Here is a 72,089-nt window from a genome sequence, read left to right as displayed (position 1 = left end):
GTGCTAATTGCATAATAGTCTTCCGGGTCGGTAAAAATCTAGCCATTTTTGTCAACCGATCTACCACAACCCAAATAGAATCATGGCCTTGATGTGTTCTTGGCAATCCGGTAATAAAATCCATGGAAATGCTTTCCCATTTATATCCTGGGATTTGCAAAGGATGCAACAACCCAGCCTGTAAAGCATTCAGCTTTATTTGCCTGGGCTGACAAATCTGACACTTGAGAAGATAATCTTCTACATACCCTTTCATCTTCGGCCAATAAAAAGTGTGTTTCACTAACGATAACGTCCTGTGTACCCCAGGGTGTCCAGCAGAAGGGGCATCATGACACTCCTTAAGAATCTTGGACCTAATGTCCGAGATCTGTGGTACACAAATTTTGTCATTACGGAATAGTAAACCATTCCGATTCATCCACTGGCCTCCTGCTCAGTCATCGAGTCTTGGTCAATCAATGAGCTCCCGTCCTGGATCTTCTGCCAAAATGGACCAAAATAGCTATTAGTCCTGCAAAGCCCTCTCAATGACTGAAATAAGTCAGTAGAAATCTCGGTGAACGACAAAGTATTCACCTCTCTAATCTGACTAAGCGCATCTGCAATACTATTCATGGACCCTTTTCTCAAAATCAAAATCTTGCATTAACTCTGCCCAACAAGCTTTCCTGCCTCTCAAATCATCTGCATCACACACATACTTGATTGACTGATTGATCAGTCAATACCACAAACTTGGAACCATATAAATAATGTCTCTAAACCTTGAGAGCATGAATCACAACATAAAGCTCCTTCTCAAGGGTTGGCCAACGAGATTAAGTGTCGTCTAGCTTTTTACTTTCAAAAGCAACCGGTCTACCATCTTGAAATAAAGCAACCCTGATAGCATAGTCACTGGCATCAGTTTCAAGAACATAAGACCGACTAGGATCGGGCAATGCTAAGATAGGTGTTTCCTTGACTTTATCTTTCAAAAGTCTGAAGCCCATATCCAAATCGTTATTCCAAGTGATAGGCTGATTTGACTTACGTCCACGACCTTTCAATCAGTCGGTCATCGGTAGTGTGAGCTGAGAGTATTCCCGTACAGATTTTCGAAGAAAAACAACAAAACCGAGAAAAGAACGAAGCTGTTTCACTGTTCGTGGTATAGGCCAGTCCACAACCTTCTGAACTCGGTCATAGTCAATGCTCAACCCATCTCTAGTGATCTTGTGTCATCCCAAGTAAATGATGTCGGTCATAAAGAACTCACATTTACTTAACTTAGCATATAGTCGATTCTGTCTTAAAATAGATAAGACAATCGTGAGGTGTTTGACATGATCCTCAAGAGTACGACTATAAATCAAAATATCATCCAGGAACACCACCACAAATTCTCCCAAATGTTCACGAAAAAGATCGTTCATCATTTGCTGGAAAGTGGCTGGAGCATTGGTTAACCCAAAAGGTAATACGAGAAACTCGTAATAATGGCCATACCTAGGCATGTCGAAAGGCGGTTCTTTCAACATGCCTTTCATGAATACGTATCTGGTGATAGCCAGATACGTATCTGGTGATAGCCAGTACGTAAATCTATCTTGGTGAAATATTTCGCTCCTGCTAACCGGTCAATCAGGTCATCTGATCTAGGGAGAGGATAACGGTTCTTAATGGTAAGCTTGTTCAATCTCTTGTAATCTATACACATTCTCCAGGTATTGTCCTTCTTTCTCCTAAGCAACACAGGTGCACCCCAAGGTGATTTACTTGGACGGATCTGGCCCATCCTCAAATAATCTTCGAGTTGTTTAGCCAACTCATCTTCCTCATCTTGGCTCATGCTGTAAGGTGGAATACTGAGAGGATGAGCACCAGGGATCAAGTCAATACGATGATCTACTACCCGTTCAGGTGGTAAACCCGATGGCAGTTCCTTAGGAAATACGTCTTGAAACGAATCAAGTATCTTCTGTAATTCTTTACTTTCAAACACACTTAATTCATTCACATCCATGGAAGGGATGAGAAAAGAAGAAAGTGGAATCAATACACAATGGAAAGCGGTATACAAAGAAGAATCCATTATATTTTCAAAATCAATTGTATTTACAAGAGGTCCCTGAGAGGGATGAATACAATCACCTAAAATACTATACTTGGTGTCCCTATGCTGAAAAGAAAAAATATGACTAGACCAATCTATCTGGACTTCAAGAGTCTTAAACCACTCAATCCCTAATAACAAGCCTACATTTTCTAGATGCATTAAATAGCATTCCAGAATATCTTTGTAGTCCTGAATCTGGATTGAAAGCATCTCCACCTTGCGATCCCAAACTTGCCTTCCCACCGTTGCAGGTAGATGTACCTTATAGGTATGGTCGCTGAGTGTCGTATCAAGACTCAATTTCTGCACAAGTTTGTAGTTAATAAAGTTATGCGAACTGCCAGGGTCTAAAAGAATGTGAATTTTATGGCCATTCACTTCTCCATAAACTCGGAGAAGATCATGTAAGCCAAATACTTTAGAATTGAACAGACAATCAGAACAAGTACTAGGGCGAGAAAGTACAGTAATTGACGTACCTATCAAAGGCAACTGGTTAGCTGCCTTTGGCTTGGGTCCTGCGTTTGACTTGGTACCCTTTTGCTTTGGGCACTCGTTACGCATGTGTCCTTTTTCTTCGCAGATAAAACAACGTCCTTCCTTCTTGAGCTTTAAAGCCCTAAGGAGCCGTCGCTTCTTCGCTGGTGTCGAACTGGAACTCTTTGAAGGTTGGTCCGAAGACTTTCCTTCTGTCGTGTTAGCCATAGGTGCGGAGAACTTTCTTTTATGCTTGTTCCCGTGCTCGGTAAACGGGTTTCGACTTGGAAGAGACCATCGTATCATCATAGATACGAGCTGAATGAATGGCCTCGTCCAATGTTTTACATTTGTTATTTCTAACCTGTAATCGGTACGAGTCTGGCAAACCAACTACGAAAAATCCCAAAAGAGTAGTGGGATCCATCTTTGTAGCTTTCATCTGCAAGTCACGAAACTTCTAGAGGTAGACCTCATAAGTGAGGTGCTGCGAGGTCATGGTCAAAGCTGAAAACCAGGCAACAACAACATAATCATCCTCTTTCTTGAGGAATTCTACTACAAACTTGTGCAAAAATTGAGTCTTGATACGACACTCAGCGACCATACTTATGAGGTACGTCTACCTGCGGGAAGGCAAGTTTGTGATCGCAAGGTGGAGATGCTTCCAATCCAGATTCAGGACTACAAAGATATTCTGGAATGCTATGTAATGCATCTGGCATTTGGAAAATGTAGACTTGTTATTAGGGATTGAGTGGTTTAAGACTCTTGAAGTCCATATAGATTGGTCTAGTCATATTTTTTCTTTTCAGCATAGGGACACCAAGTATAGTATTTTAGGTGATTGTATTCATCCCTCTTAGGGACCTCTTGTAAATACAATTGATTTTGAAAATATAATGGATTCTTCTTTGTATACCACTTTCCATTGTGTATTGATTCCACTTTCTTCTTTTCTCATCCCTTCCATGGATGTGAATGAATTGTGTTTGAAAGCAAAGAATTACAGAAGATACTTGATTCGTTTCAAGACGTATTTCCTAAGGAACTGCCATTGGGTTTACCACTTGAACGGGCAGTAGATCATCGTATTGACTTGATCCCTGGTGCTCATCCTGTCACTATTCCACCAGGATGAGCCAAGCTGAGGAAGATCAGTTGGCTAAACAGCTCGAAAATTATTCGAGGATGGGCCAGACTCGTCCAAGTAAATCACCTTGGGGTGCACCTGTGTTGCTTAGGAGAAAGAAGGACAATATCTGGAGAATGTGTACAGATTACAAGAGATTGAACAAGCTGACCATTAAGAACCGTTATCCTCTCCCTAGATTAGATGACCTGATTGACCGGTTAGCAGGAGCGAAATATTTCACGAAGATAGATTTACGTACTGGCTACCACCAGATACGTATTCATGAAAGGCATGTCGAAAGAACCGCCTTTCGAACTAGGTATGGCCATTACGAGTTTCTCGTATTACCATTTGGGTTAACCAATGCTCCAGCCACTTTCCAGCAAATGATGAACGATCTTTTTCGTGAACATTTGGAAAAATTTGTGGTGGTGTTCCTGGATGATATTTTGATATATAGTGTTGGGCAGAGTTAATGTAAGATTTTGATTTTGAGATCCGTTATCGGAAAGGGTCCATGAATAGTATTGCAGATGCGCTTAGTCGAATTCGAGAGGTGAATACTTTGTCGTTCACCGAGATTTCTACTAACTTATTTCAGTCATTGAGAGGGCTTTGCAAGACTGATAGTTATTTTGGTCCATTTTGGCAGAAGATCCAAGACGGGAGCTCATTGATTAACCAAGACTCGATGACTGAGCAGTCTACTATTCAGGCTGCAGGAGGCCAGTGGATGATTCGGAATGGTTTACTATTCCGTAATGATAAAATTTGTGTACCATAGATCCCGGACATTAGGTCCAAGATTCTTAAGGAGTGTCACGACGCCCCTTCTGCTGGACACCCTGGGGTACACAGGACACTATCATTAGTGAAACACACTTTTTATTGGCCGAAGATGAAAGGGTATGTAGAAGATTATGTTCTCAAGTGTTAGATTTAGCGGGCAAATAAAGCTGAACGCTTTAGACAGGCTGGGTTGTTGCATCCTTTGCAAATCCCAAGTAAATGATGTCGATCATAAAGAACTCACATTTACTTAACATAGCATATAGTTGATTCTGTCTTAAAAAAGATAAGACAATCGTGAGATGTCTGACATGATCCTCAAGAGTACGACTATAAATCAAAATATCATCGAGGAACACCACCACAACTTTTCCCAAATAATCACGAAAAAGATCGTTCATCATTTGCTGGAAAGTGGCTGGAGCATTGGTTAACCCAAAAGGTAATACGAGAAACTCGTAATAGCCATACCTAGTCCGAAAGGCGGTTCTTTCGACATGCCTTTCATGAATACGTATCTGGTGATAACCAGATACATATCTGGTGATAGCCAGAACGTAAATCTATCTTCATGAAATATTTCGCTCCTACTAACCGATCAATCAGGTCATCTAATCTAGGGAGAGGATAACGGTTCTTAATGGTAAGCTTGTTCAATCTCTTGTAATCTATACACATTCTCCAGGTATTGTCCTTGTTTCTCCTAAGCAACACAGGTGCACCCCAAGGTGATTTACTTGGACGGATCTGGTCCATCCTCAAATAATCTTCGAGTTGTTTAGCCAACTCATCTTCCTCATCTTGGCTCATCCTATAAGGTGGAATACTAACAGGATGAGCACCAGGGATCAAGTCAATACGATGATCTACTGCCCGTTCAGGTGGTAAACCCGATGGCAGTTCCTTAGGAAATACGTCTTGAAACGAATCAAGTATCTTCTGTAATTCTTTGCTTTCAAACACACTTAATTCATTCACATCCATGGAAGGGATGAGAAAAGAAGAAAGTGGAATCAATACACAATGGAAAGCGGTATACAAAGAAGAATCCATTATATTTCCAAAATCAATTGTATTTACAAGAGGTCCCTGAGAGGAATGAATACAATCACCTAAAACACTACACTTGGTGTCCCTATGCTGAAAAGAAAAAATATGACTAGACCAATCTATCTCGACTTCAAGAGTCTTAAACCACTCAATCCCTCATAACAAGTCTACATTTTCCAGATGCATTACATAGCATTCCAGAATATCTCTGTAGTCCTGAATTTGGATTGAAAGCATCTCCACCTCCTTGCGATCCCAAACTTGCCTTCCCGCAGGTAGATGTACCTCATAGGTATGGTCGCTGAGTGTCGTATCAAGACTCAATTGCACAAGTTTGTAGTTAACAAAGTTATGTGAACTGCCAGGGTCTAAAAGAATGTGAATTTTATGGCCATTCACTTCTCCATAAACTCAGAGAAGATCATGCAAGCCAAATACTTTAGAATTGAACAGACAATCAGAACAAGTACTAGGGCGAGAAAGTACAGTAATTGACGTACCTGTCAAAGACAACTGGTTAGCTGCCTTTGCCTTGGGTCCTGCGTTTGACTTGGTACCCTTTTGCTTTGGGCACTCGTTACGCATGTGTCCTTTTTCTTCGCAGATAAAACAACGTCCTTCCTTCTTGAGCTTTAAAGCCCTAAGGAGCCGTTGCTTCTTCGCTAGTGTCGAACTGGAACTCTTTGAAGGTTGGTCCGAAGACTTTCCTTCTGTCGTGTTAGCCATAGGTGCGGAGAACTTTCTTTTATGCTTGTTCCCTTGCTCGGTACGGGTTTCGACTTGGAAGAGACTATCGTATCATCATAGTTACGAGCTAAATGAATGGCCTCGTCCAATGTTTTATATTTATTATTTTTAACCTGTAATCGGTACGAGTCTGGTAAACCAACTATGAAAAACCCCAAAAAAGTAGTGGAATCCATCTTTGTAGCTTTCATACTGCAAGTCACGAAACTTCTGGAGGTAGACCTCATAAGTGAGGTGCTGCGGGGTCATGGTCAAAGCTGAAAACCAGGCAGCAACATCATAATCATCCTCTTTCTTCAGGAATTCTACAAACTTGTGCAGAAATTGAGTCTTGATACGACACTCAGCGACCATACTTATGAGGTACGTCTACCTGCGGGAAGGCAAGTTTGCGATCGCAAGGTGGAGATGCTTCCAATCCAGATTCAGGACTACAAAGATATTCTGGAATGTTATGTAATGCATCTGAAAAATGTAGACTTGTTATTAGGGATTGAGTGGTTTAAGACTCTTGAAGTCCAGATAGATTGGTCTAGTCATATTTTTTCTTTCCAGCATAGGGACACCAAGTATAGTATTTTAGGTGATTGTATTCATCCCTCTCAGGGACCTCTTGTAAATACAATTGATTTTGAAAATATAATGGATTCTTCTTTGTATACCGCTTTCCATTGTGTATTGATTCCACTTTCTTCTTTTCTCATCCCTTCCATCATGGATGTGAATGAATTAAGTGTGTTTGAAAGCAAAGAATTACAGAAGATACTTGATTTGTTTCAAGAAGTATTTCCTAAGAAACTGCCATCAAGTTTACCACCTGAACGGGCAGTAGATCATCGTATTGACTTGATCCCTTGTGCTCATCCTATCAGTATTCCACCTTACAGTATGAGCCAAGCTGAGGAAGATCAGTTGGCTAAACAACTCGAAGATTATTTGAGGATGGGCCAGATCCGTCCAAGTAAATCACCTTGGGGTGCATCTGTGTTGCTTAGGAGAAAGAAGGACAATACATGGAGATTGTGTATAGATTACAAGAGATTGAACAAGCTGACCATTAAGAACCGTTATCCTCTCCCTAGATCAGATGACCTGATTGACCGGTTAGCAGGAGCGAAATATTTCACGAAGATAGATTTACGTACTGGCTACCACCAGATACGTATTCATGAAAGGCATGTCGAAAGAACCGCCTTTTTCGGACTAGGTATGGCCATTTTACGAGTTTCTCGTATTACCATTTGGGTTAAAAAATGCTCCAGCCACTTTCCAGCAAATGATGAACGATCTTTTTCGTGAACATTTGGAAAAATTTGTGGTGGTGTTCCTTGATGATATTTTGATATATAGTCGTACTCTTGAGAATCATGTCAAACACCTCACAATTGTCTTATCTATTTTAAGACAGAATCGACTATATGCTAAGTTAAGTAAATGTGAGTTCTTTATGACCGACATCATTTACTTGGGACACAAGATCATTCGAGATGGATTGAGCATTGACTATGATCGAGTTCAGAAGGTTTTGGACTTGCCTATACCGCGAACAGTGAAACAACTTCGTTCTTTTCTCGGTTTTGTAGTTTTTCTTCGGAAATCTGTACGGGAGTACTCTCAGCTCACACTACCGCGATGACCGACTAATTGAAAGGTCGTGGGGACGTAAGTCAAATCAGCCTATCACTGGGAATACAATTTGGATATGGCCTTCAGACTTTTGAAAGATAATCTCGAGGAAGCACCTATATTAGCATTGCCTGATCCTAGTCGGCCTTATGTTCTTGAAACTGATGCCAGTGACTATGCTATCGGGGCTGCTTTATTTCAAGATTGTACACCGGTTGCTTTTGAAAGTAAAAAGCTAGACGACACTCAATCTCGTTGGCCAACCCTTGAGAAGGAGCTTTATGCTGTGATTCATGCTCTCAAGGTTTGGAGACATTATTTATATGGCTCCAAGTTTGTGGTATTGACTGATCATTAGTCAATCAAGTATGTGTGTGATACGGATGATTTGAGAGGCAGGAAAGCTCGTTGGGCGGAGTTAATGCAAGATTTTAATTTTGAGATCCGTTATTATCGGAAAGGGTCCATGAATAGTATTGCAGATGCGCTTAGTCAGATTAGAGAGGTGAATACTTTGTCGTTCATCGAGATTTCTACTGACTTATTTCAGTCTCATTGAGAGGGCTTTGCAGGACGACTGATAGTTATTTTGGTCCATTTTGGCAGAAGATCCAGGACGGGAGCTCATTGATTGACCAAGACTCAGTGACTGAGCAGTCTACTATTCAGGCGCTGCAGGAGGCCAGTGGATGATTCGGAATGGTTTACTATTCCGTAATGACAAAATGTGTGTACCACAGATCCCGGACATTAGGTCCAAGATTCTTAAGGAGTGTCACGACGCCCCTTCTGCTAGACACGCTGGGGTACACAGGACGTTATCATTAGTGAAACACACTTTTTATTGGCCAAAGATGAAAGGGTATGTAGAAGATTATGTTCTCAAGTGTCAGATTTGTCAGACAAATAAAGCTGAACGCTTTAGACAGGCTGGGTTGTTGCATCCTTTGCAAATCCCAGGTAATAAATGAAAAAGTATTTCATGGATTTTATTACCAAATTGCCAAGAACACATCAAGGCCACAATTCTATTTGGGTTGTGGTAGATCGCTTGACAAAAATGGCTATATTTTTACCTACCCGGAAGACTATTACAGCTACGCAATTAGTACGGCAGTTTATCGAGCAATTGTTTAGACTGTACGGGTTACCGCAGGACATAGTCAGTGATAGGGACTCTAAGTTTACGAGACGAGTGATTTTTGGAAACTTGTTTTTGAGAAGTTGGAAACAACTTTGAACTTGAGTTCCTCAGATCATCCTCAATCTGATGGCCAGACTGAAAGAGTGAATCGGATTTTGGAGGATATGCTTCGAGCATATGTATCTAAAAGACAGAGTTCATGGGAGGATTATCTTCCTATGTTAGAATTTGCTTATAATAGTACTAAGCATACGAGTACAGGGTTTAGTCCTTTCATGCTTATGTATGGTTTTCAACCTAGATCACCTGTTACAGTAGGATTCTCGGGACTTCAGCATGATGCAGCACGTAATTTTTTGCAAGATATGCAGGAAATGTTACAAGTTGCAAAGGAATCTATTAGAAGTGCTCAAGACCGAGACAGGCTTTATTCTAATAGACATCGTTCACCCAGAGATTTCTCTTAAGGAACGATGGTGTATTTGCGAGTTCCGAAAGATTTCGAAACTTTACGGACAGGTAGATCTCCGAAATTATCCCCTAGATACTGTGGACCATTTCGTGTTACATGATGGATTGATTCAGTTGCATATGAATTGGATTTGCCTTCTCATGTGAAAGTTCATCCTGTATTTCATGTCAGTAGACTTAAGGAAGTACTGGGTGGAGCAGATCAGTTAGTTACTCCTCAAGAAATTATAGATGTCGAGGACATGACATTTGTTCCGCACGAACCTGAAAAGATTCTTGGATTTCGTGAACGAAGATTGCGTAATACGCTTATCACGGAATACAAGATCAAGTGGAAGGATCGTGTTGAGGAGGAAAGCATCTCCACCTTGCGATCCCAAACTTGCCTTCCCGTAGGTAGGCGTACCTCAAAGGTATGGTCGCTGAGTGTCGTATCAAGACTCAATTTCTACACAAGTTTGTAGTTAACAAAGTTATGCGAACTGCCAGGGTCTAAAAGAATGTGAATTTTATGGCCATTCACTTCTCCATAAACTCGGAGAAGATCATGCAAGCCAAATACCTTAGAATTGACTAGACAATCAGAACAAGTACTAGGGCGAGAAAGTACAGTAATTAACATACCTGTCAAAGACAACTGGTTAGCTGCCTTTGGCTTGGGTCCTGCGTTTGTCTTGGTACCCTTTTGCTTTGGGCACTTGTTACGCATGTGTCCTTTTTCTTCACAGATAAAACAACGTCCTTCCTTCTTAAGCTTTAAAGCCCTAAGGAGTCGTTTCTTCTTCGCTGGTGTCGAACTTGAACTCTTCGAAGATTGGTCCGAATACTTTCCTTCTGTCGTGTTAGCCATAGGCGCGGAGAACTTTCTTTTATGCTTATTCCCCTGCTCGGTAACGGGTTTCGACTTAGAAGAGACCATCGTATCATCATAGATACGAGCTGAATGAATGGCCTCGTCCAATGTTTTACATTTATTATTTTTAACCTGTAAACGGTACGAGTCTGGTAAAGTAGCTACACAAAATCCCAAAAGAGTAGTGGGATCCATCTTTGTAGCTTTCATCTGCAAGTCACAAAACTTCTGGAGGTAGACCTCATAAGTGAGGTACTGCGAGGTCATGGTCAAAGTTGAAAATCGGGCAACAATATCATAGTCATCCTCTTTCTTGAGGAATTCCTTCTTGAAGACGTCTTCAAATTGTGCCCAAGTCGTTGGCTTAGGGTTGAGTTCCTTCCACCAAAGCAAAGCTTTGCCGGACAGGAAACCTGCTGCTAACTGGATCCTCTTTCCATCATCATATGGATGAAACTGAAAGTGAACTTGCCAATTATGTAGCCACGTGTCCACGATCTCCTTGGTTCGCTGCTTTTGCTCGCCCCCGAACGGTTCTGGAGTAATGTTGGGGCCTAAAGTTGAAGCCAAGGTATCCATACCCGAGAAAGTAGAGAGGGTAGTGGTCAATAGAGCAATGGAGTTCTACAAAGCTTGCATCTGGGCTGCGATTTGTGCCTGACATTCCCTCGTCGAAGAAGCTTCGAGAGCGACTTTGAACTTTTGGAAATCTGATTTTGACACAAAATCGTCAAAAAGATCGGCATCGGTATCTTCTGTAGCCGGCAAGCCTTCGCGTTCCACAAGGGGCTCCAACTCCGATTCTTGAGTCGACATCGTGAAGAGGGTAAGTGGAGAGAAAATTCAATCTTTGCACAACAAGAGTGCGAGGGAACTTGAGAGCTTGAGAGCTTGAAAACTTGAGAGATGTGTGGCAAGAAGCCCACTTAAGGGGGTTTATATAGGTTTCCCAAAAGCCAAAAATCTCCAAAAGCTAGGCTTAGCTTTTGTAGATATATATATATATAGATATTAATATATATATATATATATATATATTCTATTTTCTTAAAAAAATAAATTACCTTTGAAACCTTGGAGAAGGGGTCTTTTAAAACTCAAAAAAAAAACCTCAAAAAAGCGAAAGCTCTTTTAAAAAAAACGTGCTTTCCTTGCTTTTTTTTTTTCCCCTCCAGGATTAGCCGACGGCCTGCTACGTTGCTGACGTCGAGTGGTGCCAGTGCTTGCTCGCCAGCAGCAGACGGCTGCCGACATCTTGCGCCTCGCCATCCTGCGCTTGTACGTATAGGCGTGGCCACCAGTCCACGTGGGCCTAGGCGCTGCCCGGACTGGCCACCATGACAGTGGTATCACAGCATACCTCGTGAACGAGCAAGTCGGTAGGTAGAGAAGAAGAGGTCGAAGAAAGGTATGTGTTAAAAAGCTTGCTGTTTTTCTGTACATACTACTGTTTTCAGAATAGTATGAGTTTTTTCTTCATCAAAGAAACCCATGTTGATGGGAGATGGTAGTCTTAGAAGGGACTTTTGCTTGGCAAAGAAGAGAAGAGTTGTTGGTGCAGTCGTATGAACTGCAAGGAGAGAATCAAAGAAAGCATGTTCGTTGCTTTTGGTTGAACGTGAACGAGAGAGAGAGAGAGAGAGGAATAGAGAGGTCGATGGCTGTGTTGTTTAACACTGGTATGTGCAGCCAGGGCGAGTATTATTAACCAGTCGCTTGCAGGCTGTTTAGTATGCTCTGGCGCACGTGTCCAGGCGGACTTGTATGCAGGTAGGGAGGCAGGCGGCCAGGCCTGCATGACCACGCGGCCAAGCCTGCCAAGCGAGGCACCCAGGCCAGGCTGCGTAGCCAGTCCGGGCTGCGCCCAAGCCCACGTGGACTGGTGGCCACACTTATACATACAAGCGCAAAATGGCGAGGAGGTGCAAGATGTCGGCAGCCGCCGTCGGCTGGCGAGCAAGCGCTGGCAGCACTCGACGTCAGCAACGCATCAGGCCGTCGGCTAATCCTGGAGGAAAAAAAAAAAGCAAGGAAAGCACGTTTTTTTTTAAGAGCTTTCGCTTTTTTGAGTTTAATTTTTTTTTTAAGTTTTAAAAGACCCCTCCTCCAAGGTTTCAAATGTGTTTTATTTTTTTTCAAGAACATAGAATATATATATATTTATTTATATTTATTCAAGAAAAAAAACACAAAAGCAAAAGCAAAAGCTAAGCTTAGCTTTTGGAGATTTTTAGCTTTTGGGGCTATCTTTATAAACCCCTTAAGTGGGCTTCTTGCCACACATCTCTCAAGTTTTCAAGCTCTCAAGTTCCCTTGCACTTTCCTTGTGCAAAGATTGAATTTTCTCTCCACGTCCCCTCTTCACGATGTCGACCCAAGAATCGGAGTTGGAGCCTCTTGTGGAACGCGAAGGCTTGCCAGCTATGGAAGGTACCGATGCTGATCTTTTTGACGATTTTGTGTCAAAATCAGATTTCCAAGAGTTCAAAGTAGCTCTCGAAGCTTCTTCGACGGAACGTCAGGCACAAATCGTAGCCCAGATGCAAGCTTTGCAGAACTCCATCGCTCTATTGACCACTACCCTCTCTACTTTCTCGGGTATGGATACCTTGGCTTCAGCTTTAGGCCCCAATATTACTCCGGAACCGTTCGCGGGCGAGCAAAAGCAGCGAACCAAGGAGATCGTGGACACGTGGCTACATAAGTGGCAAGTTCACTTTCAGTTTAATCCATATGATGATGGAAATTTCCTGTCCGGCAAAGCTTTGCTTTGGTGGAAGGAACTCAATCCTAAGCCAACGACTTGGGCACAATTCAAGACGTCTTCAAAAAAAGAAGAGGATCATTATGATGTTGTTGCCCGGTTTTCAGCTTTGACCATGACCTCGCAATACCTCACTTATGAGGTCTACCTCCAGAAGTTTCGTGACTTGCAGATGAAAGCTACAAAGATGGATCCCACTACTATTTTGGGATTTTGTGTAGCTAGTTTACCAGACTCGTACCGTTTACAGGTTAAAAATAATAAATGTAAAACATTGGACGAGGCCATTCATTCAGCTCGTATCTATGATGATACGATGGTCTCTGCCAAGTCGAAACCCGTTACCGAGTAGGGAAACAAGCATAAAAGAAAGTTCTCCGCACCTATGGCTAACACGACAGAAGGAAAGTCTTCGGACCAACCTTCGAAGAGTTCAAGTTTGACACCAACGAAGAAGAAACGACTCCTTAGGGCTTTGAAGCTCAAGAAGAAAGGACGTTGTTTTATGTGCGAAGAAAAAGGACACATGCATAACGAGTGCCCAAAGCAAAAGGGTACCAAGTCAAACGCAGGACCCAAGCCTAAGGCCGCTAACCAGTTGTCTTTGACAGGTACGTCAATTACTGTACTTTCTCGCCCTAGTACTTGGCTGGAGCATTGGTTAACCCAAAAGGTAATACGCGAAACTCGTAATGGCCATACCTAGTCCGAAAGGCGGTTCTTTCGACATGCCTTTCATGAATACGTATCTAGTGATAGCCAGTACGTAAATCTATCTTCGTGAAATATTTCACTCCTGCTAACCGATCAATCAGGTCATCTGATCTAGGGAGAGGATAACGGTTCTTAATGGTCAGCTTGTTCAATCTCTTGTAATCTATACACATTCTCCAGGTATTGTCCTTCTTTCTCCTAAGCAACACAGATGCACCCCAAGGTGATTTACTTGGACGGATCTGGCCCATCCTCAAATAATCTTCGAGTTGTTTAGCCAACTCATCTTCGTCGGCTTGGCTCATCCTATACGGTGGAATACTGACAGGATGAGCACCAGGGATCAAGTCAATACGATGATCTACTGCCCGTTCAAGTAGTAAACCCGATGGCAGTTCCTTAGGAAACACATCTTGAAACCAATCAAGTATCTTCTGTAATTCTTTGCTTTCAAACACACTCAATTCATTTACATCCATGGAAGGGATGAGAAAGGAAGAAAGTGGAATCAATACACAATGGAAAGCGGTATACAAAGAAGAATCCATTATATTTCCAAAATCAATTGTATTTACAAGAGGTCCCTGAGAGGGATGAATATAATCACCTAAAATACTATACTGGGTGTCCCTATGCTGAAAAGAAAAAATATGACTAGACCAATCTATCTGGACTTCAAGAGTCTTAAACCACTCAATCCCTAATAAAAAGTCTACATTTTCTAGATGCATTACATAGCATTCCAGAGTATCTTTGTAGTCCTGAATCTGGATTGGAAGCATCTCCACCTTGCGATCCCAAACTTGCCTTCCCGCCGCAGGTAGACGTACCTCATAGGTATGGTCGCTGAGTGTCGTATCAAGACTCAATTTCTGCACAAGTTTGTAGTTAACAAAGTTATGCGAACTGCCAGGGTCTAAAAGAATGTGAATTTTATGGCCATTCACTTCTCCATAAACTCGGAGAAGATCATGCAAGTCAAATACTTTAGAATTGAACAGACAATCAGAACAAGTACTAGGGCGAGAAAGTACAGTAATTGACGTACCTGTCAAAGACAACTGGTTAGTTGCCTTTGGCTTGGGTCCTGCGTTTGACTTGGGAGTAGTGGGATCCATGTTTGTAGCTTTCATCTGCAAGTCACGAAACTTCTGGAGGTAGACCTCATAAGTGAGCTGCTGCGAGGTCATGGTTAAAGCTTAAAACCGGACAGCAACATCATTATCATTCTCTCAAGACAGGTAGATCTCCAAAATTATCCCCTAGATACTGTGGACCATTTCGTGTTACACGACGGATTGGTTCAGTTGCATATGAATTGGATTTACCTTCTCGTGTGAAAGTTCATCCTGTATTTCATGTCAGTAGACTTAAGAAAGTACTGGGTGGAGTAGATCAGTTTGTTACTCCTCAAGAAATTATAGATGTCAAGAACATGACATTTGTTCCGCACGAACCTGAAAAGATTCTTGAATTTCGTGAACGAAGATTGCGTTATACGCTTATCACGGAATACAAGATCAAGTGGAAGGATCCTGTTGAGGAGGACGCTACATGGGAGACATTGACTACTCTTCAGAGAGATTACCCTGGCTTTTTAGTGAGCTCAGGAGTGAGCTCTTAGAGGAAGGGGAGTATGTCATGTGCACAGTGTGTATCTACTGTGCTACACGCACGCAAGACTAGTTTCGAGGCTTGGGGAAGCTTGGAACTAGGCAGGCTGATTGACGAGCTGAGTTAGGAAAATACTAACGGGCGGACACCCAAGTATGGACGGGCGGGCACCCAAGTGTGGACGCCCGATGACCGGCCAAGAGCCTATAAAAGGGTGGCCAAGGTTAGTTATTGTATTATAGAGAATCTCGCGAGTTTGTGAGAGCTCTATGGTCTTGGAGCCTGGATCTAGTGCAGACGTGCACCTGGTACGTCATTCTAGTTAGCTCAACTCGTGGCTCGGTGGGGACAACCAAGACTGTGGGCTCGCCCACAGCTGTCATGGTTGGGAGGTGAGGCAGGCCTGCACCCCCTTGCTTGTTTGTTTGTTCGTTTGTTTGCAGGTTTCAAGTCTCGAATCAAGATCGATCACGAGGGGATCCGTGGGGATTTGACAATGTTTATGACACGCTTCTTCCACACAAGTGGGCTCAACATCATGTATAACCTGTGACATAACACATAGTACCAAAACCGTCATAAGTAAGTCTATATACTAAATATCTAACTCTTAACAACCTCCTTGATGCATGCATATACCTTATCTTCCTTACGCCAAGTGTGTAGTAGACGGTATCCCAAATGCTTCATCTAGGTAATGATATGAGCCACTAGATATGTCACCAACATTTACACTTTCACCAATCACGTCATGTACATTTCCCGACTAATCATAAACCTCTTCTACTTTCCTGGAGGCATTCAAATTTCTCTTCACCACCACTTGGCACAACACATGAACTAGTGTGCCATAAAATCTACATGTCCACAATGAAGTAGGTGTGAACCCACCTTATGAATCATGTGGTCCTGACATAGTACATGTACTCTATTTAGCTTAAACTCCGTCCAGCCACACCATCATCCAAATCAACCCTTGAATCATCCACCGATGATGCATTACCAACCACTCATTTCGCCAAAAGACAAAAATCCTTTCTTATGGTGGTGAATCTTGGTATTCTCTCCGCATCCCTAGAAAGACTCTTCCATTCACAGAGTAAGTGTAAGACCATGCAAAAGATTCTATAACTATTGGCAATCACAAGGGCCTTGAAAATTAAATTTCAGTAACAAAGGACTTTTTACAAAAGGATGCGAGAAGTACCTATAAAAATTTCCATGGGAATAGAAATCCCACCAAAAAATATATGTATTCGTGTCCGGACTCAGGGCCGTGGAATTAAGACTCACGAGCCACTCTTGGACCCACCAATAGGTGTGTGCAGATTCTAGCTTGAATCCCACATTTCATGAGCCTCCCAACACCACTTGACAACCAAATAACCATCGTCTGGTGAAAACAACAAGCACCACATTACCCTTGGACACAGCACATCCTCCCTCAGGGGTTCCTAGACCATGCTTTCTGATCGTCTCCCAACATGACAACGGCGGAAGGTAGAATCAGGCCAACCCGGTGGCTTTCCTAATTTGTTACAATTGACGGACTCCACACATACCCCAGGTTAACCTAGGCCTAGGCCAGTTGGGAGTAACACACACACACGGCTCTGATTTTTTCCTTATCACTCTTCTTCTCCGTCTCTCAAACAACAAACAGCAAAGATCTCTCTCTCACACACAGCTATCATTCCATCTAACTAACTCGCTCTGTACTCTCTTGAGGCACCCTCTCTCACCTTGACACATTCTGAGATTAGTAGAGTCATCAGACAGGACCTCATTCAATTGGACACTAGGAGGACATGGCTAGAGCCCTCACAGGAGTTGGGGACGAAGATGGCTTTCTATAGAGACCATCTTCTCCGCACCACTGAGGATGGATTTATACTTAGACCGAGCTACATGGATACCCATCTGTCTCATGGATTGAGGTGCGCCATTGGGCAAATCCGCACCTCTTCACATCAGTTAGAGATAGAGACAGGCAGATTTAGAGGGATACCTCCAGGGAACGGGATTTGTCAGATTTGTTGGATAGAGCCAGAGACGGAGGAGGACATCATCTGTCGCTGCACAGCATATTATGAGATTCGAGGGCGCTACCATTGCCTTTTCAGAGAGGGATTTGGACCACTGGCTAGAGTCATGGACTATTGTGATCAACGATGCTTGGGTTTTTATCTCCTGGAGATCCGCAGGCTCAGAGAGTCCATTATCAGGAGCAGACGCCCGCAGGGAGTCCACACAGACACATATTACTGACTTCTTTAGAGGGACTACCCGGGAGGACACAGCCAACAGCCCAGCAGTGGGCACCTCGTGGGACTCTAATTGAGAGAGCTATCCAGTTGGGCAGATCCAAACGCCCGAGGGTTCGCGGATTATCACATCGGAGACGGTGCCTACACCGGAGGATTCAGAGCATCATTGTAAGGCATCGGGCTCGTCCGACCAGGCATCTCACTATGGCAGATATCTACGCCATCCGGCAGAGACCCATGCTAGAGCTCCTAGGATGATTACCACTCCAGCCATATATTGTGTTGCTCCTTGTCACTTTTGTACTCCCCCATAATCATGTATTCATGTATCCATGTACTCATGTACCCCATTTTGACTAGTAGCATTAGCTTCCCACTCTCCCTAGTTGCTGCTTCCGGATGCTCCCTACTGATGTATTGTAGGGCTAGATACTTACCTTCAGATCTTTCTTTTCTTTTCCAGACAGTGTATCAGATGTCACATGGTTGTAACTTTCGTCTCATAGGTCACTTTGGCCTTTTGAAGACGTTAATATAACATTTCATCTCTCTCTCTCTCTCTCTCTCTCTCTCTCTCTCTCTCTCATACACACACGCACACACGCACACGCATTATATTAAACCCATATGAATTTTACATAGAATGAGAATTCTCTATCTTAAAAGATAAAGATACGATAGCCTTGTAATGCGTGTAGTGATTGAGAGGTTCCAAGGAGTAGGGAGAAAGTGGTTGACGTGAAGTGGTGATTGTGCTGCACCGAGAGTCCAAGAAGAAGGCCTGAAGACTGAAACTGTATTACATCTAGACTAAGGTTAGCAGCACAACTAAGAAAGGTGACACCAGGACTAGCACCATTGGACACTGAAGGGCAGTAGGTAGAATCTTGAAGACGACCACCTCAACATGATCACTTGATCACTTTTAGTATGGTACTTCCAGACCCTTGTTGTCGGACATAAATTAAGGAAGAGAACAACCCTCAATCTAGTAGTGTGCAGAGAAGCATGGCATCAGAGGGGTTCAGAGTATTCTCTGAAAGGACATCACTCCTTCAGGTCCTCAATCCTAAAGTAAATCCTTGTCCATCACCAACCCTCAGACCCCTGCATTTTATCAAAGGATTTGAACATTAACCAATGGCCTACATTCAACTGTAGGTAGTGTTGACAATCAAAAACCAACACCAAGTAGGTTGAGCTTCCTCCACAAATACAATTATCCCTTAGTTGCCAAAAAGACCTGTGTAACAGTTTTTCAAACCCATGTTTGCCGGCATTAAGAAACAATGATGATATGGAACACCCAGTATCTCACCAACTAAGGTGCAGAAGTCAAGACTGCTCAGCAGAGATCAAGACTGCACACTAAATCTGCCGCAGTACATGTCTCTCTGGAAGTGTTCTTCCCTCACAGAGGAGAAGATGACTTATCGATTTTGCAGCTTTCCCATCTTACCCGTGTGCTTACCCTCCTCAGCTTTTCTCTTTCTCTCCTTCAGCAGCTCTAGATCAGCTCTTTTCTTTGCTTTTCCTATCTGTGTAAGGCCAACCAAAAGCTTTGTAAGCTGGCATGTAATCGACAGCAAAACCACTGCACTAGTACACATAAACGCCTTCTTTTCCCTTCAAAATTAATTATATAGGCATCTAAAGGACAGGAAACCAAACCTGCATAGCCTCATACAGTTTTCTAGCTTTTCGAGGCATCATAACTTGCGCAAGAGATGAAGGTATATCATTCTCCCTCCCTACACTACTGCTTTCTTGCTCCCCTCCATGCTCATCTTCTGCACCTTTGTCTCTTGACTGCAATGATGCTGAATAGGGGATCCCAGAAATCTCTCTTTCAAGCTCCTCCCTATATGCTTTCTCTTTGGTGGCTTCCTGCATTCACAACATAAGAGATTAAACTTCTGCCAGACTATGTCTTGTGCCCCATCAAAAGTCTTGGCAGCCAAATTATCATGAAACACCACAATACCATGAGTAAGATAAACAAGCAAGACTTCTCAAGAAAGAACACTAGATTAGCAAAGGAAAACAAACACCGCCACTGTGAGAGTCAAACTTCTGGAAGCAAAGCAAGGATTAGAAGGTTGAGAAGTGACTCAGCGATTATCCAAACCAAAAAAGATGAAGATGCAAAATGGTGACCAATTTTATACACCTATTTGAAGGAAAAATTGAAAGTGCATATACTCAAATGACAAAATCAAGTTCAGGAACACACGAAGAATCTGACCTTTCTTTCTTTCACCACTTCTTCATTTGTTTCAGTATGATGTGCCACAACACTTGCAATGAAACCACTGGAATCCTCCAAGCCTTCTTCACCTGGAAGAGGTAATACTTTCTTGTGCGAGGCTGCCTGGAGATGCTTTATTGTCTCAGCATACTCCGGTAAATAACCCTCTTTATCATTATCCACAAAAGGTGACAAGTGAGGTGGTGGTACCCTTCAAAAACCAAAGAAAAAAGGTTTCTCTCTCTCTCAAGAAAAAAGCTCTCTCTCTCTCTCTCTCTCTCTCTCTCTCTCTCTCTCTCTAAGGTAAGAACGTAATATTATGCAAAGGTAATGTACACAGGCCTCATGGCTAAGAACGTAATATTATGCAAAGGTAATGTACACAGGCCTCATGGCCAACAGCTGGCCTAGAACACAAACAAACTCAGAAAAAGCGGGGAGAGGGGACAGAAATAGTAGATAGTAGACAGTCTAGACAACTGATACATTTTCCCGAGCAGTGACGATGCCGCCGGGAAAAAACCCCACAGTTCCATGCTCTCTCTCTCTCTCTCTCTCATCCCTCCAGTTGAGAGTGGAGACAGCTAGATATGAGCCAAGGACGGCTGCACCAGAGGATAGGATGTGACGATGCCGCCAGGAAAAAACCCCACAGTTCCATGCTCTCTCTCTCTCTCTCTCTCTCTCTCTCTCTCTCTCTCTCTCATCCCACTAGTTGAGAGTGGAGACAGCTAGATATGGGCCAAGGACGGCTGCACCAAAGGATAGGATGTGTCAGCTTTGCCATACAGAGGCCGAGACGGAGGAGCACTACATATGCCAATGTCCGGTATACTATGAGATCAGGGGAAGGTTCCACTGCCTCTTCCAAGACTCTCTAGGATCATGGACTTCCCAGATCAGAGATGACTAGGGCTCTTCCTACTGGAGGTTTGCAGACACACGGAGTCACTATTGCGGCCGAGACCAACAGAACCTACCCGAGGACTAGCACAGAGAACTCTCATTGATTTCTTCCAAATTTGAGCTTTGAGGGCAGACCCACCCACCCTACCTGAACCCCAAGCTCATGTGGGAGCCCGACCGAGAGGAGTGACACTGGACAGAGCCACCAAGCTATGCAGAGGTCGATGACCTCAACCCAGAGGCCCCTGCCCCCGCCGGCTCAGCTTTACCACTCTAAGTGCCATGTTGTAGAGCTCCCCATGCGGGATATCTTAGGATAATATGCGAGCCTATGCTCTTTGTACATGGGTCAGCTCCAGCATTTTAGCTTTGTCATTTTCTTTCATGTCATTTTAGTATTCATGATGAGTCAGTTGCCAGGGGTTTTTTGAAACGCATTTCAAAAACGTTTCTTTCAAATCCCATACATTTCAAAAACGTTTCATAGAAGAGGGAGGGTGGGGCGGGCGGGGGGGGGGGGGGGGGGGGGCGGGGTAACAAGCCCCAAAATTTATATATAAGTTTATAATATGCAAAAAATATAGTGCCTTGCTCGCAAAACAATATTAAACATGCATCATTTACACATTAAAACATGTTTACAAGTTAAAACTAAAGATTCACAGTGACCCAGTTACAGTGGGCACCCAACCGACCAATTGGCATAAATAAACTAGCAACATCAAGAATTAAGATCCGGATTCCATCATCAATAATGGCAACTGCTCAAAACTCAAGAAATAATATATAAAGCAAGCAAGAGTGACATAGTCCACTGAGCACTCAAAGGGATCACAAAAAGTCTAAATCCTGAGTTGATCCAAAAATAGAAAACTGAAGTCTGAAATACACAAATTAAAGCATGTTGATAGATGCACGACCAACTAGAGGAGCATGATAGCCTCAAAGACCGAGTCCTCAATCATCAGTAGCCTCCTGGATTAAAAAAAAACGCCCTAATTGTATTGATAACAGGTGGGAGGGAAAGAAACGCATTTCATTCGAAAGAGACGTTTTTGAAACGTTTCGTTTCATAAAAAATGAATGAAATGCGTTTCTTTGCAACTATGATGATGACGTATTCCATGGACATGATGTAATCCTTTAGGTCTCATACGTCATTGTGGCCTTTTGTAGACGTTAATCTCTCTCTCTCTCTCTCTCTCTCTCTCTCTCACACACACACACACACACACACACACAATGGGTACGGGAGCCTATACCACAGTGCCCCCTCGCAACAGGCCCATGGGAGCCACATCAGATCGGGCACGCACACTCCAGAGAGCTAGACGCCCTCATCCCTTCGGACCCCTGAATTCAGAAGATCCTGGCCCCCATCGAGTAGCCTCATCCTCACAGAAGACTATCGACGTCTCTAGCCTTCTTGTATCACCCATGATGGACATCCAGGATGGGCCCTTGCCGACATATAGGGTTGATTGATTGTTTTTATTCAGCTCTCCCATATCCCATCACTTATTATTGTACCCTATACCTGGCATAGTAGGATCTAGATTTTTCATCTTATATAATCTCAGAGTTTGAGATCTTAGCTTTCAGTTTTCAGTTTTAGTTTACTGTTGCTTTTTCTTTTTTCCCCCCTTTTTTCCCTCTTTTTTCCAACTAGCCTTAGGCCCAAGATCCTCCAGTAGTGACTGATTTTTTCACCGCCCGTAGGCTCTTAATTATCCGCCTGAAGGTGATGCCACCCAAGAAGCACCAAGGCGGGTTTTGAACCCAGGACCTCTTGGTCCTAGACAAACACCTTCAGCACTTGAGCCTATCGCATCATTGGCTATAATTGCTTTTTTTTTATTTCATCCATGACACAGTGCCACAGAGAGACACAGGGAGAGGTGGGCGACAGCTCCAGCTCACTGATTTCTTCCAGAGATCTATCCCAGTGCCTATCCTGACACAGGAGGGGGTTACACTTCAGCATGCTGCAGACCTCCGAGCCAGACGGAGACCGAGAGCACCAAGCTACCAGGCTACCAGACTCCCAGACTACATCAGAGGGAGATCACAGAGATACGAGCTCGACATCAGCACCATATCCTGGAGCGGCTAGCTCACTTACACTCACACCCAGAGATCATGCTCCGAGGTATTTTTGCCTCGCCATCGCCTATGTATCACATATTACACCCCTATTATGGTACTGGTTGGAGCTAGACAGATCTGCATTGCATTCTTGTATACCCTGCGCATATAGGTTGCATACTGAGCCTCTAGCAGTAGTGCTCCATCCATCACACCCCCCCACTAGCTCAGTACTTTCATAGTTTATTTCATGTTCATTTTGTCCTTTTTTTTTTCTGGACATCCAGAAGACATTGACAGTTGTACATTGATTTGTCTCATAGGTCGAGTTCGGCCTCTAGTAGACGTTAATACAGCTCTCTCTCTCTCTCTCTCTCTCTCTCTCTCTTCTCTCTCAATGCACGGACACAGAGCCGATAGTGCGACATTTATGATTTTGAGCACCCTGAGGTGATGCACACACTAGAGGTGGAGGACACGGGTGCTTGTAGGGTGTCAAAGGACATGGGGCCAGATAACACCAGATATGGTCATCACTTACTTGAGTTGGGAGCCCGACACCATCTCATTCTTTATAATGGGATGAGACAATGGCAGGATTCAGGAGCACTGACATGCTTTCCACGATCAGGGGAGGGTAGCACACTGGACTACAGCATGGGGTCCATGGAGACCACACAAGCAGTGACATCTTTCACCATCCCCCCTTGTCCTATTGGTGCAAATCACACGTACCTCTTGTTGTCACTAGCGAGCTCCACACCAGCACCCACACAGGCATCGCATACCACTTTCTACTTCACCCATGACCTGGCAGACATATATGAGCATCATGTGTATGACGGGCTACTCCAGATGGATCCCCTGTCACCTCTAGACACACTCACCACTCAACTGTCATCTCTACTACATACGGCCGCCACCCGCAACTTCCCCCATCATACACACATTGCACACACAGATAGATCTGGGAGCATGCCCCAGAATCGGTGGTATGATGATGAGTGCAGAGGGCTATATAGACACCTCCGTGCCCGGGGACCATTACACAGAGAGGTGTGAGCCGATAGATAAGGACCCTCACGCCATAAGAGGCGTGCATATGAGGAGGCAGAGTACTGGGATATATACCACCTACTCATGAGCAGAGATACAGCCACTGCATGGCGCAGGATGAGAGAGCCTCGCCCTCGTACCCCGATTGAGGATCCACACACATGGCACACATATGCAAAGAGCCTCTACAATATCCCTCAGCAACCGCCCATACCACACCCACAGGAGCCCCGCCCTACCACCTCTACTTTCTTTATCGCCTCGATGGTAGAGAGCGCTATCCGCCAGTTACAGCATGGGAGATCGGCTGACCACATGTATACAGAGTGAGCATCTTATTTTTGCAGCTAACACACTGGCACCCTTTGTTGCTCACCTCTTTAATAGGACACTAGTGGAGGGCCTACCAGCTGAGTGGACTATGCACACCATCGTGCCTCTCCACAAAGCGAGAGACATGCTAGACCCCAGCAACTACAGGACTATCATGATTGGTCATACATTGGCCAAACTTCATGGCGCAGTGCTCGAGGCACAGTTGAGCTCATATGCAGAGGAGGAGGGACTGAGAGCACCAGGACAGGCTGGATTCTAACGAGCTTTCTCCACTATTGACCATATATTCACTCTGAGATGTCTGATTGATCAAGCTAGGGCGCGGGAGAGGAGGTTATACTACTGCTTTGTGGATTTCCGCAAAGCATTTGACACGGTGCCACGAGAGAGACTCTTCCAGCGCCTCCAGTAATTGGGGATCCCATCAGAGATGGTTTGGGGCATCTATGCTTTTATATGAGCAGGTCCTCGAGCACATACGATGCCTCGGGGGACTATCTGATGTTATTGCTAGCACCATAGGTGTGAAGCAAGGGATGCCCACTCTCTCCTACACTATTTGGGCTATACATCAATGAGGTGGCTGACTTCATTGTTCACGGTGGTGGGGACGGGGTAGACATCTCAGGTACCACAGTCCACATTATGCTATATGCAGATGATATTATCTTGGTCTCTGAGTCGCGGATGGGACTACAGCATCATCTCCATGCACTCGATGACTTCTGCACATAGAGGGGACTTACAGTGAACCTTGCGAAAACCAAGGTCATGATTTTCCACACCTCACGGCCAGTTCAACGACATGTCATCTTCACACTAGCAAGAGGACAGGTAGAGGTGGTAGACTCATGTGTGTACTTGGGGATTACATTTGCGACTCCGCCAGGAAGATTTACTATGGCACAGGCAGCCAAGGATAGACTCACACGGTATGCAACTCTGGCCATGCTAGAGAGATAGTGTCACCATGCACACTTCTAGGAGCCCCGCACGAAGGGGTGGTTGTTTGACACACTAGTCACCCTTGCTTTGATGTATGCTGCAGCAATATGGGCACCTAGGCTCGCCACCTCCACATGGTCTCAGATAGAGAGACCCCAGATTCTCATGCTCTCACGGATGATCCGCAGCAAACCCTCCGTCCCACATGACATTGTTCGGGCGGAGTTTGTTGCACCTCCTATGCTAGTAGAGCCCCTCTTCCAAACGATATGCTTCATACAGAGGATCAGAGATATGCCATCAGATCGACTCTCATATAGAGCTTTTGAGACGTCTAGGCAACTTGCAGAGAATGGAGATAGAAGATCATGGTATTCACAGATGATACAGTGGCTCACTCAGCATGGTCTCAACATAGATCACCTGCCACCTTTCCCCAGTATGATATACATGCACCACACATCCAGCTCTCTCACAGTGAGAGGAACAGAGTCCTTCGGTAGGATTTATGGCAACGATACACTCAAGAGACTTGGATTACACCCAATCAGCCTCTACTACCGAAGGTGCTATACTACAGAGATCAGTTTATGCATATCTCAGCGGATGGATTCATACAGAGACCTGGATACATGGATACATACATGCCACACAGGGTCAGAGTGGCCATTGGTTAGCTTAGAGTATCATCACATCAGCTTGAGATAGAGGCTGGTCGAGCATCACGCCTCCCCCGCACTGAGAGGATATGCAGACTCTATCAAGAGGAGATAGAGAGCGAGGAGCACTTTGTATGTAGATGCAGAGCATACATCACTCTCCGAGAGAGATACCCCACTTTCTTCAGGGAGCCCCACTCATTGCGCCAGATCATGGAGTCGGCAGACCAACGCCGATTCAGGCAGTTCCTGATAGAGATAAAGCGACACAGAGAGACACTACTATAGACATAGACGACGCAGGGAGGTAGGCAGCAGTCCCAGATTACAGATTTCTTTCAAAGAGCTACGCCACCACCACCACCACCACCACAACAGGGAGTCACACTTCAGCGCGCAGAGGATCTCCGAGCTCGACGGAGACAGAGAGCACCAGGCTACCAGACCCCCAGACTTCATGAGAGAGAGATCACTCAAATCCGGTCTCGCCACCAGCTTTATGTCTAGGAGAGGCTCACACATTTTCGATCAGATCTACGGAGGATCCTACATGAGGTCTTTGACCCTCCCCCACTTATGTACACCATCCTACATCCCCAGTATCGTATTGGATGGAGCTAGCTAGATTTGCATAGCATGATTGTATACCTGATGCATACAATATTGCACATTGAGTCCCTAGTGATAGAGCTCCATCCATCCCTTGTCAGTTTTGATGGTCCACTCTCCCATCGATCCTTAGCTTTTCAGCTTTGTACCTTGTACCTTTTTCTATTATCTGGATAACCAAAGGACATGGACAGTTGTATATTGTTTTGTCTCATAGGCCGACTTCGGCCTCTAGTAGACGTTAATAAAGCTTTCTTTCTCTCTCTCTCTCTGAGTGGAATGTAAATGGATGTACCTGATCTGTCCCATAGGTCGGATTCGGCCTCCCGTGGACGTTAATATAACTCTCTCTCTCTCTCTCTCTCTCTCTCTCTCTCTCCCTCTCCCCCCCCCCCCCGCTGCCTGCCTGCGCGCCCCCCCTTCGCTGCCTGTCTCTCTCCCCCGCTGCCTGCCTACCTGCGCCCCCCTTCGCTGCCTGCCCTTCACCCCCCCCCCCTTCGCTCTCTCTCCCGCTGCCTGCCTACCTGCCCCCCCTTCGCTGCCTGTCCCCCCCCCCTCGCTGCCTGTCTACCTGCGCCCCCCTTCGCTCGCTCTCTCCCCCGCTACCTGCCTGCCTGCCCCCCCCCCTTCACTGCCTGTCCCCGCTGCCTGCCCTTCGCCCCCCCCCCCCCCCCCCCTTCACTGCCTGTCCCCGCTGCCTGCCCTTCGCCCCCCCCCCCTCTTTTGCCACCCACCCTTCCTCAAGCCCCCAAGGCAACAACATAACTCTCTCTCTCTCTGCTGAATCTCCTCTCTTTCCCTTTCCCCTACATGACTTGAAAACCCCCCCTCCCTGTTGCTGCTGTTTCGCGCTGGTGTCATGGATTAATTTTCAGTCTATTGGCTGTGGGAAGTTCTGCAAAAAGTCATGGCCAAGACCGGGTTTAAAGAGGAGCTCGTGAAGGTGGAGGACAAGCTCGGCACAATTATCAAAGAAAACAAGAAGATGGTCGACTCTTCTGTTACCGCAATCATAAACCGCCTCTCCAAACTCGAGAAGGGATTTGACAAAATCCAAGAGCTCGAAGAGAGATCTTCCAAGCAAGAGGCTGAGATTTCAGCCTTAAAGGAGGAACTAGTGGAGGCCAAATTGCATGCTAAAAGTCAAGCGGCTGAAATCTCAGCCCTCAAAAAGGAGTTGGAAGCCACCTCAAAAAGCAAGCTTGAGGATGGAAAATTTCAGCCTTCCTTTATTGAAGAGCTGAATACCATTAAGGAACAAATGAGGATCATTCGAGAGGAGGAGGAGCAACATAAAGAGAAGACATCTTCATGGGTGGAGGTGATCACAAAGACACAAAAGAAGATGGACAAGGCGGAGAAATGGATCGAGGTCGCCAAGAAAGGGAAAGGTAAAGAATCGCCACCCATCCCCACTCCCACCATCATCAACATGACCCTTGAAGAGGAGCAAAGGAGGAAGACCCGGGCCTTACATGTACGAGTGTCCGGTCTAAAAGACCGTGATGATGCGGAAGGGGAAACCAAGGAGCTCTTCTCTATGATGGGCATTGAAGCCACGCACACAAAGGCATAAAGAGTGGGAAAGAAGAGAGAAGGTAGTGGCGAATCTTCTAAGGAGAGAGCACTTATCATTCGTTTCCCCTCCATGGAAGCGAAGAAGGACTTCTTGAAGAGATGTCCTACACTCAAGAAGACGGGAATATTTCTTGGAGATGACCTCACACTCTCGCAACTTGCCCACATGAAAGAAGTTATGCCTGAGATAAGGGCAGCCCGAGAGAAAGGGAAAGTGGCCTCCTATAGAGATGGTAGAGTGGTGATTATGGAGAGGCGCTCTTCATGACGGCGCGAGACCTATGGGACTACACTCAAAGTTGCTACTTGGAATTGTAATGGATCTCTACGCCTTGATGTAGGGCTTTTGAGGATAGTTTCACTGGGAGGGACATCATCTTCTACTGTGAGACGCATCAGGCTCCCGGACAGTCCATGCCACATGTTAGTGGATACCGATGGGAGACAGCTTGTAGACAGGAGACTCGTTCAGAGCATAGAGGACGGGGCTCAGGAGGAGTGGCAGTATTGTTTAGAGAGGAGCTACAGCCACTGATACATATAGTCCGTAGAGATGAGCAGGCTAGGTACATGTGGGTTAGACTGAGGGCAGAGACGGGCAGATATCTCTACATTGCTATATGCTATTTTGCTCCTAGTACATCAGTGTATGCATCACCTAGCGGGCAGTCTCCCTTTTCTATTTTGGACGATGACATTTGGGAGTTCTCCAGGGATGGTGACATCATTCTCCGGGGGGACTTCAATGCCAGGACTGCCCATAACCAGACAGTATTTTATGATACCTCGGAGGAGTTGTTGAGGGAGCTTGATGTCAGGGATATGGGCCTATCTAGACTCTCACAAGATGAGGAACATACAATGTATGGGCGGTATTTGATAGACATGGGAACTGGACATGGATTGGCCATCAAGAATGGCCTACAGAGATTCCCGACATCGGGTGATTTCACTAGCTTTCCACAGAGCAGGAGGGTGACAGAGGAGCACAGCTAGCAGGGACATGGATTCCGCTGTTATTGTATGCTGATGATATTGTGCTGATCTCAGATTCTCCAGAGGGGATGCAGCGTCATTTGGATGCATTGCACACGTTTGCACAGGACAGTGGATTGTCTGTTAACCTTGGCAAAACCAAGGTGATGGTGTTTAACACCACAGCACAGTGGGTTAGGAGGTCAGTACCCACCTTTACATATGGTCAGGAGACAGTGGAGTATACAGATGCATATACTTACCTTGGTGTGGTTTTTAGTGGCCCACTATTTTCCTTGAGGAGAGCAGCGGAGACCAGATTGACCAGAGCTTATGCAGCATTGGGGAGACTAGAGAGGATGTGTTCGCAGGTTTAGTTTCAGGAACCTCGAACAAAGCTCTGGCTCTTTGACACTTTGGTCACTTCAGCCATGCTGTATGGAGTGGAGATATGGGGACCCTCAGTGGATCACCACAGCCGAGCTAGTAGCACTGATGGATGGAGACATGGAGAGGCCCTTGGTTTCTATGATTTCCCGGATGATTAGGGCCAAGGCCTCCGTACCACATGATATTATCCGTGCACAGATGGCTGCTCCCCCATTGGTAGTAGAGGCACTCACTCGATCAGTCTCCTTTATACATAGCACTTGGGCTCTCCCTAGAGACAGATATGCTCGCTTAGCCCTGGAGTCTTCACGACAGTTGGCATCACAGGGAGACGGATCATGTTGGTATGCACAGATGACAGCTTGGTTCCAGCTGCATGGCTTTAGTATGGACAGGCTACCTCCATTTCAGTACTCCCTGGATGCACCCTCCCTCTCTCTCACACGGGCAGAGATTACCAGACTTATCAAGCAGGACTTGATTCAGCTAGACTAGGAGGACATGGATACAGCCGACACACAAGCTTGGTAGCTTTCTATAGAGATCATCTTCTCCAGCTCACGTAGGATGGGTTTGTGATTAGACCCAGCTACATGGATACTCATCTTTCTCATGGGGTACGGTGTGCTATTGGTCAGATGCGCACATCCTCACACCAGCTAGAGATTGAGACTGGCAGATTCAGAGGAGTACCAGCTGTGCCAGATGGAGCCAAAGACAGAGTTACATTACATATGTCACTGTCCAGTATATTATGAGATACGAGGCCGTTTCACTGCCTGTTTAGAGAGGGTTTCGGACCACTTTCTAGAGTCATGAGATACCAGGATCAGAGATGCCTCGGATTATACTTGCTGGAGCTTCGTAGACATAGAGAGGGTCTCTTGAGAGGGAGGGGATCAAAGACGGAGAGATACCTACAGAGGCAGATTACAGACTTCTTTCGACCAGAGATTGAGCAGTCAGGCCAGCAGGCATTGCAGATAGCCCCAGAGTATAGCCGCACCAAAGGTACACTGATTGATCGGACTATAGAGCTAGGGCGGTCCAGGCGTCCCAAGATGAGAGGCCCATCTCGACATCGACGGAGACTACAACAAAGGATCAGGACCATACTAGCACGGTATGGGAGACGTCCAGTCAGAGGACTCACCATGGAGGACATTGAGGATATCCGCCATCAACCGATGAGAGACATCTTTGGATAGTGATGTGTATGATGCTTACCTTTGTTGCTGGAGTTTTCCTCCCAGATGTTATCCATTAGGAGCTCCTAGTACCGTACTTTTCCTCATAGTTGTTTCAGTTTCAGTTAGTTGTTTAGTTGTTTTTAGCTTTTCTTACACACACATTGTATCAGATCCACCAATTGTTGTAACCTTTTTGGTCTCATAGGTCATTTTGGCCTTCTGAAGACGTTAATATATCATTTCATTTCCCTCTCTCTCTCTCTCTCTCTCTCTCTCTCTCTCTCTCTCTCTCTCATGCACATCCTATTGGTGTACAAGTGACATGGCATTCTTAGCATTAAGCAAATAGCATTCATGAGCATCAAGTATTATTTAAGCATTTTCAACAGTTATTCACAGTAGATCACAGCATGAGCATCAATTTAAGGGGCTGTTACAGCACCTACAGCAGGTACATAAGGCATTCAGGAATCAGGGCATTTAGAGTATGTAGCCCATCAAGTCAAGGCATAGGGAACCAGCTGACAGGGCCTGGTCAGCAGCCGACTTACAGGACGGTTATGGTTGGCCACGTGCTGGCCAAACTCTATGGTGCAATGCTGGAGCAAGAGCTTAGCTTATATGCTGAGCGAGCAGGTTTACGCTCATCAGGGCAAGCAAGCTTGCTTCAGGAGAGCTTTCTCTACCACTGACCATGTATTCACTTTGAGATGTATGATTGATCAGGCCAGAGTGAGGAAGAGAAAGCTCTATTGCTGCTTTGTGGATTTCCGCAAGGCATTTGACACAGTACCACGAGAGAGGCTCTTTCAGCGCCTGCACTCTCTTGGCATACCAGCAGATATGACATGGGGCATCTATGCATTATATGAGCAGGTTTTTGGGCGAGTCAGATATCCAAGAGGTATGTCCGAGACTATTGCTAGCACCATTGGTGTGAAGCAAGGATGCCCACTTTCCCCCACGCTATTTGGGTTATACATTGATGAGGTGGCTGACTTCATTACACGGGGAGGCGGAGATGGAGTTGATTTAGCAGGTACCTCAGTACATATTATGCTCTATGCTGATGATATTGTATTAGTGTCTGAGTCTCCAGGTGGTCTACAGCAACATCTACATGCACTCGTCGATGATTTCTGCACACAGAGGGGTCTTACTGTGAACCTTGGGAAAACCAAGGTTATGGTCTTTCATACATCGAGACAAGGCAGGAGTCAGCTGACATTCACTCTCGCAGGACGCCAGGTGGAGGTGCTGACATCATACGTGTACCTAGGGGTTACCTTCTCTGCAGCAGCCACGCGCTTCACCATGGGTTCAACAGCCAGAGCCAGATTGACACGGGGATATGCAGCATTGGCTATGCTAGAGAGTCAATGCCACCAGGCGCATTTTCAGGAGCCCCAGACAAAGGGGTGGCTATTTGACACATTAGTCACACCGGCATTGATGTATGGAGCAACGGTATGGGCGCCAAGCCTTGCTACCCATTGGTGGACACAGATAGAGAGACCACAGGCCCTCATGATGGCACGCATGATACGCAGCAAACCGTCAGTACCTCATGACATTATCCTAGCAGAGTTTGTTGCGCCTCCTATGATGGTAGAGGCCATATTTCAGACTATATGCCTGCCGCTAGACAGATTCAGAGAGATGCCACAGGACAGATTGTCATACATAGCTTTTGAGGCATCTAGACAGCTGGCTGAGGCAGGAGACAGAGGATCATGGTATGCACAGGTCACACATTGGTTCTCACATCATGGCCTAGACATGGATCATCTACCACCATTCCAGTATGACAGGGATGCACCACATATCCGTCTCTCTCATAGTGAGAGGAACAGAGTATTGAGACAGGACCTATGGCAGCTCTATACACGAGAGACAATGGATATCGCCTACACAGCCTCTTCCACCGAAGATGTATACTACAGAGATCACTTCAGCACCATCATTCACTCCATCATCATCAATAGCAGCAGCAGCACATAAGTCAGGAGGTAGGAAGATGACTGAAATGAATGATTACTACTGTCTGAATGCTGAATATGCTGATCTGTTGACTCTCTTTGCTCCCTAGGTAGGAAACGCTGATGTTTTATGATGCTAGTCAGGTACTGTACTACAATCGGCTAGGTGTATATGATGTCGGCTGCTGCAAATATGCCCACGACTTCATTAAATGCCTATTATCTGATGTCGGCTGCTGGACCAGGCCCTATCGGCTGGCTCCACAGCCCATGACCTGATGTTTTAAATGCCCTAAATGCTCATGAAGACCTATGTGCTGATGTTGGTGCTGAAACAGTCCCATACATGCTGCACATGATGAGATAAATGCTATAAATGCCTGGAATAATAATTGATGTTCCTAATTGCTATCTGCTAAATGCTTATGAATGCTCTGATATGCCATGTCACTTGTACACCTTCTAGGTGTGCACATGACAATAGAAGTCCAAGACAAAAAGCAATAGAAGTTAAAGGTCAAGTCCAGGAAGGAAGGATGACAAAGTTCCACCCCGTCATCAAGTTTGGCAGAAGGGAATGTCACGTGCACGCCCGTGCGATGGCTTAACCTTCAGCATGAACCTTCTTAATCCCTGATTAGTTAGCAGTTGAGATTACCATCAGTAGCATAAGGATCATCTGTTAGAATGCGCAGCGGAAATGATGACCAGATCTGGGAACACGAGCAAACGCAATGCAGAAAAAAACAGCACGAGAGAGAGAGAGAGGTGTAACTCTCCTCTATATACACAAAGAAGATCCCGAATATGATACACAATGTGGCAAGGGCTGTGGGGCCATTTTATATGGCCCCCATACAGCAGTCAGCCTGCAGCAGAGGCAGCCGACAGGCTCTGAATCTCCACGACCAGCCACATATACCAGCCGGCCAGCTGTCCTGAGTCGGCCAGCACAGAACTGAAGTCGAGTACTTGCAGGTACAGTCGGCCAGAAGATAGAGCCTCCTGCCAGCTCAGTACTGCCATCCAAGCCACAAAAAAATGGGAAAAAATGGGGGAAAAATACGGGAAGTGAGGAAAAATGAGAACAACACCTACAAGGGCGGGCACACCCACAACAAAGGCCCTAGTGTCTACAGAAAGACAAGAGATGACTTCTAACACCCCCTCTCAGCTCCTAGCTGTGATCCTCCGTCGCACAGAACTCTAGCAAGATGTCATCAGCAACGATCTGTTCACGAACAAAGTGCCTCTGGATGACCATGGGTTCCTCCAGTGGAAGCCCAATCCTGCAATGCAACCTCTGCAACCTCACCACCTCACAAGCAACATCACAAGCAGCCCGGTACTCTGCCTTTGTCAACGACAAGGCAAAAGATGACTGCCTCTTACTGCTCCATAAAACTGCTCCTCAGCCTAAAGTAGATCTCCTCGTGTCTGGATCTCCTCCCCAATCTGAGTCACTTCAACCGTGGAGTCGGACTCCATCCATCAATCCCCCTCCTGTGTAAAAGAGTCCATGATCCTTCGCATGCCATAGAAACCACAAGATACACAATCCTGCCTCCCAAAGAGTCATCTGCAACCATGAGCTCAACTGCCTCATCAGGAAGCTCCCGTCCAATCTGGTGTCCATCAACCAAATCAATGAACCATTCTGCTTCCGAGTCAAAGAGGCATCACACTGCTCACAAGGATCAACACCTGTTACGGTGCAAAGCCAAGTCCTGGAAACCTACTGAAGACCACGCAAGGCCTTCTGAAACTTGTCAACCACCCCCTCTGAATCCGGAACCACAAAGCCTGGAGAATTTACCTCCTTCTGCAAGTAATCAATTGCCACCTTCGTGGCTTTTCGAGAGGTTCCCGTGGAAAGAACATCCTCATCTATAGGAATTTCTGTCCCAAATACTACGAGACATCAGAGCATAAGTTACCTGTTCAGTTTCCTCTGATTGACGAACACAAGAACCACCAATATCAGTACTGGAAAGTTAATGCCAACTGCTGCCATCAACTGGCAAGCTATCCACCATCTGGTCCTGGAAAGCCTGCACCTGCAGCGTATCCACACTTAAGTGGCCATTACCAAACTGCCACTCATCACAAACCTGAGAACCTGGGAGAGAGAGTGCTGAAAGCTTGTAAACTCCATTCTCCACTCCGCCTTCCCATACTACATGGCATGTTGCCTTGTCCCGGAGAGCAACAAAATGCTCATCAAACTCCACCCGATTACTACCAACATGTCAGCTTCGAACCTGCTAACCTACTGATGCCATGTCAACTTCCAACCTGCTGACTTGCTGATACCACGTCAGCTTCCGACATTCTACACCTACTGATTTTGCACCACATTTATCGATTCTGTTTGCAGCTTCCAGCCCACAGATTGTTGATTTGATGAGTTTTCATATGCATTGAGCAAACATTTGAGGTACTCTAAGTCACTTGTGGCTGCATGTGTCACATATACTTTAGTTTACTCATTTTTTGCTGTGTAAAATGTCCGAATGTTCTCCATTGATGATAAGTTGGATGGCACCAACTGTTTCATGTGGGCATACCTGATGAGGCATGTACTAGTGCCAAAGCACTTGTGGGTGTGAAAGATCCCTGCCCCCTCCGCGGGCAACCGATTCGGGGGTGCTAGCAGCGGAAGTAGCACTCCTTGCACGGTGCAAGGTCCCTCACTCAGGGCCTCGCCCACGGATATCCGGACAAGAGACTAATCCCTCGATTCTTCCAAAACCGAACCCGGAAAAACTTCCCTCGCCCGGAAAGCATGGGCGATTCCTCCGGGATATTTTTACTCTAACGTAGTCAGGGTCATTACTGACCAAACTGATCCGACCGAACCTGAGAATCTCTTGGTCAGATCAAGGAAGAAACTTGCACTTGGGATCAAAGAAACCAACGCTTTTTTCCCCATCGAGAGGCACAGTCGTTGATTCTTTTTCCATAGAACAATTACTATCCGGGATTTACTTCATTTATCGTACTATAACAGAATTGAGTCTCATTTTACGGATCCATCACCCCAGCCTAACCCCAGTCCCGTGGGTTAGCCAACCGCAGCCAGTCTTGCAAACCTGATGCGCTGACAACAGATGAAAACCAGGTGACGGAACATACAACACCTCGGAGAAATGCTTCCCCCCTCTGCCATCGGGAACTATCTCCAACCTGCCCTCACTATGAACTGGGATAGTGGATGTATCCCAGTAAGAATGTGACCAGAATACCTGCAGAGATCCTGTAAATCTGAACGGGAAGGAGTCGTGTGCCTGGAAGCACCACTGTCTAGAATCCACTCCCGAGTATCCGTAGCGGAGAGTCCTCCAACCTCCTCCCTGCCTGAAGAGAATGAAACATCGGTGTCCATCACCTCCAAGTGCACAAAAGCCGGAGTCTTCATGATTGCTACAGAGGAATCTTCACCCTTCTCGGTCTTCCACTTGACACACTGCCTCCAATAGTGGCCTTTCTCGCCACAATCATTACAGGTCCTCTCTCCCTTTAGTTTCTCGCGGTCAGCGTCGGACTTCTTCTCAAAAGACTTCTCCGATGAAGCCTTCCCTTTGCCCGTGTTACGGCCTTTCGACCGTTGGCCAATTAAGGCCTCCGAACCTCCGCCATGTGGAGTGTTCGTGAATCGTTCGTCTTGGTCCAAGACCATGGGCACAAGCTCCTCCCACGTGATGGTGCTGAGCTTGCCACTGGTAATCAAAGATGAGTAAAATGCTGAGTACTGAGAGGGCAAGTGCGACAGCAACGTTATGGCCATGTCCTCTGACATCTCCTTCCCAACCTAAAGAACTTCCTGCTGAAGAGCCTGCAGCTTGTTAATATGCTCCCGCATCCTCGACGACTTTGCAGGGCTCATAACCCGCATCTGTACTTCCAAGGAAATCCTCTTCATGGGCGATACCCTGTTGTAAAGAGAAGCTAAATGCTGCCATATACCTCTGGCCAGCGTCATATGCTTTACATGATTGATTACCTGCGGTGTGCAGTTGAGGAAGATAAATGAACGGACCCTGGAGTTGACACGATACCACAATTGTGCCTGTGCATGTGCCTGTGCCTCCCGGTCCTTTCCGATCGACAGTAACTCCCCTTCCTCTACTTCCGGCCGTGGAACCCCAACAACGATGAAATCAGCAAGGTCGTAAGACTCCAGAACAGATTCCATCATAACCTTTCATATGCCATAGTTGTTCCCGTCCAATTAACGGTCCACCGGGAACGTGGGGAGTGTACATGCCTCTCGGCCATCTCTAACAGATCTGCCATTGTGGGAATGTACTCTGAAAAAGGGTGGGTGGGTGGGAACAAAGAAGAACTTACACCTGCAAGTGGCTGTCCAGCAAATCAGCCCGCCGTCCTCTTGCTTCTCCTCTTCCCAAACAGTCCCATACAGTCCACCAATCAGCAACACAACAGTCCCCCTCTTGCTCACACAAATCCCAAGAACTATCAAGAGCCTAGGGCTCTGATACCATGTCAAAATGCGCAGCGAAAATGATGACCAGATCTGGGAACACGAGCAGAGGCAATGCAGAAAAAAACGACACAACAGAGAGAGAGAGAGAGAGAGATAGAGGCGTGTAACTCTGCTCTATATACACAAAGAAGATCCCGAATATGATACACAATGTGGCAAGGGCTGTGGGGCCATTTTATATGGCCCCCATACAGCAGTTGGCCTACAGCAGAGGCAAACGACAGGCTCTGAATCTCCACGACCAGCCACATATACCAGTCGGCCAGCTGTCCTAAGTCGGCCAGCACAGAACTGAAGTCGGGTACTTGCAGGTACAGTCGGCCAGAAGATAGAGCCTCCTGCCAGCTCAGGACTGACATCCAAGCCACAAAAAAATGGGAAAAAATGGGGGAAAAATACGGGGAGTGAGGAAAAATGAGAACAACACCTACAAGGGCGGGCACACCCACAACAAAGGCCCTGGTGTCTACAGAAAGACAAGAGATGACTTCTAACATCATCATCAACATGATTATCATCAGTAGTAGCACCATCATCTTCATCATCAACATCAGGACCATAGCATCATCAGCATAGTCAGCACCATCATTCACTCCATCATCATCAATAGCAGCAGCAGCACATAAGTCAGCAAGGGCACGAGGGGCCTAGGGCACTCTGTCGGCAGCTTGCTGTGTGTCCAGGCTACAGGCAGCCAGTGAGTCCAGGGTATGGCATAAGGTGTGGATAACTCTAGGAAAAATGCAGCATTAATTGCAGTCATTTCACAATGTTTTGTCCACCAGAAGTAGGCCGACAGGCTGGTCAAATGGCCGACTGGTCCTCAAGCAACATATATAAGCATAACTCATAATTCAGCATTTCACAAGTCATAAAGTCAGAAGTTCAGTCCATCATTCATCTATAAGCAAGTAGAAGTTATGTAGAACGGGCATACGTCATCAGTTACCTTTTTGTAACATAGTAACACAGAAAACCTGAACACTAATCTCTCTCTTCTTCTCTCTCCTCTGTGTCTTAATCATACGTAATTTGCATCAATGTTCTTAGTATGCTTAGGGCTGTGGATCAGTACAGCAAGGCTTCCGCGCATGCAACAGGTTTTATTGAGGGGGCCGTACTTACAACTTACAAGACTGTGTGTGTCATTCTATGCAGATTGTTGTTGGTCAACTCTGAATTTCATCACACCACCAACAGATTGAGGCTGGCCAGATAGAGAGCATTCCGCAAGAGAGGTACTTGCAGGATTTGCATTGCTGGAGAGGTGGGCACAGAGGAGCACTATTAGTTTCGATGTCTGTCCTACTATGAGATTTGCCTATTCCAAGATGGTTCTAGGCCTCACTCTCGAGTGATGCAGTATGAGGATCAATGATGTTTGAGCATGTATTTACTAGAGCTCAAGATACATCGTAAGGAGAAACTGAGACGGCACCCTAGGCCAAGGTCATAGGAGGTGGTTGTTGGTGTTGGACTCACACACTCACACACACACAAACCTGCACATTAGGGTTAGGTGCAGGATGGAGAAGCTCACACAAAAATGAGAGAAAGAGAGAGAGAGAGAGAGAGAGAGAGAGAGAGCCAAAAGTGTGGTAGCCACAAAAATGCAAGTCAACTCTTGCATGTGTCTCACATCCATATAATATAGAAGTACAAAAGATTATATGTTGAGTGTCCTTTCACACTTGATATCCAGATCTGAATGCACTCCAATCGCTTCAATGTGCAGTTAATTGGCCAATTTTCACAAAAGCCCCAAATTTCTGCAACTGAAAGAGGCTCAATTTGCTGATTTTGACCTCAATTTGGAAAATTCCAACCCAAACAACATGAATGGCACCACCTGCAATTTTTCTAGCAAAGGGGAATTTTTGGCAAACCCCTAGAAATTTCTGAAACAAACCTGCTCTGAAATGGCTGCAAATTTTATTTTTATTTTTGTTTTTATTTTTTCAAAAAATAAAAATCCCCATTAAAGGTACCTGAGACGAGAGCAGGTGTGGGAATAGATGGTAAAGAATGTCGGGACAATCTGGCCCACAGGGCTAGTACACAGGCTGTAGTCAAGAACGACCGTCTGCAGGTTCAGAGGGTGCAGAGGCACGTGCAGGTGACGTGGCAAAGAACTGGCTGGCGCAAGTATAGGGGGAAGATGAACCGGCAAGGGTGTCATGTCAAGTACAATCGTGCAGCTGAGGTGGCAAAGCTGGCCGGCGCAAGTACCAGTTAGCAGACGAGCCGACGAGGTGCAGGTACGGTGGCAAAGCTGGCCGGCACAAGTACAGGCGAAGGAGGTGCAGGGCGAGAATTGCATCAGGTACAGTCGTCGTCGCCGTCAGGCCGTGCACCTGAGGCGCGTCACTCAACGCATGAATCAGAGCCCAGCGGGTGTTGAGGTCTAGGCGGCAGGTGCTCGTCGGGAACGAAGACAACGCAGAGACGGAGCTGCCCGCAGTAAAGCCGCCGGCGTGGGAGGCGCAAACGGGCGGCGGCGTTTCTGCGTGCACTAGCGATATCGGCGCTGGATGCCGAAACTAGCATGGCTGCCGACGGACTCCGCCGATCGGGAGGCGCTGAGCGGCGGCGGCGGTCCTCCCTGCACTACTGCCACCGACTGGGCGGGGCGGGGCGGAACAGAGCGATGGACGGACTGGATCCAGCGACAGATCTGTTCAATGGAATTGCACAGGCGACGAAAATTCACAGGAAACTACAAAGACAGAATTTCCAGAATCTGAGAACCTCCACTGCTCTGTTACAAATTGTTGGTGTTGGACTCACACACTCACACACACACAAACCTGCACATTAGGGTTAGGTGCAGGATGGAGAAGCTCGCACAGAAATGAGAGAGAGAGAGAGAGAGAGAGAGAGAGAGAGAGAGAGCCAAAAGTGTGGTAGCCACAAAAATGCACGTCAACTCTTGCATGTGTGTCACATCCATATAATATAGAAGTACAAAATATTATATGTAGAGTGTCCTTTCACACTTGATATCCAAGGGGAAAAACCACATGGGAAAAAGTGCCCTTGGTTAAGCCCTGCTCACACATAGCACTACCATAAGTGAGCATATGCCTACGGTGCTCATGGACGCTCTCAAGCTTCTGAATGACTAAGGCCAAAACTACGGAACGAAAGCTTGGAACAACACTTGCTTCAACCGTTGCTTCATGATCCGGAAATATGCCCAATCCCCTTCCTTAAAGTTGACATCTTGCCTGGATTTGTTGGCTTGCCGGGTATAAGCTTCCTAATAAGCTTTCGCAAGGCGCTCCTTAACAAACTCAAATATTTCCGAGAAGTTCCAGTACTCTTATTGGCCTCTTGGGATAGTCATACATGTCTCGTCAAAAGAGATGAGAACCGGCGACCAGATGCTGCCTCATACAACGTCCGACCAATACTCGATGAGTGAGTATCATTCAAGATTGCATGTACCAATAGAAGATATTGTTTCCATTTCGACTACTGATGAGGTAGTATAATTTGAGATTGTCAAAGGCCAAGGCCATCTGTTTGTGGATGGAATGCATTGGACAGCTGCAACTTAGTCCCAAAGTTGTCAAACAATGCTCTCCAAAAATGGGACGTGAATTTTGGATCTTTGTCTAATGTGATTGTCCGTGGCAAACCACCGATGGGCTACCAAAACCGAATGAACAAGCGAGCTATGTCCTTTGACTGTGGTGGTTGTCTGCTTGCATAGAATGAGCATGCAGAACTTACTGAATCTATCCACAATAGTCATGCACTGTGTGTTTCTAAATCCAGATGATGCAGAAAGAGGGCCTACGAAGTCCATATTGATGTTGTGAAAAGGTCCCTCTGAAATAGGCGAAGGCTAAAGTAGCCATGCCTGTTTCGTATGTGAAACTTTCACTTTTTGACATATCTGGCATGCTTGGATATGTTGGTAGACATCTCGTCACATTTTGGGCCAATAAAATGACCTCTCTAACTTCTCCAGGGTAATGTTGATATCTCTATGACCTCCGAAAAGAGAATCAAGAGGATCATGAAGAACTTTGCCCTTTTCTTTGAGTACACATAGGCAGTTCTTGAAAAACAACCAGCCATCCTGTATACTATAGTGGCCTGGTTCTTAGTTCTAAACTAAGGGCCAACTGATACTAAGTCCTTAATTCTTCCGAATCCGGATATTGTGTGAAACCGGCCTTCAGAAATCTGATGGGCGGTGGAACAAACACTCGCACACAAAACACTTCATCACCCATGAGAACTTGGAAAAGGAAAACAAACAGGGGAGCTAGAATGCTCCTGCAAATAGTACAAGGACACCGATTGGCCCCAAAATGCACTGGCGCCCCTTGCGGTATTTCTTTACTTGATCAAAATTTGAGTACAAAGTACAACTTGTAGAATCCTTTACCAATAGAATCCCTTTTAGCTTTTCACCCAGGACTTTCCAAATAAGATCTCTCGCTATTACAGCAAAGCATTCCATAGAGAAGGCACACCTGTATGACACCTCCCTGCTTGAAAAGGTCTTCTCCATCTCTATCATGGATCCCACAACCTTTTCCCTAACAGCAGTAGGGCTGTCCCAAACCTCGTGTCCTTCTTACAGTCACAACTTGCGTGTAGCCTCGAGAAAACCAGAACCTGTTCACATGAGTCCAGAGACATGCTTTCCACACGAAACCAGAGACCTGTATCCGATAAACCATAGAGCTGTATCCATAAACCATAGTCCTGTATCCTCGATACCAAAGTCCTGTTTCTTCTCGAAAGACCAATGTCCTGTTCCATGACAGATAAACCATCAGATCACGGTTGCCAAAACCTAGAGAGATAAAGATGGACGTGTCAAGCAATCCCTGAATACACATAAGTCCAAGTCGAAGAGCAACAACACATCTCTTCCAAGAACATCATCCTATGCATATGCAGCTTGATCCTCTGTATCCCAATCTCGTAAACAAGGCCTGCACCCCATGGTCTAAAATAGCAGTACGGTCGTACAATAACAGCAGGAGCATCAACAGTAGCCCTGCTCACCTACAATCCACACAAAGCCGCCACAACAATAGCCGAGAGCAGTAGTACCTCCTCCAACAACCCATGCGCACGCACGAGCGTCCACCTGCACAAATACTCACCTGCGAGTGTGCGCCCACACACACAGGGAAGGGGGCAAGCCCTTGATGTCTCCAAAACATAGCCTAAGGAGACCTATAAAGCTCTCCGCCCGAGGAATCCTGCTCAACCACACGTATCTGCATGTAGCGCTTGGATGCGAATCCTGCTCATAGCCCACGTGTAGTCCAAACCTATATTTCTTTGCAATCCAGCTAGTCGCCAGGAGGGAGATAGGGAGTAAAAGGGCCTGCGCGCGTACCTACAGCTGGCCGGTTGCACAGAGGTGAGGGGCCTACTGTTCAGCCCCTGTGCATCACCTGCAAACTGCCCAATCAGCATGTTGTTCACCTGGAGGGCGCCACCTGCCAGCTGCCCGCTGGCTTACTGTCAACTCTGCCCCTCTGTCCAACCTGAGGGCAGTCCAGCCAACTTCCCCCACAGTCCGACTGTCACGAGAGAGAGAGAGTGTGTAAGCATCTTTTCGCCTGTATATATACTGCAGGACCGACCGCCAGCCAAGGAGAAGCGTCACTCCACCACACGACTCCACGAATCTCTGCCACCGTCGCTTTCATAAAGAAAACGATGCGCTTTTTCTCCAAAAACGCCAAAAGCAACTTAGCAAAAACGCATGCCTTCAAATAATATTTATTTTTATCATCAAAGTTTTTTAAAAACCTTATAACCTCAAAATCCCTTTTGTCCCCTTTCACACTTGGGCTGGCCACACTTATGAGTTTCCTTTTCACATTCAACTGATGCCTGTCCACATTGTGCGTCCCGTGCCCACCTGCTTGTTGTCCAGAGGGAAAAACACAGGGTCGTAACATTGTGCCTTCATGCTTTTCAAGTCTTTTCTTTGAATTTCTAGCACAATGGACTCCTACAATGTTTGAATCGTGCCTGCATCGGCAATAGGGTTATTCTTGCCAGGGACATATTCAATCATTCCCCCAAACTCTTTCTCGATTGCCTATCACTCCATTGGGCACTGGGCATGTCACCATTTAGTCCCTTCACCAGTCTTGACCAGTGTTTCACGCGCTGAACAGAACCAAGGTGTGAACGGGATTTCCACAAAAGAAAGCTGAAGCGTTTATTGGCAAAGTTTGGCCTGAAAGATAGCTACAGAGCATGAGCAACATGGGATTTAATCAACTATGTCACTTAAATGGTTTATAAGGCAATGAGTTCAGACATCATTAAAGTTTGGCCAGACTTTTAACTTTTGGGGCATGGATTTATGGACAGAAGTAGGCGCCTATGATTGAGGGCCAAGTTTGGCATGCAAAGCTTGGGTAGGAAGTTAAGGGATGCTAAAAGTGACTTCCACATGCATATATAGCTGGTCGATTTGCTTTTTGGAGGCTGGAGCCATATTTTTAGCTCCTTGATTCTATCTAAAGAGGGCTGGGGCTGAATCGTGAAAAAGTTTGACAAAGAAGCTATTTTGCGGATGCGCATAGGCCGACTGCAGCTGAAACTCCTGCTCTCTTTTATGCGCACAAGGTGCTGGCAGCTGCTGTGCGGTTATCTTGTCTCCTGGCCGCCTCCAAGCTGGTCTTACAGCTGGCCAAACAGCAACCAGTTCTTCTCTCCTTTTCCTTGTTTTGGAGCTGGTCGCTTACAGTCTGGCCATGTGTACGACTACCCTATTTGTGTTAGTCGCCCTCTAGCTGGCTGTTCAGCAGTGTGCTTCCCTCTTATTGGCCGATAACAGAGTGTGAAGCTCTCGAGTCTCTCTCTATTGGCCGACAGCAGGCTGTTTTTTTCTCTCGTGGCTGTGTACAAGGAAGGCAGAACAGCTGCGTGTGTTCTCTCTTGCAGGTTGCTCTTCAAGTTGGTGGTTGCAACTGCGTAGAACTTATTGTCAAATCCCCACGGATCTCCTCGTGATCGATCTTGGTTCGAGACTCGAATCCTACAAACAAACGAATAAACAAACAACAAGGGGGTGCAGGCGTGACTCACCTCCCAACCATGACAGCCGTGGGCGAGCCCACAGTCTTGGCTGTCCCCACCGAGCCACGAGCTGAGCTAACTAGGATGACGTATCGACCAATCTCCTCCTCGTGACGTCCCATACCGCCACGAAGCTGCCCTCGCGGGCCTCGAGACTGCTGTCGACCTCGGCTGCGTAAAGCAGGTGCACGTCTGCACTAGATCCAAGCTCCAAGACCATAGAGCTCTCACAAACTCGCGAGACTCTCTATATCCCAAAAACTAACCTTGGCCACCCTTTTATAGGCTCTTGGCCGGTCATCGGGCGTCCACACTTGGGCGCCTGCCCGCCCGTCCATACTTGGGTGCCCGCCCGTTAGTTTATCCCTAATTCAGCTCGCCAATCACCCTGCCTAGTTCCAAGCTTCCCCAAGCCTCGAAACTAGTCTTGCGAGCGTGTAGCACACGGTAGATACACACTGTGGACATGACATACTCCCCTTCCTCTAAGAGCTCACTCCTGAGCTCACTAAAAAGCCAGGGTAATCTCTCTGAAGAGTAGTCAATGTCTCCCCTGTAGCGTCCTCCTCAACACGATCCTTCCACTTGATCTTGTATTCCGTGATAAGCGTATTACGCAATCTTCGTTCACGAAATCCAAGAATCTTTTCAGGTTCATGTGGAACAAATGTCATGTCCTCGACATCTATAATTTCTTGAGGAGTAACTAACTGATCTGCTCCACCCAGTACTTCCTTAGGTCTACTGACATGAAATACAGGATGAACTTTCACATGAGAAGGCAAATCCAATTCATATGCAACTGAACCAATCCGTCGTGTAACACGAAATGGTCCACAGTATCTAGGGGATAATTTCAGAGATCTACCTGTCCGTAAAGTCTCGGAATCTTTCGAAACTCGTAAATACACCTTCGTTCCTTCAGAGAACTCTCTGGGTGAACGATGTCTATTAGAATAAAACCTGTCTCGGTCTTCAGCACTTCTAATAGATTCCTTCGCAACTTGTAACATTTCTTGCATATCTTGCAAAAAATTACATGCTGCATCATGCTGAAGTCCTGAGAATCCTACTGTAACAGGTGATCTAGGTTGAAAACCATACATAAGCATGAAAGGACTAAAACCTGTACTCGTATGCTTAGTACTGTTATATGCAAATTCTAACATAGGAAGATAATCCTCCCATGAACTCTGTCTTTTGGATACATATGCTCGAAGCATATCCTCCAAAATCTGATTCACTCTTTCAGTCTGGCCATCAGATTGAGGATGATCTGAGAAACTCAAATTCAAAGTTGTTTCCAACTTCTCAAAAACAAGTTTCCAAAAATCACTCGTAGACAGTCCCTATCACTGACTATGTCCTGCGGTAACCCGTACAGTCTAAACAATTGCTCGATAAACTGCCGTGCTAATTGCGTAGCTGTAATAGTCTTCCGGGTCGTTAAAAATCTAGCCATTTTTGTCAAGCGATCTACCACAACCCAAATAGAATCGTGGCCTTGATGTGTTCTTGGCAATCCGGTAATAAAATCCATGGAAATACTTTCCCATTTATTACCTGGGATTTGCAAAGGATGCAACAACCCAGCCTGTCTACAGCGTTTAGCTTTATTTGCCTGACAAATTTGACACTTGAGAACATAATCTTCTACATACCCTTTCATCTTTGGCCAATAAAAAGTGTGTTTCACTAATGATAGTGTCCTATGTACCCCAGGGTGTCCAGCAGAAGGGACGTCGTGACACTCCTTAAGAATCTTGGACCTAATGTCCGGGATCTGTGGTACACAAATTCTGTCATTACGGAATAGTAAACCATTCCGAATCATCCACTGGCCTCCTGCAGCCTGAATGGTAGACTGCTCAGTCTCTACCTACCGACTTGCTCGTTCACGAGGTATGCTCTGATACCACTATCAAATCCCCACAGATCTCCTCGTGATCGATCTTGGTTCGAGACTCGAATCCTGCAAACAAACGAATAAACAAACAACAAGGGGATGCATGCCTAACTCACCTCCCAACCATGACAGCCGTGGGCGAGTCCATAGTCTTGGTTGTCCCCACCGAGCCACGAGCTGAGCTAACTAGGATGACGTACCGACCAATCTCCTCCTCGTGACGTCCCATACCGCCACGAAGCTGCCCTCGCAGGCCTTGAGACTGCTGTCGGCCTCGGCTGCGTAAAGCAGGTGCACGTCTCGCATCAAAAGTGCAGCATTGCACCCTTCACTCATTCATATCATAATTCAGCAATCAAGCGTTCAATAATTGGAGCCTTCAGCACAAGGAGCATAAGCGATTGAAGCATTCATCACCTCAGCCCTCAGCGTTTCTTCCTTCAGCATCTAGGAGCATCAACACATAAGCATTCAGCCTTCATCAACCTAAACATTTTAGCATACAGCATTCAACCTTCAGATTACCTTGCGTTTTTTGCATAGGAAAGGTTTTCAGCATACATATCTTCATCGTTTTGCTACAACACTTTGGTGGAGGTAAAATTCAGCATTCATTCACAGCCTAGAAACAGTCCCAATCAGCCCATACCTCAGCCTCAGATTTGCAGCCTTCCCTCATTCCATCGGGAAGAGTGCATAGACTCGAGATTGGTCATCATTGGTGCTTCTACAACCGTGTACAGTTCAGCCCGACTCTTGGTCCTCCAAGATCTTGCGTTTGGTTTATCGTCGGTCCAAAGTCAGTCTCTTCAAAGTAATAAAGCAAGTACTATTCCGGTAACTGGATAGGGGGCCCTTCAGTGGGTAATTCGGGACCCCATACGGTGTATGGTTTCTATCTCTCTCTCTCTCTCTCTCTCAATCTCTTAAAGTTTGAAGTCATAAAAGTGGATTGCTAAACACGCGAAACTCAGGATACAAAAGGCGGTGTGAGTCTTGTGTGACAGGATCCTTAATTACGAATACGTCCGTTGCATGTTACAAAGTCGCACCCGCACCTTGGGTTCTTGTAAAAAGCTTCTATATGAATAAAGAAGTTCCTACGGGGAGCCAGCCGTTCCGGCTCAGTGTGGTGTTTTTTTATATTGTTAATGGTTCTTCCATTGTGTTTTCAAAGTTTTGTCTGGTATAATTGAAGAGTCTGTCTATTGTTCCGGGTCCCCCATCGATGACAGGGCATGGTTTGCAACCATTTAAGTGCCTGGTGATCTGTCTCAACTGTGAAATCTCTCCCATAAAGGAAATGTTTCCAATGTTTAAGCATTGTCATCACCCCCAAAAGCTCTTTGTCATAGACAGAATAATTCTTTTCGACGATATTCAACTTGCAACTATAATAAGCCATTGGCCTACCATCCTGTTGTACAATAGCTCCAATGGCTAGATTACTAGCATTGGTAATCACCTCAAAAGGATCATCCCATGATGCCAACTTAAAGACTGATGACTCAGAGACAACTTTCTTTAATGCCTAGAATGCCTCTAAAGCCTTGCCCATAACGGACACTTTCTGGCGACAAATCTTCACACCCTTGAGCAATCTGTGAGAGGTGCTGCAAGGTCAAAAAACTTGTCCATATGAGTACTATAGGCCTGACAAAGACCCACAACCGAGCGGATTTCCTGGGCTCAATATGAGTATGGCCTATACCTTTTCAGAGTTGAGGCTAATACCTATTGAGCTAATGATGTATCCCAAGTAATGTATTTCCAGAACTCCAAACTCACTCTTCATGTTATTTATAGACAACTCATTGTCCGACAAGAGTTATAAAACTTTTGCCACATCTTGCTCATGCTATTGTGCAATCCCTGAGAAGATAAGAATATCATCTAGAAAAATGAAGAGGCATTTGCCAATGAGATCTCGAAAAACCCGAAACATCATCTTGTTGAACATCACTAGTACATTAGTGAGTCTAAAAAGTATCACCGCAACCTCATAGCGGCCACCCTCAGTCTTGAAGGCGGTTTTTGGAATGTCGGCCTCAAAGATCCGAACATGATAGTAGCCACTCTTAAGATCTATCTTAGAGAAAAATTTAGCACCATTGAGTCGCTCTAGGATGTACTCTATTCTGGGCATGGGAAATCCGCCTTGTATCCTTGAGCCTGAATGAAACGAGTGGTATTCCACGAATGCTCTGATCCTCGCGAATCATGATGGGCTCAAGAAAACCTTCAACAATGGTGAAAGTGTCTTACTCCAATCAGGAATGGGTGCATACTATTTGAGCCACTCAATCCCGAGGATCATGTCACACCCTAAAAGAGGGGAGAATGAAATCCCGTTGGAATGTTGCCTTCTGAACCTAAACTCAAACTGCTAAGCTTTCTCAGAGAGAGGTCTACGTAGACCAGGTGTAAACCCTTCTTAGTGCAATCCTTCTTCCCGTGTCCCAAAGTGTGGCGAAAGAAACAACAGTTCTCTGCATTGTATCGTGTCTGTTCATCCGACTAGAGGTAACCTCCAAAGATGTCCTCCTTAGACTTTTCCTCGGAAGTCTTCTTGGTGTGGAATCTTTCTTATTACCCGATTGACCCCATAAATTTTTCTTTTGGTCCTTTTGGTCTTTGTTGTTATGAGCCCCCTTACCCTAGGCGGATGACTGCTGGGTAGACGTCTGTTGCTGGGGCTTAGCACTAGACTATACCTGCTTGGGCTTACCTCCATTCAACGTCATTTCTTGATTCTGAGCAGGTCTGTGTGAAGTTGAGACCAATGTTGTGTCAAATTCCCAAGGAACTCCTCGTAGAACGCTCCTGGTTCGAGACTCGAAACCTGCAAACAAACAAACAAGAAAGGGGTGCAGGCTTGACTCACCTCCCAACCATGACAGCCGTGGGCAAGCCCCCAGTCTTGGCTATCCCCACCGAGCCACGAGCTCAGCTAACTAGGTTGATGTACCGACCAGCCTCTACCTCGTGACGTCCCATACCGCCACGAAGCTACCCTCGCGGGCCTCGAGACTGCTGCCGGCCTCGGCTGCATAAAGCAGGTGCACGTCTGCACTAGATCCAAGCTCCATACCATAGAGCTCTCACAAACTCGCGAGACTCTCTATATGACTAATGACTAACCTTGGCCACCCTTTTATAGGCTCTTGGCCGGTCATCGGGCGTCCACACTTGGGTGCCCGCCCGTCCACACTTGGGTGTCCGCCCGTTAGTCTATCCCTAACTCAGCTCGCCAATCAACCTGCCTAGCTCCAAGCTTCCCCAAACCTCGAAGCTAGTCTTGCGCGCGTGTAGCACATAGTAGATACACACTGTGCACATGACATACTCCCCTTCCTCTAAAAGCTCACTCCTAAGCTCACTTAAAAGCCAGGGTAATCTCTCTGAAGAGTAGTTAATGTCTCCCATGTAGCGTCCTCCTCAACACGATCCTTCCACTTGATCTTGTATTCCGTGATAAGCGTATTACGCAATCTTCTTTCACGAAATCCAAGAATCTTTTCAGGTTCATATGAAACAAATGTCATGTCCTCGACATCTATGATTTCTTGAGGAGTAACTAAGTGGTCTGTTCCACCCAGTACTTCCTTACGCCTACTGACATGAAATACAGGATGAACTTTCACATGAGAAGGCAAATCCAATTCATATACGACTGAACCAATCCGGCGTGTAATACGAAATGGTCCACAGTATCTAGGGGATAATTTCGGAGATCGACCTGTCCGTAAAGTCTCAGAATCTTTCGGAACTCGTAAATACACCATCGTTCCTTCAGAGAACTCTCTGGGTGAACGATGTCTATTAGAATGAAATCTGTCTCGGTCTTGAGCACTTCTAATAGATTCCTTCGCAACTTGTAACATTTCCTGCATATCTTGCAAAAAATTACGTGCTGCATCATGCTGAAGTCCTAAGAATCCTACTGTAACAGGTGATCGAGGTTCAAAACCATACATAAGCATGAAAGGACTAAAACCTGTACTCGTATGCTTAGTACTATTATATGCAAATTCTAACATAGGAAGATAATCCTCCCATGAACTCTGTCTTTTGGATACATATGCTCGAAGCATATCCTCCAAAATCAAATTTACTCTTTCAGTCTGGCCATCAGATTGAGGATGATCAGAGGAACTCAAATTCAAAGTTGTTTCCAACTTCTCAAAAACAAGTTTCCAAAAATCACTCGTAAACTTAGGGTCCCTATCACTGACTGTGTCCTACGGTAACCCGTACAGTCTAAACAATTGCTCGATAAACTGCCGTGCTAATTGTGTAGCTGTAATAGTCTTTCGGAATGGTAAAAATCTAGCCATTTTTGTCAAGCGATCTACCACAACCCAAATAGAATCGTGGCCTTGATGTGTTCTTGGCAATCCGGTAATAAAATCCATGGAAATACTTTCCCATTTATTACCTGGGATTTGCAAAGGATGCAACAACCCAGCCTGTCTAAAGCGTTCAGCTTTATTTGCCTGACAAATTTGACACGTGAGAACATAATCTTCTACATACCCTTTCATCTTTGGCCAATAAAAAGTGTGTTTCACTAAAGATAGTGTCATGTGTACCCTAGGGTGTCCAGCGTACCCCAGGGTGTCCAGCAGAAGGGGCGTCGTGACACTCCTTAAGAATCTTGGACCGAATGTCCGAGATTTGTGGTACATAAATTTTGTCATTACGGAATAGTAAACCATTCCGAATCATCCACTGGCCTCCTGCAGCCTGAATGGTAGACATCTCAGTCATTGAGTCTTGGTCAATCAATGAGCTCCCGTCCTGGATCTTCTGCCAAAATGGACCAAAATAACTATCAGTCCTGCAAAGCCCTCTCAATGGCTGAAATAAGTCAGTAGAAATCTCGGTGAACGACAAAGTATTCACCTCTCTAATTCGACTAAGCGCATGTGCCACATTATTCATGGACTCTTTCGTATAACGAATCTCAAAATCAAAATCTTGCATTAACTCAGCCCAACGAGCTTTCCTTCCTCTCAAATCATCCGCATCACACACATACTTGATTGACTGATGATCAGTCAATACCACAAACTTGGAGCCATATAAATAATGTCTCTAAACCTTGAGAGCATGAATCACAGCATAAAGCTCCTTCTCAAGGGTTAGCCAACGAGATTGAGTGTCGTCTAGCTTTTTACTTTCAAAAGCAACCGGTCTACCATATTGAAATAGAGCAGCCCCGATAGCATAGTCACTGGCATCAGTTTCAAGAACATAAGGCCGACTAGGATCAGGTAACGCTAAGATAGGTGCTTCCTTGACTTTATCTTTCAAAAGTCTGAAGGCCATATCCAAATCGTTATTCCAAGTGATAGGCTGATTTGACTTACGTCCACGACCTTTCAATAAGTCAGTCATCGGTAGTGTGAGCTGAGAGTACTCCCGCACAGATTTCCGAAGAAAAACAACAAAACCGAGAAAAGAACGAAGTTGTTTCACTGTTCGCGGTATAGGCCAGTCCAGAACCTTCTGAACTCAGTCATAGTCAATGCTCAATCCATCTCTAGTGATCTTTAAGTAAATGATGTCTGTCATAAAAAACTCACATTTACTTAATTTAGCACATAGTCGATTCTGTCTTAAAATAGATAAGACAATTGTCATGTGCACAGTGTGTATCTACCGTGTGCTACACGCACGCAAGACTAGCTTCGAGGTTTGGGGAAGCTTGGAGCTAGGCAGGCTGATTGACGAGCTGAGTTAGGGATAGACTAACGGGCGGGCACCCAAGTATGGACGGGCGGGCGTCCAAGTGTGGATACCCGATGACCGACCAAGAGCCTATAAAAGGGTGGCCAAGGTTAGTTGGGATATAGAGTCTCGCGAGTTTGTGAGAGCTCTATGGTCTTGGAGCCTGGATCTAGTGCAGACGTGCACCTGCTTTACGCAGCCGAGGCCGGCTGAAATCTCGAGGCCCGTGAGGGTAGCTTCGTGGCGGTATGGGACATCGCGAGGAGGAGATTGGTCGGTACGTCAACCTAGTTAGCTCAGCTCGTGGCTCGGTGGGGACAGCCAAGACTGTGGGCTTGCCCACGGCTGTCATGGTTGGGAGGTGAGTCAGGCCTGCACCCCCTTGTTGTTTATTCGTTTGTTTGCACGATTCGAGTCTCGTACCAGGAACGATCACGAGGAGATCCGGTGGGGATTTGACAGTGGTATCAGAGCATACCTCGTGAACGAGCAAGTCGGTAGGTAGAGAAGATGAGGTCGAAGAAAGGTAAGTGTTAAAAAAGCTTGCTGTTTTTTCTGTGCATATTGCTGTTTTTCAGATTCAGTATGTTGTGTTTTTCATCATAAGAACCCGTCACGATAGCAATTGTGGTCTAGAAGGGTCGATTTGCTTTGCATGAAGTAGGTGAAGATTCGTTTGTGCAGTCGCATGAAACTTTTTGAGAAAACAGAAAAAACAAAAAGCAGGTTTGCTTTTCGTTTAACGTGAGAAAGAGAGCACGCGTGTGAGAGGTGGGCACGCTGGCGGGTGTTGGCGTTTGGCTATTGGAGGCTGGCGGGCGCAGGCGCCTAGGGCTATCTAGCCAAGCAGCCAGGCCTGCGTAGCCAGGTGGCTAGGCCTGCGTAGCCAAGCGGCCAGGCCTACGCAGGCGCCCAGGCCAAGCGAGGCAGGTGCCTAGGCCCACGCCGCCTTGCCAGGCCTACGCGAGGCTGGCGCAGGCAGCACCGGCAGCACCGACAGTTCGGGCAGCATGGTGGCGTTCGCAGGCAGCCGGCGGCGCTATTTCCGACGGGACAGAAAGGAAAAAAAAAAGCAAAATAGCAAAAGCATGCGCCCAGTCCAATTCGGCGTTTTGTTTTTTTGGTTTTTATTAAAGTTTTTTTTTACAAAAGTTTAAGGGTCCCTAAGGTTCAACGTGTTTTTTTCTTTTTTTTAAGAAAACAGAACTTTTATATATATATATATATATATATATATATATATATATATAGAAAAAAAAACACAAAAGCAAAAGCTCAAGTAGCTTTTGGGGATAGCTATATAAACCCCTTAAATGGGCTTCTTGCCACACATCTCAAGTTTTCAAGCTCTCAAGTTCACTCGCACTTTTATTGTACAAAGATCGAATTTTCTCTCCACTTACCCTCTTCACGATGTCGACCCAAGAAACAGAGTTGGAGCCCCTTGTTGAACGCGAAGGCTTGCCGGCTACGGAAGATACCGATGCCGTTTTTGACGATTATGTGTCAAAATCAGATTTCCAAGAGTTCAAAGTAGCTCTCGAAGCTTCTTCGTCGAAACGTCAGGCACAAATTGCAGCCCAGATGCAAGCTTTGCAAAACTCCATTGCTCTTTTGACCACTACCCTCTCTACTCTATCGGGTATGGATACCTAGGCTTCTGCTTTGGGCCCCAACATTACTTCGGAACCGTTCAGGGGCGAGCAAAAGCAGCGCACCAAGGAGATCGTGGACACTTGGCTACATAAGTGGCAAGTTCACTTTCAGTTTCATCCATATGATGATGGAAAAAAGATCCAGTTAGTAACAGGTTTCCTCTCAGGCAAAGCTTTGCTTTGGTGGAAGGAACTCAACCCTAAGCCAATGACTTGGGCACAATTCGAAGACGTCTTCAAGAAGGAATTCCTAAAGAAAGAGGATGATTATGATGTTGTTGCCCGGTTTTCAGCTTTGACCATGACAGCATAGGGACACCCAGTATAGTATTTTAGGTGATTGTATTCATCCCTCTCAAGGACCTCTTGTAAATACAATTGATTTTGGAAATATAATGGATTCTTCTTTGTATACCGCTTTCCATTGTGTATTGATTCCACTTTCTTCATTTCTCATACCTTCCATGGATGTCAATGAATTAAGTGTGTTTGAAAGCAAAGAATTACAAAATTACAAAAGATACTTGATTCGTTTCAAGACGTATTTCCTAAGGAACTGCCATCGGGTTTACCACCTGAACGGACAGTAGATCATCGTATTGACTTGATCCCTGGTGCTCATCCTGTCAGTATTCCACCTTACAGGATGAGCCAAGCTGAGGAAGATGAGTTGGCTAAACAACTCGAAGATTATTTGAGGATGGACCAGATCCGTCCAAGTAAATCACCTTGGGGTGCACCTGTGTTGCTTAGGAGAAAGAAGGACAATACCTGGAGAATGTGTATAGATTACAAGAGATTGAACAAGCTGACCATTAAAAACCGTTATCCTCTCCCTAGATCAGATGATCTGATTGACCGGTTAGCAAGAGCGAAATATTTCACGAAGATAGATTTACGTACTGGCTATCTCCAGATACGTATTCATGAAAGGCATGTCGAAAGAACCGCCTTTCGGACTAGGTATGGCCATTACGAGTTTCTCGTATTACCTTTTGGGTTAACCAATGCTCCAACCACTTTCCAGCAAATAATGAACGATCTTTTTCGTGAACATTTGGGGAAATTTGTGGTGGTGTTCCTGGATGATATTTTGATATATAGTCGTACTCTTGAGGATCATGTCAGACACCTCACGATTGTCTTATCTATTTTAAGACAGAATCGACTATATGCTAAATTAAGTAAATGTGAGTTCTTTTTGACCGACATCATTTACTTGGGACACAAGATCACTCAAGATGGATTGAGCATTGACTATGACCGAGTCCAGAAGATTCTGGACTGGCCTATACCGCGAACAGTGAAACAACTTCGTTCTTTTCTCGGTTTTGTTGTTTTTCTTTGGATATTTGTGCGGGAGTACTCTCAGCTCACACTACCAATGACCGACTTATTGAAAGGTCGTGGACGTAAGTCAAATCAACCTATCGCTTGGAATAACGATTTGGATATGGCCTTCAGACTTTTGAAAGATAAAGTCAAGGAAGCACCTATCTTAGCATTACCTGATCCTAGTCGGCCTTATGTTCTTGAAACTGATGCCAGTGACTATGCTATCGGGGCTGCTCTATTTCAAGATGGTAGACCGGTTGCTTTTGAAAGTAAAAAGCTAGACGACACTCAATCTTGTTGGCCAACCCTTGAGAAGGAGCTTTATGCTGTGATTCATGCTCTCAAGGTTTGGAGACATTATTTATATAGCTCCAAGTTTGTCGTATTGACTGATCATCAGTCAATCAAGTATGTGTGTGATGCGGATGATTTGAGAGGAAGGAAAGCTTGTTGGGCTGAGTTAATGCATGCGTGTAGCACACGGTAGATACACACTGTGCACATGACATGTTGCCACCAAGTAACAGCTTCTCCAGTGAGTTGAGGTGCCGGCACAAGGACTTTGTCTTATGGATTTGCGATTTTTGTTAAAGGAAAATGTGCTTCAAACTCATGAATAAACTCAGTACCAACAACATGATCGCACTTACCATCATACTTCCTAAAGTTTGGTGAAGTTCAGATGACAGTGGTGATTGGGATGGTGGAGGATGAAGGATTTGGAGCCCTCTTGGGGAGGGATGCCAGAATCTATGCCATCGTCTACTGATGCTAGAGTTGCATAGCCTCCCTGTTGAGTCTTTGATGGTACTCTTGGTCGGCTTCTTCTCGACGACTTTGGTCTTCCTCATACTTGCGTGTGGCTTCCTTATCCCTTTGTTCCTCCCCATGTATGTTTTCTTCTTTCTTTTTTTCTTCTTCACCTTTTCTTCATGCTTCTTCACATCTTTCGTGTCCTTTCTTCTTTGTTCCTCCAAACCGAAGAACTTTTTTGCCAGACCTTGGAGGCCTTCTTTGGGCTTCTCTTTTTCTACTGCAAGCTACATCTTCAATGAATTTATTTGCTCCCTCATTATTCTCAAGAGCTCTTCTATGCTTGGCGGAAACGTACTTTTTTTGGGTATGTCGCTTTGGAGGCTTTGTGCCGCCATAACTTCTTGCTGGCTTTCTCTTGATGACAATAGCACACCGTACCCCATGAGAAAGATGAGTATCCATGTAGCTAGGTCTAATCACAAACCCATCCTGCGTGAGCTGGAGAAGATGATCTCTATAGAAAGCCATATTCGTACCAAGCTCGTGTGTCGGCTGTATCCATGTCCTCCTAGTGTCCAGCTGAATCAAGTCCTGCCTGATAAGTCTGGTAATCTCTGCCCGTGAGAGAAAGGGAGGGTGCATCCAGGGAGTACTGAAATGGAGGTAGCCTGTCCATACTAAAGCCATGCAGCTGGAACCAAGCTGTCATCTGTGCAGACTAACATGATCCGTCTCCCTGTGATACCAACTGTCGTGAAGACTCCAGGGCTAAGCGAGCATATCTGTCTCTAGGGAGAGCCCAAGTGCTATGTATAAAGGAGACTGATCGAGTGAGTGCCTCTACTACCAATGGGGGGGCAGCCATCTCTGCACGGATAATATCATGTGGTACGGAGGCCTTGGCCCTAATCATCCGGGAAATCATAGAAACCAAGGGCCTCTCCATACGTCTTCATCCATCAATGCTACCAACTCGGCTGTGGTGATCCACTGAGGGTCCCCATATCTCCACTCCATACAGCATGGCTGAAGTGACCAAAGTGTCAAAGAGCCAGAGCTTTGTTCGAGGTTCCTGAAACTGAACCTGCAAACACATCCTCTCTAGTCTCCCCAATGCTGCATAAGCTCTGGTCAATCTGGTCTCCGCTGCTCTCCTCAAGGAAAATAGTGGGCCACTAAAAACCACACCAAGGTAAGTATATGCATCTGTATACTCCACAGTCTCTTGACCATATGTAAAGGTGGGTACTGACCTCCTGGCCCACTATGCTGTGGTGTTAAACACCATCACCTTGGTTTTACCAAGGTTAACAAACAATCCACTGTCCTGTGCAAACGTGTGCAATGCATCCAAATGACGCTGCATCCCCTCTGGAGAATCTGAGATCAGCACAATATCATCACCATACAATAACAGCGAAATCCATGTCCCTGCTAGCTGTGCTCCTCTGTCACCCTCCCGCTCTACATAGTCTGAAACCTCATGCACGTACATCCCAAATAAGGTGGGAGAAAGGGGGCAGCCCTATTTCACCCCAATAGTGGAGTGAACCATCTCAGATATACCCTGAGTAGTACGTACCTGCCCCACAACTGTCTTGTATAAAGCCATGATTCCCCAAATCAGCTCTGTGGGCACTCCCATCTCCTGTAGTCTGCACATCAGTCTAGCTCTCGGTACTGTGTCAAAAGCGAAAATCCACAAAGCAACAATAAATCCTCCTGCCATATAATCTGCCCTCCTCAATAATAGCTCTGAGTGTCAAGATATGGTCAAGAGTGGAGAAACCTCTCCTGAACCCTGCCTGCCCTGATGCACGTATGCCCTCTCTCTCTGCCCATCTACTCAACTCCTTCTCAAGAATAGATGCATATAATCTAGCCAATGTGTGACCAATCATGATGGTACGATAATTCCCAGGAAGCATGGCATCCCCTGACTTGAAGATAGGCACAATCATGGACATATTCCAAGTCTCAGGAAAACCCTCACACATGCCTCGGTTAAACATCATAGCAATAAGCTCTGCAAGCATATCTTTGGCATGAATAAAGTGTTCTGCTACCAAACCATCATGATCATATGCTCTCCCAGTCCTCATCTTGTCAATAGCTTTCCTTACCATCTCAACAGTAAAGAAAGCACATGTCTCTGGGCATGGCTCCGATGGGTCTGGCAGGGGCGGCTGTCCTGCTGCTATGTGCAGGGATGCTGCATACTACCCCAAATCTCTGTGGAGGTAATGGCTGGTGATGGTGAATGCTCATGGAATAGTCTCCATGCCTCGCCTGAGTCCTGACTCATAAATAACTGATACAAATCCCTCTCTAACTGAGCAAGATAAGCCCTCTTCTTCCGTCGCACTAGGTGCCGGAAGGTAATCCGTGACTGTCTGTGAATGGTAACACCCATGAGCACCTCTCACTGTAATCTGATCCTCATCTCTCTGCACTCCTCATCATACCAACTGTTCTAGGGCATGTTCCCATATCATCTCCGTGTAGGCTGACTATGGGGATATGCCTCTGATGCTGCAGCATGAAGCGTCTCTATCAATATCTGAGTGAGCTCATCTAATGGCCGTCCCGGCTCCTCGGCACATAAGCGTCTGTATATCTCATCCGTGTACACGGTGTCAGTCTCCCTCGTAAAGGTATAACGAGTATGTGTGGAGACCTGTCCCAATGGAGCTGTGCTGAACTGAAATGTGAGAGTGAAGGACAAGATAGCATGATCCACTGCTATTCCAACCGGCCTAGTGCCTACCATAAAATCCTGAAAAGAGGGAATGAGACTGGGCTGAGCCATAACATAGTCCACTGTACTAGCACCATGCCTATGTGGAAAGCTAGTGAAACTGCCCGATGTCGGGAATCTCTATAGGCCATTCAGGATGGCCAATCCTTGTGCAGTCCCCATGTCTATCAAATACCGCCCATACACTGTATGTTCCTCGTCCTGTGAGAGTCTAGATAGGCCCATATCCCTAACATCAAGCTCCCTCAACATCTCCTCTGATGTATCATAAAATACTGTCTGGTTATGGGCAGTCCTGGCATTGAAGTCCCCCGGGAGAATGATGTCACCATCCCTGGAGAACTCCCAAATGTCATCATCTCCTCTGATGTATCATAAAATCATCTCCTCTGATGTATCATAAAATACTGTCTGGTTATGGGCAGTCCTGGCATCTCCTCTGATACATCTCCTCTGATGTATCATAAAATACTGTCTGGTTATGGGCAGTCCTGGCATTGAAGTCCCCCGGGAGAATGATGTCACCATCCCTGGAGAACTCCCAAATGTCATCATCCAAAATAGAAAAGGGAGACTGCCCGCTAGGTGATGCATACACTGATCCTGAAAAGAGAGAGAGAGAGAGAGAGAGTAGCTGACAGTATTGGGTCCCAAATACTAAAAGCCCCCCCCCATGGTGGCAAGCAGGAGTATTTGCTTGTATTACTTCTTTAAAGAACTGTTGTACTGTCGAAGACTCTTCTAGGCCACTTGTGCAAGTCCAGGATAGCTGTAGGACTGCACATATGCTGGCTGAACGCTGAAGAGGAGCTTCAGGGTTTTGCCTGGAGAGGTAAGAGACTGAATGCTGTCTTGAAGACTGAAATCTGCTTGATGACCTGACTTTTGAAGGAATGAATTACGGCTGAAACTAGGCGCATGCATTTATATTGGGTATAGCTGCTGGTCAGCCCGCAGACAAGCTGTCAGCCAGCTCTCATTGGACAAAAAATGTCAATATAAGTATTTAATGCTGCGCATACTTCTGCTGCCTCAATGCTGTTGTCGGCCATGTTTATTACCCCTAGCTGCTGCCTATTAACAGCTGTCAGCCTGTCCCATCTAGTACTAGGTCTGCCGACTGCCTTACAGCTTGGTTTGGCTGTTGTGTAGGCTGCCCACGAGTGCCCAAATGTAGGGCTGCAATACACCTTTGTATTCATGCCCCATGTATGCATACATGCTAATGATTCTTCTGACCATGTTCAGCTCACATGGTGCCTCGCGCTGTGTACAGAAGGACAACTAAACAGACACACAAGAAAGAGAGGGAGAGAGGGGGCTACGATGACTGTAGAGAGAAGATATGACAAAACTGAGGAGAGAAAGTATTGCATGACTCAATGATGGTTTTGATTGATTGATAAAGCCCTTCACAAGTACACGCTTTTGTAGGCTGGTAGCCTTATCTAGACCTCAAGCTTGGGGGTGGCTCTAGAGGATACCTATGGTTGGGAGGGGAGCTACTAGATAGATCTCTTATGGTGTATTTCAGTTCACTGCGGATTATCTTTACTCAAGGAGTACTCCAAGTGCTTGGGAACTTTACACAGCTCTCACACAGGAGCATATGGCCAAGATTTACTGGCATATGGCATCCACCATGTAACATTCACATGCTCACCTCACCTCACATTTCATTTCCAATTCACCTTGTGTCATGACAGCTCCGGGTCATCAATGATAAAGGCATCCAGGCTTTTATAGATTGTACCCTCTTTACCATTGATCTCATAGGCCTTTTTGGCTATACACACAAGCACTTGGGCGTGTGAGGTACATATTTATAAACACATATTGATTGTATGTACATGTGCTATTAAGATTTCCTCAAGAACAAAAGAATTGTTTGCAATAACATTTCATTGGAAGATGGATGAAAAGTGTACCTGCCCAAGGCATAATCATGGGTAGGCAGCAAAACACGACTATTGATGCAATCATACACCCACTGTGGTTGGACGTAATCCCTCGATAAAAAGACATGGCCTTGAGAAGGCCTGTCTACAATCTGAAAGCAGAGAGCATGCATGAGAAATTGAGGACTCCAATCGAAGTCTCCAAAAAATAAAGACCCTCAGTTTCAAAAAGCAACACATTATTATAATATAGTGTCTCAATTATTATATTTTCATTATAACAAAGATATTAATATGAGGGTAATATAATAATACTATAAGATATTTACATATAAACCTACTGTTTTCTTAGAGTAATATGATAAAATATAATATACGTATTTACACACACCCACATGCACCAATGAAAAGTTTTAAGTTATTTCCCAAACTTAGAAAAACCAAAGTGCAACCTTGACTCTATGAGAGTCTACTCTAGAAACTTCAACCTTACCTGATGTGTGATATCTTCATCGCTCTCCTCATAAGGAGCTCCATCACCACTCCATGAGGCAGTACCTCCAAATGCACCGATGAGAAAGAGTAAGGATTCTCTTGGAACCTATGAAAAGAAAGAGATTTCAGTTTGAAAAGGCCCAGAAAGAAAGAAAGTTTTCTATCAAATCTGCTCACAGTCTTTACATTTAGAGAGGTGTATTGTTCGTTACCTTCTAATGTATTTGACTTACAGGTGTTGAATATTCATGCTATATATGTAAATATATTCTTTTATATGTGTATTTTTATTTTTATTTCATGTGTATATGTGTGTGTGTATATACATATCCTAGTATGTATGTATGCATATATACATGTATATACGTGTGTGCATACCTCACGGCCAAGGAAAAATTTCAGCTCCTTGAATAGGCCTTTGCATTGCCTTGTGTCATCATCATCGTCTTCTTCCTCCATGTTTTCTTCTTCATTTGCCCCACTTGAGTTTAAATCTTTATTTGCCTCACTTCTCTCATTCGTTGCATTTGAACCATCTTTAGTCATTGTTGACAGTCTATCCTGCAGAGAGGCCAACCTTGCTTGTGATTCTGCAAGCCGTATCCGAGTCTTATTTGAATTCACCTCTTCCTTGATGACATTATCTTTCCCCATGTCAGTAGCTACCACCTCTTCATCCCTCTTCCTCCTTAAGTCCTCAGATTCCCTACCTAGATCTCGCATGACAGCATAGAGTTCTGCAAAACAGATATGCATTGGTAGATTGAATTGATGAGCACTCAAGAATAAGCACTGGGCTGCAGCCATGCATGTGTACCTATAATCAATGTTCATGTGATCACCCTGTATCAAGTGTATGGATACTCATGACAACATGCGCATGTTCTTCTATCCACATGTGCACACATGTGGATAGATGCATCCATGTGTGCACATGTTCTTCTATTCACATGTGCACACATGGAAGCATCTAGATTATATGCTTACTTGCCTCTGTTTTTGGGGGGCCATCTAAAACATGCACAAGCACATCATTGAAAAGCTAATCATTCCAAAATAAAACCAACATGACATAAAACAGCCCTAAATAGCTTGTCATGAGCTCCTAATGAAACAAGGAAAATTACAGTCCCACGTGTTTGCAAATATGATTGAAAACATTAAAGGGGATAATAATCTCTACAACAAAAAGAACAAAAGAAAGGCCACACACCTGCAGCTTCTGCTTCAAGCTGGGGATCCAAAATGGGAGGGTACTTCAAACCCATAGAATGATAAAGCTTGAAATTGACGAATCCCAGAAGAGTCTAAATCCATAAGAACAAATTAAATAGATGCATGGATCCTGGTCCACCTCCAAAATTATCTATGTATGTATTTATGTATGTATGCATGCATGTGTGTATATGTGTATGTATGTATGTATGTATGTATGTATGTAAGTGAGTATTAAAAGTACGTATGTATGTATGAATGTATGTAAACATGGCGGGCGCGGGCATGGGTGCTCAATCAATTTAATTAGCAAATTTGCTTGCAGATATGCAAACTTTCGACTTCAGGATGCCCATTGCATGTTTCTCATCATAAATTCCACATCCAACGTCAAATCAAGAGTTAACCAGCACATGGTACCTCATAGAATTCAACAAATGTGAGCATTACTCGAATATCCACATCATCAGGAACTACTTGGCTTAGAACATGAGGAGTAAGCCAGGTGATCCTCTGCCCGGCAACCTCTGCCTGCATAGATAGTCACAAAAAAAATGTGTATATTCAAGCCTCCGATTGACAATGTCAACTACTTCATTGAAGAAAACTCACTTGATAATAGATCCCCTTGACTGAAACAAAGGTTCGGCGCAAAGAATGTGTCCGAGCAATATATGCTTGCCACTCAAGACTCAGCCTGGATAAAGCATGAAAATAACATGATTTTATGTGCAGGCCAAAACTTGGGACTTGCACATGTAAGTAGTACTAGTAGGGGAGCCTGTGGCCAAGGTGATGGCAAGATATAAGAACATTAATGATCACACTATGGTTGGATATTGCATGAAGATCTTAGGATTATTACCTGCGGCAATTATTCACTGTTTCCACAGGGATCTTGTAAGAGGCTTCTGCCGGGAAAGTTGCAAAAAGATGCAGCATGGTAAGAGGATCATCCAAATCACGAAGGGCATCGATAAAAGAGGGATACCTGGTTTGCATCAAAAAAATGAGCAGCCATTGGTGTCATGGGAAGGGTCATTAGGAGAAACCCCCCATCCCAACAATCCAACAGCCAGCCAGGGGAGATCCATGGACCATGAAGAAGAGGCAGGTGAGATCTCCCCTTTTCACATGTGGTACCTATGTGTATAAACCATCAAAAATGCATTTCCTATTTACTTTGAAGAGTAGGCATTCCTGCCGTATATCCATTGATTTTGAAGGATAGGAAATAGTACCTTTCCTTTACAAGATGATCAAGAGAGTAAGAAGGCTTGTTTATCTCCAGTCTAGCCGCTAGACTCGAATTCTTCTTCGCCCGAGCCCTTTTTATTTTCTTTTCAAATGCCTTGATCTCTCTATGTCAACTGAACCAAGTTAGAAAGAGAATACAAAGACACGTCCTTTTGCTTTTATTTTTTATTCTTGTTTTAAGAACCAACTTCTAAGTCAAACAATTAGGAAAACCTGCTCTTCTCCAGCAATGGCTCGTGAGCCAAGAAATTGATGTCTTTTACATGATAATATGTCTTATCATGCCCCTCAAACTTCTTCTTGGGCTCCCTGGGATGTATGCCTTTAAGAATACACAAGCGCCTGGCAACCAAGACCATCTTAGAAACCGAGTTGATGTGCGGCTACAGTTACTTGATAGAAGCTATTACACACACACTCAAATGATGGGTGCGTTTACAGGGAATTTTGAATCCAGGCCAGCAATGCATAAAGCCCAGCCCTCAAACCCAATGGTGCCATATAAACAAGCCCAACCCTCAAGCTCTATCTGTGGTAACATATGAACAAAAAGTATGCCTGCCATGCATAAAGAAACATGTAAGAAAGAAGAAGTGAAATTAGACAAAACCTGAACTCCGGAAGTTTGATTTGAAGGCGATTAAGTGCCTTGTTCCTGGTTGTGTACTTTGCAGCATTACCCTCTTTCTTCTTCCCCTGAGAAATCATTACCAAGTAAGGAAAATGCCCTCCTCAACATGAGGGCAACAGGAATGTAGGAAGGACAGGACCACCTCTCCCATAGCAAAAATTAACTTCAAACAAAGCATTTCCTATCAATATAAGGAAGAATTAAAGGGCCCAATACCTGCTTCATTTTGGCTTTCATCTGAACCTCCCTCTCTCTATAAGCAAATTCTCAGCTTGTTTGCGGATACCCCCGAACAAAGAGAAAGCGTAATCGTTTGAGTTAAAAATGTGGTGCTCGTCCCATAGACCCAGAAAAGGTCCTCAGAAGGGTCCTCACAAGACTTCAAGTGGAGGAAGGTGGCTTCAGTGAAGGCTTAAGAGAAGGGCATCAGAGGGGAGATAGGGATAACAGAAGAGTGTTACTGCTGCATATAGTCTCGACCTAGGGGCACCGAAATCTCTCTTCTTTTTGGGGCATTAATTAATAAATGATTTTATTAAGAGAACTGAACCTTAGCAACATTTTTCTCAACAAATCACCAAACTTTGACCTTAAAATTATATTTTTCAAAATTGAGAAATTAAAATTTACAAGCTCAAACTTCTTCTTTTTTTGCAACCAGGAACACACACACCCTATCCATGTGGGGAAAAAAAGAGGGAAAGCCCTTTAGTGCCGTCGCAAGGTATACCGACCATGAAAAAAAAAAGGTCCAAAAATTTTGAAATTCAAATGTGACAAAAAAAAAATGGCACTAGGAACTACGAGTAAAAACAATCTATCTTCTAAAAAGCACAACGAAATGAGAAAGTAGTAGTGCATGTCTTTTTTATAGGGATGGATGGGAAGGGATGTATAATGCCATGCCCTTTTTTATCTTAAAGCACTACAAATAGAGGAGGTCTTCTAGCTGTTGGGGAGCCTCTGCATGTGGGTAATTGTTGCCTAGGTAAATATTTTGTTACTGTTGTATAAATAAGGTACTAAATCCCCTCATTTATTCAATGATGTCGCAGTGTAGGCAATGCTTGGTGGATTGTTGGTTTAATACTTGAAGTGGTGGAGCTTGTCTATATGTATTTTGTTAATTAATTGTAACTTCCTAATTGCTTGAATTATCTTTCTCGAATTACGTGTGTCTCTATTGGTGAAAAGGTTAGTACCCTTGTGATAATGGATGTATCTATGAATTGTTCATATCTAGAGAAAGTTGTTATGATTAAGGTTATGTGGACTTTTGGGCGTACCAGAGTTAGGGTTACAAGCAATGTATATAGAGTTAGGTTAACGGAGTTATGGGGCTAGAGTTACTTGAAAGTCTTCTAAGCACCTAGTTTGTTGTGATTGTCTTTGAATTATTCATATCTAGAGGAAGATGTTATGATTAGGTTATGTGGACGTTTAAGCATACTATGGTTAGGGTTATAGGCAAGATATATAGAGTTAGGTTAATAGAGTTCTGGGGCTAGAGTTACTTGAAAGTCTTCCAAGCACTTGGTTTCATTGTGATTGTTAGATGATCTTGGAGACATAGCAAGTTATGATATTTGCGTGATATGAAGATCTTTGTGTACTTGGTACATTGGGGAACATCCATGGCATAGTACATTGGGGCTACATTGGGGCATAGCCAAATGGTAGAACAGCTTAAAGGTAGGCTTTCAAAAACCTAAATCAGTTGAAAAGACACTAGTTTATGCTAATCAAGCTCCCGATGGAGTCCACTACTCCACTAGCCAATGTAGCCCCAATGTACTTTGTACATTGTGGCTACATTGGGGCATAGCCAAATGGTAGAACAGCTTAAAGGTAGGCTTTCAAAAACCTAAATCGGTTGAAAAGACACTAGTTTATGCTAATCAAGCTCCCGATGGAGTCCACTACTCCACTTGATGAGGTTGTTCCTCGAACACCACATCACAAACTGACAATTAACTTCTTTGCCTCAAGGTCATATAGTCCATAACCCTTTGACTCCATATTGTATGAGTATGGAACATGCACAAAACAGCCACAACCAAATGTCCAAAAATATGCAACTAAGGGTTTCTGAATAAGCTTCTTGAGGTGTCATGCCCTTCACTACCGTTATGTGTACTACAATGTTAATTGCCTTGACCCAAAAAGAATTATGTAAACATTTGTCTTTGAGCATATTTCATGCCATCTTTGCCACCACCACTGTGGCGATTCTTGTTGTTACAGAGTACGAGCAACTATCGAATCTCTCTTGATCCAGTGCTCCATTGAACTCACTTGATGTGATTCTCCTCCTCGATCTGTTTGAAACTTCTTTAGCCTCTTTCCTATCTCATTCTCTATTAAGTTATGCTGTACTAAAAACTTTCTAAAAGCTTAGCCTTGTCCTAAAGAAAATACATCCACATCTTCCTACTAAAATCATTACGATCAATAACAAGAAGTAAGAAGAACCACCCAATGCAATGGTTAGCATTTTACCATAAAGATCTACATGTACAAGCTCTAGAGGTGCCTTTGCACGATTCTTGCTTTCTTGTGGAAATGCATGTTAATGTTGCTTGCACATCATACAAGCTTCACACACATCTGACATCGGACACTCTCCCACCAAATCTCGGAACAAGGTTTGCACTCAAAGAATTTGTTGAGCCTTAAGAGGAAGATATGAAGCAAGTGCCCGAATATTTCAAGTCCCACTACATCAAGGACAGAGTGGTACATGGCGAGAAGGGTCAAAGAAACAAACCAGTATGAGGGGATAGTAGCTGACAGTAGGTGAAGCGAAAATGAGGTATAACATTGGGGGTTACCTACTGGTTGGGATGTTGATAGGTCTAGGGTGCACCCTCATCCATCAAGGGTACAATAACCATTCTAAATGGGAGCTCAAGCATCCTGATCTTTCTTCGCCAAAATTGACGATGTAATCTATGGCCCACGATTCATCCCCTTCCAAGGATGATGCTTTCCTTCAATGTACCTACTGGGATCACATAAAACTTGCATGATGTCAATTTAGATCTAATTAGAATCTTCTCTTTAAAATAATCTATGATCGTAGATTAAGAATTATTTACTGTGTTACTAGCCATCAATTATTTTGAAGAGGAGTTTCTAATTAGATGTGGATGGTGCGAAAGGGTGGGTAGCCTATTGAGGTCCACATCTCCCAAGGTAAAACATTATGGGGGCTAGCCCCGATGTCAAGGCTAGCCCCATTTCTAGATGGTCTTCTTGGGGGAAACTCTAGTATACTACTCAAATAATCGGTGGAGATGTGGAATTTAGATTCCATGCTGCTGCAAATCCCCTTGAGTATGATGTCATCCTTGGTGGAACTTGGATACGTGACTTGTTGTATTCAATTTTACTGAATCCATGCAAACAGTTACCTTGAACACTCCTACAGGCATTGTATAATTGCTATTACGGGAGGAAGAGACCTTGGAGGAGGTGGAACTTCCAACATATCTTACTGAAAAGATCCCTAGGATTCTTGTTGGATTGGAACTTTCCAATAAAACCACCACAGCTCAATCACAACTTTATCCAACATAAGAACACAAGTTATGGGATTTGTTAGGTCAACCAACACTTTACGGGTCATCCTGAAAGAATTCCCTTTACACAAGACTTGAACATGCCATGTTTAGGGTGCTTTGAACATAAAAGAAACTAACCCCCTTACTTGCAAGTTTTTTTGTGGTTGAGTATGTGTTGGAAGCAGATTTGATCTTCGAGCATAAATGGATTATTGTTACCCAAGCACCGCTATGCTTTGCCAGTCATCATAGGGTCATCACTCATGATGGTCAACAACACCACTGTGCTTTGCCAGTGATAGGGTCATCACTCATGATGGTCAACAACACAAAGTTGACAATATCATACTGCAAGGAAGAGGATCCAACCCTAATGGATTTCTATGATGAATGCAAAAAGTTACAAGCCTCTTCCACAAAAGCCCCTCTACACAACGACCTCCCCATCTACATCAATAATCAACTCCGATAAAGCATCTACTCCTTCAATCCCATCTTCACCAACAAAGTTCGATGCCAAAATCTCATAGTCGACAGCTATTTTTGAAGAAGTTTCCCATGCGCAACCATCTATCTCTAACAAGGAACTCAAATGAAAAGTCTTGGAGCTTATATCTCTTCATCGACAAATCTCACCAAAGGAGATAACCGCATGCTCGAGAGCCTCATCATCAACATCCACTCCACACAAGACTCTAGCCTTATCATCGTCAAAAATACCCATGAGTCTCAAACTTGCAGCCTCAGCGCCAACTAATGTGAAGGAGGGCTTATAACCTTCCACGTCTTGAAACAAAAATAAAAAAATCCACCAAGACAACAAATATCAAGGTGTCTTTATGGTATCAACATGTGGGTGGAGAAGCATCTACTTGTTGCTCAAGGCTACTATGAAGGTGGCAATCAAATTTGGGTGCCTTGACAGTCAAAGCCTCTTCCTCAATGTAGTACTTAGAGGCCAAGGAAAAATAAAAGTACTCCACAACACCGTCCACAAAAGCCTATGCGAGTTCCTCAAAGAACTCCACCAAGTCAACAAGTGTGGGCACCAAAAAAATTACTACAAGCACAATGGTACTACCAAAGTAATACCAAAGCTTGGATTCCCAAGCGCATCAAAAAGTCCCCTAAGCCTACTCAAAGAAACAAACCTCAGCACCAAAGGCATCAGCCACCAATTTAAAATGTCCATCAAAGATGGGTGCCTGTGCACGTGCTTTAATAACAATAAGGATACTATAATGGTAATCCCATCATATGGTTGCCAAAATCGAACAAAGTGAAGACAGCCTCGCTATTGACTTTAAACCCCAATAGCTCTACCTAAAGTTCGACAAGAATGGAAACCCAAGCAACACCAAGCAAGTCACTTAACCACTCTCGTGCATTCAACACCTACACAAGAGCTTGTGTGTTCAAGCAACCCCAATGGTAACCAACTAGCAGTCTTACCTACCACCTTGACAATATTTGAGCCAAAAATTCAAGAATCAATTCCCACATCTACAATAGAGACTTATGAGCGCATCAAAGACAGACTCACAATGCTCTTTTCACCCCTTTGGATGTGAAGTGTAAGTGCAGAAACTACAAGGAAGACATAAGAACCTACTCTCTCAAAAAGGAGAGTAGCCACAAGAACCTATTGCTTGCAAGGTGGTAACAAAAAAAAAAACAAACAAACAAACACAAGGGAGTCACACATATGGCCTACCTAGAAGTAGTAGAATATCACAACAACTCCTCGGGATCTTAAATAGCCATTCCATTTTTAATTAAGCTTATAGCTTACTATTCTTTTGGCTAAGTTAATGTAGCAAACAAACAAACAAACACAAGGGAGTCACACATATGGCCTACCTAGAAGTAGTAGAATATCACAACAACTCCTCGGGATCTTAAATAGCCATTCCATTTTTAATTAAGCTTATAGCTTACTATTCTTTTGGCTAAGTTAATGTAGCAACTGCTCCATGAGTACATATCCATACTCATGCACTAGAGGACATTTGCACCAAAGCCTCACCACCGACAACTTCCAAGTACATCTTTGGATGGGGGGCCATGGTGGGGGCAAAAGCTTGGTCAATGGTACAATCCATCGCCTGGGATTTTCCTTCGATTACAAACCTCTCCAAATGACGCTGCCATCTTCACAAATCAATGATCTTCAATCCTTCATGAAAATATCTATATTAGCCTCCCAAGTCAACGTAATTCTTTCAATCCTCGCCAACAAGTGGCTACTTCAACACAGAGCAGTTCAACACAGAGCAGTTCAATAAGAGTCTACATTACTCACTTCTTGTACTTCATGTATATCTACTTCCTAAGAGCACTTAAATATACATAAAAACATAAAAAGCACATGGGAAGAAGTATGCAGGAACAGGTCCTACTCAACAACATTTCAAAAGAATCCTATCACATAAAGGAACATCGAAGGCCAATTTCTTCAAATGATGAATGTCACTTCAATGAATCAAACAAGGAACTGAGAATCACCATCTTGTTATGATGATTCTGTCTACGTTTCTCTGGATCCTTTTCTCTCTTCTCTCCTATTATTAACATCTCTTAGCGTCCCCACTAACACAAATCACATGTAACCTTGCTTATGATTGCCAAAAACAAAGTGAGTGCCAAAAAAAAAAACATGCTTACATAAATATAAAAATGCAATCATTCGTGAAAAACCCCACCCTGTTATGAATTCCCAATGAGCCACTAACCTTTTCATTCACTAAATAGCTTTTCTTATTCCTTCCGACAACAACCATTGAATATTAATCAACATCAAAGCAATCAACAAAGCTTGTCCATTCTCCCCACACAAAGGTCTTCAACGTGATCGCCATCATGAAGGGGGGAATGTTAACCCATTCCTAGGGTTAACAAGAGCTACCACCATTATCTTACATTAAGGAGTCAAGGTAGATACACCAAAAGGTCATACATTCAAGATATGAAGCAATGGTGTCCAAAGCTACAACTTGGACGGGCGCTCGTAATGGTCCGATGGAATACTTAAGGCAATTCCTGCTTCAAGAGCATGTGATAGCAAGTTAGGATGGTGAAGTCCCAACAAGTGATGTACTTCATGGATATATTATGAGAGTGATCATTGTAATAGCATTAGGCCTCTTATGAGCCTAAACGATCGGGCATAGTTTAAGTGAGTGTGAACACTTATGGCCATGTATATAAGTGAATTTCTCTCATAATACAACATACTCTCCCATTGTGCAATCGAGTCTTGCTCTTGCTAATCTCTCTCCCTAATGCATGCTAGTTAGTGTGTGTGAGTGAAGTGAGGTGAGAGGAGGGATGAGTACATGTAGTGAAACACGACAATGTGACAATGCTCGTGGGAGGCACGGTGGAATTGCTTCTCAAGGAGTTGTAGAGCTTGGAGACCTCAAGGGTTGCAAGCTCGGCCATTGGAAAGATCTTGATGACGATAGTTGCAGTTCACCATGCAAACTCTTGTTGGATGTGTTTCAAGGGGGATTAGGGTGAGCCATAACAAGACTAAATCGCATAAGCAACCTCTTTATGTACTTTGAGTGCAACATCACAATACAATCATCACGCTGCATAAACTATATACCTAAATAATAATGCAACAAGCCCAAATTTGTCATCTCAAGTGACATATAATTTAGCATTAAAGATTGAGATCTTCTCCTTGTTAGGGTTTATGTGAGCGATATGTCATCAACATATAGAATGATGACTAAAAAATAAAATCTACTCCTCTTTACATAGAGGGTACTCTATGTAAAAAGGGTACTCTTAGTTGGACTATTGCAAAAACTATTTTCAACCATTTACTCTTAGTTGGACCTTGAAGGCTAAAATCTTCTCCTCATTAGGGTCTAAGAGCAGTGTGTCATCAATGTATAAAATGATGACTAAAAAAACCTCTTTACATAGAGGATAATCTATGTAAAGAGGGTACTCTTAGTTACATATAGGGGTACTCTAGGTAAAGTTGGTACTCTTAGTTGGACTATTTCAAAAACCATTTTTAACCAAGTATATCTTTGGATCATCGTCCTTCATAGTCACCCTTGCTTCTGCCCACTTTGTGAAGTAATTTGTGGCTACTATGATGTAGAGTTTTACCTAAACCTCAAGCCCCATTAAAATTATTAGAAGTCTAGGGAGTCTACAAAGGAAACCCATTCGTGTGGGTTCCAAAAACCTTTCCGTATGCATAACCATCAAAGCCAAAAAGATCCAGGCAATGGCCTCAATACCTAGTACCACCCTAGAAGTCTACGCTTTATTAGATCTCAACAAAATCAATAGATGCACAAGGATTCTACAAAGGAAACCCCCACATCTGGGTTATCAGATCAAAGAAACATGCGACCCGGACCCCCATAAATATACCCTCAAATGTTAAATCCAAGTGGGTATAGAGAATGAAAGTCATGCCTTTGACTCTAACTCTAAGCTCAAGCAGGAATAGAAATGAGCAATGGATTCCACTTTGAATCTTGTGTGCTTGACACCACCTTTAGAAAAGTCAGAAGAGCCCATGGATCTCGAGCATTAAGAGGCAACACCTTGGTAATGTGTAGTGGCCTTATACA

The 72,089-nt window shown here is 44.7% G+C and overlaps 1 protein-coding gene and 1 pseudogene across 1 annotated transcript; one reads left to right on the top strand and one right to left on the bottom strand.

Moving 5' to 3' along the window:
* Positions 1 to 18,528: 18,528 nt before the first annotated feature.
* On the bottom strand, positions 18,529 to 64,467 carry LOC147613836 (pescadillo-like protein). Its single transcript, XM_086781803.1, has 14 exons — positions 64,142 to 64,467; positions 63,905 to 63,990; positions 63,508 to 63,636; positions 63,279 to 63,398; positions 62,903 to 63,028; positions 62,650 to 62,734; positions 62,458 to 62,568; positions 62,036 to 62,129; positions 61,201 to 61,559; positions 60,821 to 60,928; positions 60,358 to 60,479; positions 19,998 to 20,211; positions 19,424 to 19,639; positions 18,529 to 19,290 (listed from the first exon to the last, which is right to left on the bottom strand). The coding sequence occupies exons 1-14, from the start codon at positions 64,160 to 64,162 to the stop codon at positions 19,183 to 19,185; spliced, it is 1,899 nt and encodes a 632-aa protein (XP_086637929.1). The 5' UTR covers positions 64,163 to 64,467; the 3' UTR covers positions 18,529 to 19,182.
* On the top strand, positions 23,496 to 26,615 carry LOC147613837 (uncharacterized; annotated as a pseudogene).
* Positions 64,468 to 72,089: the final 7,622 nt, after the last annotated feature.

The sequence above is a fragment of the Cibotium barometz genome, chromosome 43, assembly GCF_041138505.1.
Source record: "Cibotium barometz isolate CiBa-2024 chromosome 43, ASM4113850v1, whole genome shotgun sequence".
NCBI lineage: Eukaryota > Viridiplantae > Streptophyta > Polypodiopsida > Cyatheales > Cibotiaceae > Cibotium > Cibotium barometz.
Note: the sequence above shows the minus strand (reverse complement) of the source record. Positions and strands in the feature narration are given on the sequence as shown.

What these genes read in the sequence shown, in the direction of transcription:
- LOC147613836 (XM_086781803.1), bottom strand. Translation starts at nt 64,162, where the DNA reads ATGAAAGCCAAAATGAAGCAG. An exon ending in CCATTGCTGGAGAAGAGCAG is followed by an intron (nt 63,399 to 63,507) that starts GTTTTCCTAATT and finishes CAGTTGACATAG; the next exon opens with AGAGATCAAGGCATTTGAAA. An exon ending in AAGTGGTGAAAGAAAGAAAG is followed by an intron (nt 19,640 to 19,997) that starts GTCAGATTCTTC and finishes TTGTGAATGCAG; the next exon opens with GAAGCCACCAAAGAGAAAGC.